This window comes from Moschus berezovskii, chromosome 21, assembly GCF_049115385.1.
Source record: "Moschus berezovskii isolate FMDL1 chromosome 21, NW_MosBer_1.0, whole genome shotgun sequence".
NCBI lineage: Eukaryota > Metazoa > Chordata > Mammalia > Artiodactyla > Moschidae > Moschus > Moschus berezovskii.
This window is the reverse complement of record NC_142480.1, coordinates 9153677-9224926: the sequence shown is the minus strand read 5'-3', so window position 1 is coordinate 9224926 and position 71250 is coordinate 9153677. Positions and strand designations below refer to the sequence as shown.

The window sequence follows — 71250 nt, the reverse complement described above, 5'->3', positions numbered from 1 at the left end:
AAGATCTGGCTCCCATCTGAAGTGTGATGGGTGGCCACTGCGGGGCGTTAGGCCCGGCACAGTGTGGTCTGACATCAGCAGGCCTCCATGTCAGCTTCTGGCCTCCACGAGGTCACTCAGCTCCAAGGGGAGGGTGAAGTGGGAAGCCCGTCAGGAGCCCCGTGGGGAGCAGGTGAGAGCTGACGGTGACCTGGGCTCAGCTGGAGCGATGCGGGGCTAGGGTGAGGATGGGGCTCCCAGGAATAACTCCCTGGCGGCTTGGAATCAGGATCTGAGAGGGGGAAAGTAGAATCAAGGGCAACCCCTGGGTTTCTGACAGAGCCAGAAAGCCGCCAGGGATGCAGTTTCCGGTCTTGAGGAAGATTCAAGAAGAGGCAGACTGAGAAGTGGGGGTGAGGCTCAGCAGTTCAGCCTTGTCCCGTTAGGTTTGAGGGGTCTGTTGTTCACGTGGGTGGAGGGGCGAGGTTGGCACGGAGAGGGGAAGAGACCGGAGACATGTGGGATGGAGACGGGGACTTCGGAGTCAGCACATGACGGCCTTTGAAGCCATGGGCTGTACGCCCTCTGCCGCAGAGTGTGGGCAGGAGAGGGGGAGGCTGAGGGCTGGGCCTGAGCACACCGGCCTTGAGGGGGCTGGTGAAAAGGAGCATGCAGCGTGCAATCTGGGAAGCCTGTCGGTGGGAAGTTTAGGGAGGGGAGAGTTCCAGAAGGACCATGTGGCTAGTCACACCAAATGACAGCAAGAGGTCGAGGAAGAGGAGACAGAGAACTGAGCTTTGGCTGGATGGAAGGCACTGGCTACCTCCGGCCATCTCGCGGGGATTCGTGAGGACAAGAGCCTGCTTAGGAAGGCGGGAGCAGGAGGTGAGAAAGTGGAGAAAACTAGTCAGGGTAGCTTTGTGGAAGAAACCTAAGTGTCCACAGACAGCAATGTGGTGCACACACACAACGGGGAGAGTGAAGCGGGAAGTGGGAATTCCACGTGTATGATGGAATATTATTCAGCCATTAAAAAGAATGAAATAATGCCATTCCCAGCAACATGGACGGACCTAGAGATGATCCTACCAAGTGAGGTATATCAAACAAAGAAAGCCCAGTATCATATGATATCACTAATAAATGGAATCTTAAAAAAATGATACAAATGAACTTATTTCCAACATAGAAACAAACACTTAGATGTAGAAAACAAACTTATGGTTACCATAGCGGGAAGGATAAATTAGGAGTTTGGGATTAACATATACACACTACTACATAAGATACGGAGAAGGCAATGGCAACCCACTCCAGTGCTCTTGCCTGGAAAATCCCGTGGACGGAGGAGCCTGGTGGGCTGCAGTCCATGGGGTCACTGAGAGTCAGACATGACTGAGTGACTTCACTTTCACTTTTCACCTTCATGAATTGGAGAAGGAAATGGCAACCCACTCCAGTGTTCTTGACTGGAGAATCCCTGGGATGGGGGAGCCTGGTAGGAGGCCGTCTATGGGGTCGCACAGAGTCGGACACGACTGAAGCAACTTAGCAGCAGCAGCATACATAAGATAGGTAATCAACAAGGACCTGCTGTTTGGCACAGGGAGCTCTGTTCCATATTCTGCAATAACTTACATGGGAAAAGAATCTGAGAAAGCATCAGTTCAGTTCAGTTCAGTTCAGTCGCTCAGTCGTGTCTGACTCTTTGCGACCCCATGAATCACAGCACACCAGGCCTCCCTGTCCATCACCAACTCCCGGAGTTCGCTCAAACTCATGTCCATTGAGTCGGTGATGCCATCCAGCCATCTCATTCTCTGCCGTCCCCTTCTCCTCCCGCCCCCAATCCCTCCCAGCATCAGAGTCTTTTCCAGTGAGTCAACTCGTCGCATGAGGTGGCCAAAGTATTGGAGTTTCAGCTTTAGCATCAGTCCTTGATATATGTAAATCAACTATGATATATGTAAATCAACTCTACTCCAACATAAAGTAAAAGTTGATTAAAAAAACATGATCCAAATGCACTTATCTACAAAACAGAAACAAACTCACAGATACGAAGAGCAGACTTGTGGTTGCCAAGGGGGAGAGGAGTAGGGAAGGGGTGAAGTGGGACTTTGGGATTAGCAGATGCTGACTATTAAGTAAAGTAAAGAAATGATAGAGGTCAAAAACACCATACAAACTATTATGCAGAGATGGATAAACAACTAAGTCCTATTGTATAGCACAGAGAATTATAGTCAATAGACTGTGATAAACTGTAATGGAGAAGAATATGAAAAGAAGGTATAGATGTCTATAACTGGCTTCCCAGGTAGCTTAGCTGGTAAAGAATCCACCTGCAATGCAAGAGACCCTGGTTCGATTCCTGGGTCGGAAAGCTCCCCTGGAGAAGGGATAGGTTACCCACTCCAGTATTCTTGGGCTTCACTGGTGGCTCAGATGGTTAAAAACCTGCCTGCAATGCAGGAGACCTGGGTTTGACCCCTGGGTTGGGAAGATCCCCTGAAGATGGGCATGGCAACTTGTATTGCCTGTATTCTTGCCTGGAGAATCTCCAAGACAGAGGACTCTGGCTGGCTACAGTCCATGGTGTCGCAAAGAGTGGAACACGACTGAGTGGCTAAGCACATACATATAATGGAAAGGCTTTCGTGTACAGCAAAATTAACACATATTTTAAATCAACTATATTTCAAATATAAATTCAAATAAATTTTTAATAATAGACATCTCTTTGTGGTGCTGGGAAGGAAGTGGGTGGTGGGCAGAGTAAGAAGTACAGTCAGCCGGCCCTTCGGGAATCTTTGAGCAGTCCTGCAGAAAGAATCATTGGTGATGGGAAAAAGAGGGGATAATTATAGAAGCAAAGACCTTGAGAGAGTGAGGGGGAAGGAAATTCCGAGCCAAGTGATGCAGAGAAACATGTCTTCTATTGTGGAGCACGTGGAGAACAATCCTGGGAAACTAGGACTTGGTGATGGGATATCTCCATCTAAATACAGTGACTGTCGCTATAAAATATGGAGACAGGTCATCAGCCAAGAGGAAGGGAAGAAAGCAATGTCGAAGATGTCTCGAGAGAAGGAAGAAGCCGTAAACCAGGAGAACGGAGGTGAAATTTCTAGGAAAGTGGAGATGGATTTACTGAACATGTTCATTACTTCTAGAGATCTGTGCTTCAAAATTTGAAATGAAAGAGCAGCTCCATTGCATCATTTTCTCCAGCTATAATCTGCTTGGGGTCTTCTGCAGTTCCTTATGAGGATTCCCAGATGGTGCAGTGGTTAACAATCTGCCTGCCAATGGAAGAGACACAGATTTGATACCTGGATTGGGAGGATTCCCTGGAGGAGGAACTGGCAAACTACTCCAGCATTCTTGCTTGGAAAATCCCATGGACAGGGGAGTCTGGCAGGCTATGGTCCCATGGGACTGCAAAGAGTCGAACATAGCTGAGCGCACAGTGGTGGTGATGATAATCGTACAGGTGCAGGCAGAGGATTGAGAAGATGGTTAGAAAAGAAAAGATTGGAGAGGAAATGAGTTGGAAGAATAAGAGAGAGTAGTTGAAAAGTAGGAGGTTTCAAATCGAGATTCCAGTGGGTGGCTGAAATGGGTGGCAGAAGAGGTGGTTGGCTGTCCTTTGAGATCAGGCAATCAGAGGTTGTTGGGGGTTGGATGGTGGCATGACGGCCATTCAGATTCCAGGCAGCCATGCTCCCTGCACTCTGCAGACCTCAGTCAATGGCAGGTTGGCAGTGGGTACAGACATGGCTCCCTGGAGATGCAATGAGCTCTGTGGTACAATGAATGCCCCAGAACTCCCCATGAGATCAGGCAAAAGCAGGTCTCCAGCAGAGAGTACTTTATTGCTTAGCTTTTCCACCTGCTCTATTCTCACTCCTCTTTTCTAGGGTCGACTCTTTAAAAAAATCATTTGAACAAGAATCCATCTTCTAGGAAAGACAGATGTGCATAGCCCAAGAACGGTGAAGGGCAAGATGATGGAGAAAGAGTTAGTAAATCAGTACTAACATTACTGAAGACTAAGGGGGGTTATGGGGAAGCCAGGAAATTGACACCCACGAGAAGGGGCAAGGGTCATGAACATGGACAATGCACTTCAAAGGAGCTGGAGGCCTTGAAGAGGGAGGAGGCAGCTTGACAGTGGAATGAAGAGCAGCAGCACTGACAGCTATTCCCAGATCCTGAGACTGTGGCGTGTGACAGAGAAGTATCAGTCTCTGGAAAGGATTGCAAGGGAAGCAGTGTTCCAGGTAGCCTGGGTTTGAATTAGTACAAAGTGAAATTAGCAGAACTCTGGATTGCCTCTGAGTTCCGGAGGGCTCAGCAGAAGGGGGGTGGGGGTGGGAGAGGAGCATGGATGATGGGGTCAGATGAGAAATGTTTAGAGCGTCTGTAGGAAGTGAGAGAGAAGGAGATGGCAACCCACTCCAGTGTTCTTGCCTGGAGAATCCCAGGGATGGGGGAGCCTGGTGGGCTTCCGTCTATGGGATCACACAGAGTTGGACACGACTGAAGTGACTTAGCAGCAGCAGCAGGAAGTGGGGGGTTCTGGGTAACCCAGGAGGCTCTGATTTTGCCAGAGGCCAAGAGAATGGGGTGTTTAAAGCTTGGCAGAGTTGGTCCTGGAGCTCACACCTCAAACCAGTAGAACCTCAGGATGTCAGATGCAGCCAAGGGAGCTGCACTCACCTGGATAGAAAGAGCAAAAGTCTCGGGCTTCCCCGGTTTCATGGAAAACTAACTCAACTGACTTACTCACACTGAACCTAAGGGTCATCTGGGCCTCCCTGCTTTGCGACCCCATGGACTGTCGCCTACCAGGCTCCTCCGTCCATGGGATTTTCCCAGCAAGAGTACTGGAGTGGGGTGCCATTTCCTTCTCCAAGGGATCTTCCCGACCCAGGGATCGAACCCGGGTCTCCCGCATTACAGGCTGACGCTTTACCGTCTGAGCCACCAAGGAAGCCACCTCAGAGATTTAGAGACCTTTCATCTAAACTCCTAGCTGATGACTTCTGAATCTTCAGAGGGTCCTTGCCCTCTGCCTCCCAACCCACCACCCCCAAAGTGATTTCCGTGACTTCTCCAAGACCTGCTTCCTCGAGCTCTTCTCTCCAGCTCTGCGCTTCTGTATTCTGGATGCTGGCTTGATACAAGCTCGGGGTTCTGCTCGCAAAGCCCAAGGATGCCTCCGGAGCCACATTTTGTGAGTTTAACAATTGAAGGCGTGTGTGGCCAAGGGCTTCATCTCCCTCTGCCCAGGTTTGAGCTCTGCCCCTCCATGCTCCATTTCACCTGCCTCTTCTCCAAAAACTCATCAGACTCACCAGCATCTTCCTCTGTCCTCAGGCAGGTCCCTGGATGCTCAGCTTGTGTCCTGCATGGGCTTAGCTCTGGAGTTTCTTTTCAAGACATAATATGCTCTTGTTGAAAGGAATTTGAGATGCAGAGTTTATCTTCCTCTGCACAAACCACATGGTGTGATGGTTAGAGACACAGGCCCTGGATTCACACGCTGCAAAGGCTGGACCTTTCCGAGCCTCGGTTTGCCTCTCCAGACGATAGGGCAGTCATAGTGGCGCAATGTATTTCCGGGGCTTCCCAGGTGGTGCTAGTGGGAAAGAACCTACATGCTATTGCAGGAGACGTAAGAGACACAGGTTCTATCCCTGGGTTGGGAAGATTTCCCCGGAGGAGGGCATGGCAACCCACTCCAGTATCCTTTCCTGGAGAATCCCACGGATAGAGGAGGAGCCTGGTGGGCCCCAGTCCATAGGGTCGCAAAGAGTCACACAAGACTGAAGAGATTTAGCATGCAAGCCATGTATTTCCAGCACTTTTCTTGTACTTAGCACTAAGCGAAGCACTTGATTACCATCTGATTTAACCCCAGCATTATTCCGGTGAACCAGAAACTACCCCATTTTTTCAAAGGAGAAAATTAAAGTTCAGTAGTAACTCACCCACCATTGTAACACTTTTAGTTGAGCTGGGATTCCATGGAAGGTGTTTCTAACTCGGAAGACCTTCCTCTTAAGTTACCTGCAGTGATACAAAGTTAGAAAAACTGCTCCCCCCCCCGGCTTGTCGTCTAACCTGATCCTATTACCTTTGGAGCCTCAGTTTTCCCATCTATAAAATGGAAGATTCCTTTTTGTCTGTATTGCCACCAAATCCTTGAAAATGGCAGCCATGGACTTGAAAGAGTTAACATGATTGCCTACAAATTCAAAATTCCTTTTTTACCACTATCTGTCCCGTTTCCAAAACAGCTTTGAAGATAAAAAGTACATAATGGTTTAAATTTGATTGGAAGGAAGGGAGTAAGAGTAAGAGCAGCCACAACACTTCTTCTGGGAGGTCCCTCAACTTTCCCAAATATGGTTTAATTTTTTCAGGTTCTGTATTATATCCATAATGGCCTTCCCCTGTGAAATCATGGTGTTTGAAATCAACTCAGAGACCAAGTGACCTTCACAATGAGGGAGGCAGAGAGTAGGAATCCTTCAGTCCCAGGCATCTTTACATACCCGAGCATCCTGTCTTTACAGATGGGAAACTGAGTCCCTGCCAAGGCAAGTGCCAGGGCCTGAGTGTCCCTCCTGCGGTCTCCCCAAGAGGTGCAGGCGCAGCCGTGGGGGTCACGGAAGCCTGGCGCTCCTGACCTTGGTAACCACTTGGCCATCCTCGCCTATTTTTCCAGGATTTCTCAGACAACACTAGGCGCTGAGGAGGCTGCTGTTCCCCTTGGCCAGGACCTGGGCCGCCCACCTGGCTTTAAACTGAGCAACTTTATCCATGTAAAATTCAGTTTGAAACCATTCTCCATTCCTTACCACTCCCCCCAAAAAAAGTTTGGAAATGCAGCCATTTTTTTCCCTTGCGTGGTTTCAGCAAAAATGTTAAAAGTCTCTCTGACGTCAAGAATGCAGAGAAGAGGGTAATAAAGGCAGCTCTGCCTTTGGGGCAGGGATCTGATTAGACAGAGAAGAAGTGAGTAAGTAAGCGTGTATGTGTATGCATGTGTTCAGGGTGTGTGTGTGTGTACCACACTCCCTCACAGAAAGCCTGGGTGGACAGGTCTGGTACAGGACATCCTGATGACTTCTAGGAGTGGGTGGCAGACATGGCCTTGTTTATTCTTCCTGGATTCTGAGTTACACAAACAATAAATCCAACAACATGTTTGCGGGCAGTTTCTGGCTAGCTTCAAAGTCGCATATAAGGACCCAATAGGGCTCCAGGCCCAGCTGTGTGGGCAGAGTCCTTCTGTTTGGAGACAGCACTGCAGAACATTCAGCCACCAAACCATCTGATGACTAAGAAATGAGGTTCTAGAAAGAGCCCTGGCGTGGGCATGGGTCTGGTCTCAGATCTGACCTTTGTCCCCAGACTTTTGAGATGCCTTGGGCTTCAACTCTGGGTTTACCCAGCTCCAGCCAGCATTCACAGCCCTGAGTTATGAATCTAGGTTGATGACCTAAGAATTCTCCTTCGTGGCCCACCAGGCCAACAGGAAACTGACCAAATCCCACGGCACAGCATCCAAGCCTCCCACATGGCAGGCATTCACTAAATCCATTCCTGACTTTATTCCTGAGTTTATCAATTTCATGGATGTCAAGTCAACCAATGACTCTCGGGTCTACGTTCCCTCATCCAGACCCTCACCAGGACCTGATGGAGAGTTGGGATCTTACTCAGCAAATACATAAAACAACAATATGCAAGAGTACTTTGAAGTTTATAAAGAGCTGGAATCGCGCATGTAAGAAATTACAACTAGTAGTAAGAATGCTCTTTTTATGTGCTCCATAGGGCAACTTTTTGTTCTTGTGATATGCTTTCATGGAAATAGGTCATTTAAGAAAAATTATTAACTTTAAAAACTAGTGACAATTATTTTCTTATTGTGCAAAATATGAAGACAGGTTTAAACTTCCATAGTCCAAGCAACTAGATAAAATCGAGATAGAACCCAATGGCACTTTCTTGTACTTCTTTCAGTCTGCCTTCTACATGTGCACTTTGTGTGTGTGTGTGTGTGTGTGTAAGTAACATGATTCACTTATCTGTCAGATCAAGTCTGCTCTTAATGTCCTACCCTTTTCAGTTCACGTGCTGCTGTGAACACTTTGCTGTCCTTGGACATCCGAGCTAAGGTTCCCCCACCCTACTTCCTAGCCTAGTGATCGTGGGTGATTCATGGTCAGGGTTCACTCACTTGAACCCCTGTTTCCTCGTGTCTAAAATAATCTTACTGGGACCATACTGCTAAGTGTTCACCAATATCAGTTTTCACCTCTTCGCAGACTGTTGTTAAACTCTGTTTCCCAGGCTCCTTTGCAGTTGAATGAGACCACGTGACCATATTCCAGCCAATGGGAAGTGGGAGGAAACGATGTTTGCTGCTTGCATTTCTGTCTCATAGAGTCTCCTACAAATGAGCGTTGATTTTTCTCTCTCTTCTTATCCTCCAGGTCTCAGGCCCCCAAACTGATTAGATGAACCAAAGCAATCACGAAACAACTAGATGGCAGAGCCCGAAGACAAAACAGGCTTGGGTCCCCAGATCAGACCTTGGAGAAGGACCCAATTGTCTTATGATGTGAATAAAAATAAACCTTCATGCTTAAGCCACGGAGGCATCAGGATTTATTTGTTTCTGCAGCCTAGCCTAATCCGACAGCTGCCTACCTCATAAGGCAGGCTGTGCCTTTAAAGAAAATATCGAAATCAACTGCTCTTAAAAAGCACTCCACAGACATGAGCCATGAAAAAATTAAACAAATTAAATAAATGAGCAAGCCAATTAGTACACTGGATAAGGTACACCTTAAGATTTGTTGGATTTCAGAGCAGTGGGACATCACAGTGGACGGAAGGAAGCAGTAGAAGGAGGTACTGTGTGGAATCTGGTAGGAGGTGTGTGAGTGGGGTCCAGGAGAGGAATTGGAACACAAGTCATTTGACTTGTGTTTGTCAGTAACCCAGGAGGTAGGAAGCACAGTGAGGGCCATTCTGTATAATTACTTGGAAGGTGAGAAGGACCAGGGATTGGGCCATGCTCAGCTACCAGGGCCAGCCACCAGGAGGCTGGAAAGGCTTTCTGTGGCCTTTCCATCCTCTTCACTTTCTGCTTTGGACCACAGCACTGTCCTGGAAGGAGTTCCACCCCTTAATTTAATCCCCCAAAAGCCATAGAGTAGGTACAGATGTGGAGAAGCATATTGAAAATAACCTGAATTCTAGCTGATGAGAAGTTGCTGTGTGTCACGGGGAGACCAGTCTGGTACTCTGTAATGACCTGGAGGAGTGGGATGGGGAGGGGAGGGAGGGAGGGCATGTCTGTATAATTATGGTTGATTTGTGTTGTTGTATGGCAGAAACCCACACAGTATTGTGAAAATTTAAATATGTATATTTAAATCTAAAAAATAGAAAAAAAAATTAAAAATTAATTATAATCTGAATTCCTATTCCTCCATGTTATAGACAATCAAACTGGAGGCCCAGAAGTTTCCATGGCTCATGTTTGCACACATGGCACAATAGTTTAGAGTCAGAGGCCAAGCACAGACACAAATGATGTACTTTCCTTCATAAACCTTCACCAGTCTCCCAGCCCACCTGGAATAAAACCAACTCCTCACTGTGATCTATAAGGCCCTATAAGGTCTGGTCCCTCTCACCACCCATTCTGGTACCAAGGAAGAACCTGGCTGGTTTTCACTGATACCTCTAGTGGATGACTGGATATCTCCCAGCCCCACTTCCTTGCATCTTGGAGAGATCAGCTATCTGAGTTCTTACCAATGAAATGTGAGCAGGAGTCAATCCTGTTCCTAAAAACGACTGCACAATTCCCCACCATCTCTCTTCCCTTGGGTACCAGTTAGGTGTAAGCATTCCACGGAGGGTTCCCAGGCACTAGGCACTGTGGGTAGACAGAGTTACAGAGCATCAGGAGCCTGGATTCCTCAAAGACTGAGGGTTAGAGACTGCTTTACTTCCACATAGAGCCAGGAAGTGAGCCAGAAACAGCCCTTTATTGCATCCTCAAGCCTCCGAGCTCTGGGAGTTCTCTGTTCTTGCAGCTAGTGTTAACTTCCCCTGGCTAACACAAGCCTCCTCTTTTTGCACATTCTGTTGGCTATGCATCACCTCCTTTGGCTCCCACCCTCATATGCTGTACCCTCACTGTGCTGACCTTCTGTATGGCTCTCATTATAATCCAGGCCCCAAGGGGGCCTGTTCACTTGCTCCTCCCCTTGCCTGCAAAGCCCCCCTCCCTGACTTTGTGGCTACTTCCTTCTCAGCTTCGGTGTCATCTTCTTGGAGAGACTTCTCCTGATCAAAAGTAGTTCGTGTAGTCACACCTTATTTCTCTTTCCTTAGGCTCAGCTGGTAAAGAATCCACCTGTAATGTGAGAGACCTGGGTTCAATCCCTGGGTTGGGAAGATCCCCTGGAGAAGGGAAAGGCTACCCACTCCAGCATTCTGGCCTGGAGAACTCCGTGAACTGTATAGTCCATGGGGTCACAAAGAGTCAGACACAACTAGCAACTTTGGCTTTCACTTTTCACTATATTCCTATTAACTAGAATTATCTTTTCTCTCTGTTTGCTTATTTCATTTTAATCTCCTCCCTCTAGACTGTAAACTTCCTGAGGTCAGAAACTTGGCCTGCTATATCCCCAGCACTTAGAATATACTAAGTGTTTAAAAAATATTTGTAAATGAATGAGTAGTGAATGATCTAATGTACAAACATTAGTCCCATGAGCTCCAGGATAAACCTATTGGGTCATACCCCATGATTTGCTCACTTGCCAAACTTTTCAGAGCAGAGGGGTTTTCCCATCAATTGAAAAAGGTGGGGCTGGTCTAAGGTTCAAGGTCGGCTGGTCTATTTAGCCAGTTAGAGAAGGGCCCAGATATCTCAGGAGCCTCCCCAGAGCAGAGAGGTTTATAGCCCTTGGCTATGGCCCATGACTGCTGGTGGCTGCTGGGTTTGGCACGAGAGTCTGTAATAAGTCGGAAGTATTTTTCCATCTTGATGGAAAGAGCCAGTAATTTGCCCTTCGGTGATTTGTGGGAGGTTGGGGAGCACGAGAGAAAAGTCCAGAACGGCATCTTGAGATAGCTGCTGTTGTTGTTCATTTGCTAAGTCACATCTAACTTTTTCCAGTTATTTACAGCCAAATCTTGCTCAACCCTACCAGAAGCAGGGAGAGCGTCTTCCATCATTTTCTCCAGGAACAGCCACTTAGCTCTGCCTTCACTTGGGGAGACAAACAGCTCAGGGTGAGCCTCCTGGCAAGCTGGCCTGGTCCTACCCACCTGGCAGATGAGCAAGCCAAGGACCTGAGGGGTTAGGGAGACCAGAGCAGCTCTGCCTCTACCGTGCAGAGAAAACAGAATCCTCACTCGTCTGGTTCCCTGATTTCCACCAGGAAAATAGAGATCAGGGGCGTTTCATCCTTCACCCTGTCCATGAGATAGATATCGCACCGAGAGAATCAGCCCTTCCCTACAGATGGGGAAACTGAGGCGCCGGCAGTTTAGCAAGATGCCCACATGAGGCCCAGAACTCGGACTCAGACCCGGCACAGTTTGATTCTGGTTTCCCTGGAGCCTGCCTCCCAGGGCCTTGGGGGTGAAATGGGGTGAGGGCTGCAGTGGGGGGCTGGGAGCTACAGGTCTCCATGCCAACATGAGTTCCCTTAGAAGAGAAGGGGGAGTTCCCAAGGGAAGGAGGAGAAGTCTGGATTAGTCAGGGTTCTCCAGAGAAGCAGGACCAATAGAATATACAGAGAAAGGTCTGTCTTAAGGAATTGGCTTGCTGCTGCTAATTCACTTCAGTCGTGTCCGACTCTGTGTGACCCCACAGACGGCAGCCCACCAGGCTCCACCGTCCCTGGGATTCCCTAGGCAAGAACACTGGAGTGGGTTGCCATTTCCTTCTCCAATGTGTGAAAGTGAAAAGTGAAAGTGAAAAGTGAAAGTGAAGTCGCTCAGTCGTGTCCGACTCTTATCGACCCCACGGACTGTAGCCCACCAGGCTCCTCTGTCCATGGGATTTTCTAGGCAAGAGTACTGGAGTGGCATTGGCTTACACAGTTACAAAGGCTAGCGATCCAAAACCTGAAGCTCTATACTGGTTCCAAGCTGCCGGCCTACCCTGACCTTGCCTACCCTACCCTGACCTTGCCCACCCTTCCAGCTAAACCCTCCTTCTTCCAGCAGGAGCTTAAGCATTGCTTCCACGGGAGCAGTTCCCAAGCACATAGCACTGAAGTGGCTAATCCATCATTTGTGAAATTTCATGTTTGATATCTAGATCCCCAAAGTCTAGGTCCCTCAGCAAAAGAGTGTCAGAGCCTGCTTTGTCCTCATAGGATCCCCAAGGCCAGTGACCGCTCACGTTGGAGGTCAGCACACAATTTAAAAGGCTGAATATGTGAAAGTCTATGGTGGTTCAAACTGTATTTCCAATTGTCTACAACAGTAATCAGGCTTCCCTGGTGGCTCAGTGGTAAAGAATATGCCTGCCAATGCAAGGGATGTGGGTTAAATCCCTGGGTCAGGAAGATCCCCTGGAGAAGGAAATGGCAACCCACTCTAGTATTCTTGCCTGGGAAATCACACAGACAGAGAAACGTGGTGGGCTACAGCCCATGGGGTCACAAAGAGTTGGACATGACTTAATGACAAAAAACAACAACAATAATCTTGCTTTCTCATCCCTGGTCACATATTGTTTGCCTGGGTGACAAAGGCACGCTCAAAAGTTTCTCCATTATTGCCCCATCCAGCATTATACACTGATTAATGAAAGTATGAGGCAACCCCACCGGATACCTCTCACCCACACAGCTGACTCTCTGCCCCAGCCGCTCCCTGCTTTTCCCGTCCCACCCCTGTCATCCAGCTAAGCATTCCTTTCTCAGGTCCCATCCCAGCTTCCATCTTTCCTTTCCAGCAGGAGAGCCTAGTGGAAAATTCAGATTCAAGATCCTCTTTGTAAGCTGGGGCAAGTTACTGAAGCTCTCCGGCCAGATCCCTCCTCTGCAAAAGGAGAAGCTGAATCAGAGGACCTGGAGCCCCTCAGCTCTCACTCTGTGCCACCCGGTCATCAGTTTTCTTCTGCACCTTGGCCCGATTGCCCCCTTCCCATTGCCAAGCGTTCCTGTGCCTAGGAGCAAAATCTGCCCCTCACCTTCCACCCCAATAACCCTTAAGCCACAGATTGCACCACACCAGCCCTGCCAGCAGGAGGTACAATCGGAACCAAAGAGAAACAAGGATTGTCCTTCTGTCCAATACCTGTCATCGTAGAAGCCGAGTCAGCCCTTTGCAGTGGGTCTTACACACTCAGCCCCACAACCCTCACACGTGCACCCTTCCTCTCACACGTGAATACTCACACAACCTGCACGTTCATACCATGGTTCCTTCGTTACTAGCAACAGAAACCAATTCTGGTACATGTAGCGGGGGGACAGGGAGGATGAGGATGAGAAGGAGGCAGAGAACTTGGAAAAATCTCCCAGAATCACAGAAGCTGGACAGCCACGTCTTGGAAAGGACAAGAAGCAGCCAGGTCAGATGGACAGAAGCAGGAACTAGCAAGGGGTCTCTTCCGAGTTCTCCAAGCAGGACAGATCAGCCCACCACCACTTCCTTATTTTTATTATTGAATTATAGCCTATATAAAACAGATTGCATTCATTCAAAATACATGTAAATCAAGCCATCGTGCTGTATGCCTTAAACTTTACAGTGATGCATGACAATTATTTCTTAATAAGACTGGAGAGAAAATTATGTTCATAATGTATCAGTTTGGTGTCAAGAATATAGTAAAGGGAAGAGGGATAAATTAGGAGTTTGGGATTAACAGAGACACACTTCTATGCATAAAATAGATAATCAACAAGGACCTACTATATAGCTCAGGGAACTATAATACATTCAGTCTTATAATAGCCTATAATGGCAAAGAATCTAAACAATAATATGTATATATGTTCCTCATATGAATCACTTTGCTTTATACCTGAAACTAACACAGCATTATAAATCAACTGTAGCACAATAAAAATATTTTTAAAAGAAGGATGGGCTTTGGTGATGCTGCAAGGGACACCAGAGGGTAACTTCTAAGAAGTGTGAGGGGGGAAAGGAGAAGCAGAAGAAAAGGACATGGAAGGAGACAGTGAGAAGCTCAGACAGAAAACAAGCGTGAAATCAACTTGAAAGGGACATCTCAGATTCAAAGACATAAAGAGAGCGAACCCAAGAGGATAAGCGAGGAGAGGCTGGCGGGAGGGAGCACGTTCGCCACATCAGAGCCCCTGGTGTCTGTCTGCACCCTGGGCCCAAGTTTTATCATCACTCAGATGAAAACCATCTGGTCATCTGCACTCCACCCTCCAACTTGGTGTTTTTCCATCTGTCCTGCCACGTGGGGGGTTTCATGCGTGAGTCAGAGGCGATGTCAGTGGCGCCTCAATCGTCTCTCTGGCTGGCCTCTTCAAGGCTGGGCTCTGAGACTGTGGTCCAGCAGGGCCTCTTTCCAGTGGGGAGTCCTTGCCACCTGCGGGGCATTCAGTCTCGACTAAATGCTTCCACAGCACAGAGTGTTCAATCTTAACAGCTCGGTGGTATGGCCTGGGGAGAAGGGGGATGGCTCAGAGCAGGGATGGGACGTGCCTAAGCTCCCTAACTCCAGGGCCTGGCCACCACGAGAGAGCACCCCCTACCCTCTGCCATCGCTCCCACCCAGCTGTGAAGATGGTGGTGGGCATCAGACCTCATCACTGACAGCCAGCCCCACTTCCTGCTGCCAGCCTGCGGGCATAGAGGTCTGTGTTTGGCCAGCTTCATGGGCAGGGTAGGAGGGGCCAGGTGGGCAGGCTGCTCTGGTGGCTTCAACACCTGACCGACTGGGACTAGCCATTAGACAGCCTTGGCAAGCCAGGGGGAGAAGCTTGGCTCGCCTCAGTCTTGTAAAAGAAGACAGAAGGGTGCCCCATTACTCTTCAGCTCCCTGGATCACCATGTTAATTCCCTTGAATTTTCCAGCTTCTAGAGACTGCCTGCATTCCTTGACTTGTGGCCCCTTCCATCCTCAAAGCCAGCGGTGGCAGTAGAGTCCTTCTTACTTTGCATACCTCCAACACTGGCTCTTCTAATTCCTTCTTTCACGTCTAAGGGCCCGCAGGGTTACACTGGGGCCAGGTAATCCAGGACAATCTCTTTATTTTAAGGTCAACTGACTGGCAACCTTGATTCCATCTACAAGTTAGTTCTCTCCTTGCCATATGAGGTAACACGGGCCGTGTGCATCTCTGAGGAGCCATTTTTCTCTCTACCACATCGCCCTTTGGGGATGATGGACCCAGTCACGGGTGCGCCCCTAAGGTCGGGCACACCTCAAGCTCCACAACAAACAACAAGCAAAGGCCTTCCGCAGATGACTTCCTAACATCAGATTCTTTGGGAGGTAAAATAGGTTCCATGATCCTGAAGAGGGCATCTGACCCAGAGGTTCATGGACAGATTGGCCTCAGGCCTGTAGGGTACCTGGGAGGAGGTGGGGCCCGCTTGTACTCATTGGATACAGACTCAGGTTTGGACTTGAGTTTCAGAAAAACCAACTATTGACTGTTGGCAAGAGCAGAGGCCGAAAGACTTACAGAGAGAGGGGACGCAGACATCATGAGGCACCAAGAGCCTTGAGGCAGAGGTGCCGGGAGCAGGCGGCTCTGGTCCCCTCGGGAAGAGAGTGGCTGAGCCACGGTGATGGCACGGTGACAGGAAGGGCATGCTCCTGATGTCCCACAGCCCCGGCCCTGCTCCAGCCTCGGCTCCCCTGACCGGTCCTTCCAGCCCAACCATCTTCAGCCTCCAGCGACACTCTCACCCCCTCCTCCTGACCTGGGGCTTTTCGGATGTATAGCATGTGCTGCCTGGGAGACCCTGCTCCACGTTCCCTGGAAGCATCCTGGAGGGTGGTTGGACTGAAGCTTCATGGGGAACCCTCCCCAAGTGGCCTCTCTATTGTCCTGGGGCAGAGATTTCTGAGAAACCATCCTACTCACCTCAGAAGGTCTTCGAGGTGACAGGGGCCCAGCACGCACAGCAGTGGCCAGTTCAGGAAAGCATCTTGTGTCACCTCCCTTCCTTAGAAGCACCTTTCCCGCTAGCATCTCCTTCTGGCCCATGTGGTCACTGCCCAGACAGCGCCCTGCCCAGAAGCCTGCATCTCAGCCTCTACTCAGCAGGAACGGAACCCAGGTTACGGCCATCTGTGGTGTTGGTTGCCCAGGCGGTGTCCCCTCTGGCCAAGGCCCTTCTAGTCATGGGTCCTGGGGCTGTGGGTGGCCATGTCTCAGTTGCATGGTGTCGGCATTTCACAGCAGGAGCCTGAAGCCTGAGGGCACTAACTGTTGGTCAGGGCCACAGCCACTGCCCAGAGGAAGGAGGAGGTGAACAGTACCTGGTGGCATCCAATCCCACGTCTGGGCAGCTGAGAGGTTCAGGACCATCTGCTCTTCCACTCCCAGGAGCATCCCCCTCCCCATCTTTCTAGTCTAACCTAGTCCATGGTTTCTGTCTCTCAAAGCCAAGAGCCTGAGACCATCTGGAGGATGTGATGGGCTCCTGCACGTGGACTCTGCATGTCCTCCTGGTTCCCAGGCACCAAGCCCCTCTCTCGTTCCTGCCGCTCAGCTCCTATCTCCCTTCCCTCCACGAGGACGCCAGCAATCTCCCAGTGCTTGGGGTGACCAGACAGTGCCTCTGACTCCCAGCCTCTACAAGCCCCCACCCGCTCTCGATAGCATCCCAGCGTCCTGTGGCCCCTGTGCTCATGCACTGAGCCCTTGGAGCCCATCACTCAGCTGGTTCCTCCCAGCACCTTCTGCCTGGAGCTGCAGACAGAGACCAGGGGACCCTTCTGGGCTAATAGGAGAGCAGGGGCATCCAGAGCTAGTGAGGGTGCCGAGATCTCGGGCCTGGTTTCAAGTGCTGACACTTCCATCTCTTAGTTGTGTGACCTGAAGCAACTCACTACCTCTCTCTGAGCCTTAGTTTCCCTGTGTATAAAATGGGACTAACCATATCTACTACACAAATGTGCCTTAAGTATTAAATAAAGTAACAATTATAGAAAGCTTAGTTCTGTTGAATAGGAGACGCTGAATAATAGTTTATAATCACTTATTAGTATTGGTGGTGGGTGAGAAGATAAAAACTTCCAGGCTGGCTGGTTGGTTTTCACAGGGTGCATCCTTGGCATCTTCAGGGGGTCTTGGTTTGGGTAGAAGCCCCCACAGCAGATGACCAAAGTCCCAGCGCTGTGCCTGCACTCCCATGACCTTGAGCTGCAGAGGATGAAAGGCCTTGAGCTGCCCTGACATTGCCCTGCGAGTAAATGAGAATGTCATTAACTAAGTACAGTGAATAGTGAAAGTCGTGTCCGACTCTTTGCAACCCCATGGACTATAGTCCACCAGGCTCCTCTGTCCATGGAATTCTCCAGAATACTGGAGTGGATAGCCGTTCCCTTCTCCAGGGGATCTTCCCAACCCAGGGATCGAACCCAGGTCTCCCTCATTGCAGGCAGATTCTTTACCAGCTGAGCCACCAGGGAAGCCCAAATGAGCCCAAATAGTACTGAGGAAATATGCTGGGGCCAGAGTGACTGTGGAGGGTGGGGAGGTGGGAAAGGGAGCTCACATCCCCACAGTGGCTGGACCTGACCTCTGCATGGGGCACGTAGCTGCCCCCACTCACACTCAGCAAGTGTGATGCGTTCTCATCCATGATGGACAAAGGAAGGCAGTTCTGGAAGCTTCCTGCTGCCCACCGTCCTGGAGCATCTGACCCTGGATTGAGGATAATTATGAGGAACATGCCAGGCGCCATGTAAGTATGGCCCACTAAGTCCTTACACAAGCCCATCAGCTAAGTGCCGCTTCCGTCTACATTTGATCAATGAGGAAACTCGGCCAGGGCAAGATAAGGGCCTCGCTTGAGAGTCACAGCAGAGGTGGAGTGTGGAGCAGGCAGCCCACCTCCCAGACTGCATGCCCACCACTCAGGGTCCATGACCAGTCCTCGCACTGTGGCAGGGGACTGGATGCCAGCACTCTGAGTTCAGAGGGTTTTGCTGAGACAGACTCAAGGCAGAGAGCCAGGGGCCAGGCGGGCCACAGCCTGGGTTCACAGCCTCTGGGCTGGATGGGATGAGTGCCCACAGCCTCTGAGGCTCCAAACCACAGGCACAATCAATCTCAGCACCTCTGTGGCTGAGGGTGGAGTCGAGAAATCCATGCCTACCTGAGGGTCTATTGCTTCACCTTATGGAGCCTCCATCTGCAATTTCAGATTTTAATTTCTGAGCTGAGAATGGACCATCTTGTCTGTTTGTGTGTGTGTGTCTGTGTGTGTGATGGGATGTTTGTGTGTTGGTGGGATGCTTGTGTGATGTGTACTGGGATGTGTGTGGTTTGGGTGTGCATACACACATGTGAATTGGAGGCTACTTTCTTGAAGCATAGTTGATTTGCAGTATTGTGTAAGTTTGAGGTCTACAACATAGTGATTCACAGTTTTTAAAGGTTATACTCCATTTGTTGCTGTCATTGAGTCACTCAGTTTTGTCTGACTCTTTTGAGACCCCATGAACTGTAGCCTGCCAGACTCCTCTGTCCATGAAGTTGTCCAGGCAAGAGTACTGGAGTGGGTTGCCATTTCCTCTTCCAGGGGATCTTCCTGACCCAGGGATTGAACCCATGTCTTCTGCATTGTCAGGCAGATTCTTTACCGCTGTGCCACCTGGGAAGTTATGCTCCACTTAGAGTTATTATGACATGTTGGCTGTGCTCCCTGTGCTGTACAATACATCCTTCCCACTTATCTGTGTTATACACAGTGGTTTGTACCTTTTAATCCCCTCCACCATCTTGCCCCTCTCCCTGGAGGCTGCTTCAGATTGAGAGGTCAGGCCAGCCTCTTGGAGAGGTGACGTTTGAGCCTAAATGACCAGAAAAGCTGGCCATGGTGGGGGAGGGGCAATCTGAGCAGACCTTCCCCAGGGCACAGCTCAGGCATGTGGTGCCCCATCAACCCCACCTGTTACTTGGGGTCACCCCTGGTGAAAGGACATGAGGACTACAGACAGAGCGAAGCAGAGGGCCAACACAGCAATGAGCCACCAAGTCCTCTAAGCCGCATGGAACAAAAATTCCTGGCCAAGCTTCCATAGGAGCCCGAGGAGCCCTGTGCTCCTGATGGAGCCTTTCTTCCAAGCATGACATCCTTTCTGATGACCTCACACAAAGACACGCCCAATGCGTCATGACCCCCAGGCTTCCTCTCTTTTCCTTCTTCGTTTCTTTTTTTGTTTTAATTGTGTCCCTGGACATATTTGAATTCCTACTCTCAACAAACACTGTTAAGTTTTTTGCTAGTTCCCCAACCAGTTATCTGGGTGTCTCGGTGGCTCAGATGGTAAAGAATCTGCCTGCAGTGCAGGAGACCTGGGTTCGATCCCTGGGTTGTGAAGAACCCCTGGAGAAGGGAATGGCTATCCACTCCAGTATTCTGGCCTGGAAAATTCCGTGGACTGTATAGTCCATGGGATCACAAAGAGTCAGACACGACTGAGTGACTTTCACTGAAACAACCAGTTACCTACCAAGGAGCTACTACAGAGAAAAGTGACTTATTTATAGTAGAAGATCTGTGTTCTGAGAACCCTCTATCACCAGGAAGAGAAGATTAGTGAGTCCTAGAATTGCCTTTCTCAAATAATAGTTATTCCGACGTGACTTTTCTAAACAGATGAGATCTATACACACAAAATAGAATGCTTGGTGGTTCAAGGTTGGTGCAGATATCAAGAACATGACTGATCCTATAATCAGACATTAAAATACAGAATAGAGCTTCCCTGGTGGCTCATTGATAAAGAACCCACCTGTCAGTGCAGGAGACATAGGTTGGATCCCTGATCCGGGAGGATCCCACATGCCACAGAGCAGTTACGCTCGTGTGCCACAACTATTGAGCCTGTGTTCTAGAGCCTGGGAACTGCAACTCCTGAGTGCTTGCATCACAGCTATCAAAGCCCGTGTGCCCTAGAATTGATGCTCAGCAATAAGGGAGGCCCCCGCAATGAGAAGCCGGCGTACTACAACTAGAGAGTAGCCCCCACTCACTGCAGCTAGAGAAAAGCCTGCACAGCAATGAAGAACCAGCACAGCCTACTACTATAGTAAATAAATAAATTTTTAAAAAATTATTTTAAAAAACATACAGTATAAACAGGAGTCAGGTGATACACGATCAAACTATTGATTCTTTCCTCCAGTGGTTGTTCTTAGACTCACTGCGAGGTCAGGCATCTTCTCCCTGGGGGTGTACCTAAGGTAGCCTGCGTTAGAGGTTATATTGACTTAGGAGGTGACAGCTTGGTTTTATGTCCAACTTGGTCATTAGCCAACTTTGCTGGACATGACACGTTTCTGGGACTTCAGCATTACCATTTTTACCTTGAAGTTGTTGACTCTATCGGTGATTCTCAAGTTGAAGCCAAGCAGCATCAGTACCACCTGGGCATTTGTTACAAGAGCTGCTTCCCTGGCCCCAGCTTGTACTTACTGAATTAGAAATTCTGGGGCTGGGCTTCAGCTGTATGTGGTTTTTCTTCCAGTTTTTATTGAGATATAAGTGGAAAATTGCACTGTGTAAGTTTAGTGGGTTGCCATTCCCTTCTCCAGGGTATCTTCCCAACCCAGGGATCTAACCGGAGCCTCCTGCATTGCAGTCAGATTCTTTACTATCTGATCCACCAGGGAAGCCCAATCAACACTTCCAGTTTTATTGAGATGTAAGTAGCATATTGGCTTCCCTGGTGGCTCAGAGGTTAAAGCTTCTGCCTCCAATGCAGGAGGCCCAGGTTCGATCCCTGGGTTGGGAAGATCCCTGGAGAAGGAAATGGCAACCTACTCCAGTGTTCTTGCCTGGAGAATCCCATGGACGGAGGAGCCTGGTAGGCTACAGTCCACGGGGTTGCAAAGAGTCGGACACGACTGAGCGACTTCACTTCACTTCAAGTAGCATATTAAAAAGCAGAGACATTACTTTGCCAACAAAGGTCTGTCTAGTCAAGGCTATGGTTTTTCCAGTGGTCATGTATGGATGTGAGAGTTGGACTGTGAAGAAAGCTGATTGCCAAAGAATTGATGCTTTTGAAGTGTGGTGTTGGAAAAGACTCTTGAGAGTCCCTTGGACTGCAAGGAGATCCAACCAGTCCATCCTAAAGGAGATCAGTCCTGGGTGTTCATTGGAAGGACTGATGCTAAAGCTGAAACTTCAATACTTTGGCCACCTCATGCAAAGAGTTGGCTCACTGGAAAAGACTCTGATGCTGGGAGGGATTGGGGGCGGGAGGAGAAGGGGACGACAGAGGATGAGATGGCTGGATGGCATCACCGACTCTGTGGACATGAGTTTGGGTGAACTCCAGGAGTTGGTGATGGACAGGGAGGCCTGGTGTGCTGTGATTCATGGGGTCGCGGAGAGTTGGATACGACTGAGCAACTGAACTAAACTGAAGTGGCAAATCATACTACATAAGTACAGCACAGTGACTTTTTTGAATCCTTTTTTTGTACTTAATTTTATATTTTTTGTACTTTTTTATGTTTTTCTGTACTTACTTTTCTATTGGAGTGCAGCCGATTAACAATGCTGTGATAGTCTCAGGTGAGCAGCAGAGCAGCTCGGCTGTACGCACATATGTGTCCATTCTCCCCAAGCTCCCCTCCCATCCAGGCTGCTGCATAACATTGAGCAGGGGTCCATGTGCCATACAGTAGGTCCTTTGGTTATCCATTTTCAGTAGAGCAGTGTGTGCATGTCCATCCCAAACTCCCTAACTATTCCTTCTCTACATCCTTTGGCAACCATGAGTTCATTCTCTAAGTCTGTGAGTCTGTTTCTGTTTTGTAAATAAGCTCATTTTTTTGTAGAATTTTTTCTGAATTCTGCAAAGAAGATTCTTCATGTTAGTGATATCTTACAGTATTTCTCTTTCTCTGGCTAACTTACTTACCTCACTCTACCCTCTCATGTGGCTTACCTACCTCATGAAATGATGACCCCTAGATTTAACATTCCTCTTCTTTCTCAGAGAGCCCTGATGTATGTTCTCAGAGGGGCCCTTGGGCTACTGGGTGGAGCCTGGGTGGAGGAGGGCAGATGGGGCCCTGGAGACGGTACCTAGGCTGGAGAGGAAGGTGGCAAGTCTGGGGTGATGAGAATGAGCAGACCCCTCATCCAGCAACTGTGGTTTTCCCTGTAAAGTAGCGAGAGGGTTGATTACTTGGAGGAAGAGGAAGGTGTAGAATTTGAGGGAAAAGAGAAGGACCAGAAGTTGAGAAACCACGGGCAGCTCTGGGGGGTGTTCAAGGCCCTGCTGGTTGGCAATTCTGAGTCGTCAGTGGCTTCAGGGCTGTATTGACCTTGGTACAGGAGGCAGGGGAGAGAGAGCAGAGAGGGACGGGGGTTCAGGGAGGGCAGTGGGCAATGTCCTGATGAAGGCAAACTCATCTATGTCCTATGGGAAGAAGGGAGGTCATGGTCAGAAAGTAAAATGCTGATCTGGGGTGAAAGGGGCAGATTCAGTATCCATGGGTCCTTCCTCTCCCCAAAACCCTTTCAAAGATTAATACAGGTATTGCTAAAAAAAAAAAAAAAAAGTAATGCTCTATAAGAACATGAACACAGGTGAACTGCCCTAGCAACTGAGAGAGTCCAGACATGGTTGGTTGACTAAAAGCAGAAGAGGGATCGGGCAGAAATAGTGGTGGTTTCCACTTAAGGGCATGAAAAGGGTTGTGTTCAGTCACTCATTTGTGTTCGACTCTTTGTGACCGTATGGACTGCAGCACGCCAGGCTCTGCCCATGGGATTCTCCAGGCAAAAATACTGGGTTGCCATTGCCTCCTTCAGGGGATCTTCTGGGAACAAACCTGCATCTCTGTGTCTCCCGCATTACTGGTTCTTTACTGCCGAGCCATAGGCAAAGCCCATAAGGGAGATTCCATAAAGACAGGTCGCTCGACCACAGGCCCCATGGGGGCTCCACATCTGAGGCATCAGGTACCATGAAAGGATTCAGGAATAAACCCTTTAGGACTAAAACAGGGGGAGAGTGGATGAAGGTTTCTCTGCAAAATGGCTAGCATCCTCATCCCCTGCCTGACACCAGCATCAGACTCTTCCGTCCCATGCCACCTCCAGTCCCAGCACAAGAGCTTATCCTCTGCAAAAATCAAATTAAAAATGGTAAAGGTGAGGCATGAAGCAGAACAGCATAGGATGCTGTGACCATCAGCGCATGGAGCTCTGGCACCCCCAGAGCTGCCCCCGTCCTGTCCCCAGAAAACCAGGGGATCTGAAGGTTCTTCTCTGGGAGATGGAGTGGCTCCAGGGGAAGCCCTGCAGCACCGACACCTTAGCTTCCTGCTCCGTTGTTCCTCCACGAGGCACACTTGTCACCAAGGCCAGCCCCGGTATGCAGAACTTTGGCCAGCTCACTCTTCACCGTAAACTGACAGCTAAGGGAACTGGCCCTTTAAGGAAACCCCACTAACCTAAAAACAAAGAAGAAAAGAGGTCAAGGTTAAACAGTGCAGAAAATAGAAGAAAAAAATTTTAAGGATAATTTATATAGCTTCACAAGGATGAAACAGTACATCCATTAAAAAAGAACAAGATGTTATAAAAGCAACGAGAATAAGCAGAGATCTTATATGCTAAAAATGTCATAACAGACTGGAAGAAAAGTCCTTGCCAAGTATGTATCTATCTGATAAAGGACTTGAATCCAGAATATACAAAGAGCCCTGTAAACTCAACAATAGGGAAACAACACAATTAAAAAGTGAACAAAAGATGCAAACAGACACTTCACCAAAAAATATATATATATAAGATGGCAAATAAGGAAATGGAAAGATGGTCAACATCATTTGCTACCAGTGAAATGCAAATTAAAACCACAGTGAGATTCACTACCTATTAGAGAATGGCTAGAGCTAAAAAGATTGACCTAAGCGCTGGTAAACCCAGAACCACCCTATGTTGCTGGAGGGAATGAAAAGTGATACAGGCAGTTTGGAAAACAGCTTGGCAGTTTCTCAAAAGGTTAAGCATACACTTACCATGTGATCCAGCCATTCTGCTCACAGGTATTTACCCAAGCAAAAAGGAAATATGTGTCCATACAAAGATTTTGTACATGAATGTTCATAGCAGCTTATTTGTGCTCAGTCACTCAGTCGTGTCTGATTCTTTTTTTGTAATAGCCCCGAACTAGAAACAAACACCATTGTCCATCAGCAGATGAGTGGATAAGCAGATTGTGGTCTATCCAGTTACACAACAATGAGAAGTAGTGAGCATCTGACATACACAGCAGCGTGGGTGGATTTTGAAACACAAGCAGACTGAGATACTGGGACTCAATTCTAGATCACAGCAGGAAATCAAAGAGTGCACGAAAGCAAGTCACATGACATTGTTTGGCTTCCTAGCAAGTGTAGAAGCTATGCTTAATAAAGAAGATGTGGTGTGTATATATATATATATATAATTTACAATGGAATATTTCTTGGCCATACAAAAGAATGAAATCATGCCATTTGCAGTGACATGAAAGGACTTAGAGGTTGTCATACTGAGTGAAGTGAGTCAGACAGAGAAAGATAAACATCACACAATATCAGTTTTATGCAGAATCTTAAGAATGGTACAGATGAGCTTGTGCACAGAGCAGAAATAGACCCACAGACATATAAAACAAACTTATGGTTTCCAAGGGGGAAACGGGAGGGGGAGGACAAACTGGGAGATTGGGATTGATATGTACACACTACTATACATAAAATAGATAATCAACAAGGACCTACTGCCTAGCACACAGAGCTCTACTCAATGCTCTGTAGTGACCTATATGGGAAAAGAATCTAAAAAGACTGGATATGTGTGTATGTATAACTGATTCACTTTGCTGTATACCCAAAACTAATACAACATTGTAAATCAACTTAACTCCAAAAAATTAATTTTAAAAGAAGTTATGCTTGCACTTTTCATGCTGTTCATGGGGTTCTCAAGGCAAGAATACTGAAGTGGTTTGCATTCCCTTCTCCGGTGGACCATGTTTTGTCAGCCTGCTTATTTAACTTATATGCAAAGTACGTGATGCGAAATGCTGGGCTGGATGAAGCACAAGCTAGAATCAAGATTTCTGGGAGAAATATCAATAACCTCAGATACGCAAATGACACCACCCTTATGGCAGAAAGTGATGAAAAAAAGGCCTCTTGATGAAAATGAAAGAAGAGAGTGAAAAAGTTGGCTTAAAACTTAAAACATTCAGAAAGCCAAGATCATGGCATCTGGTCCCATCACTTCATGGCAAATAGATGGAGAAACAATGGAAACAGTGAGAGACTTTGTTTTCTTGGGCTCCAAAATCACTGAAATTAAAAGACTTCTGGTAAGAAAAGCTATGACCAACCTAAACAGCATATTAAAAAGCAAAGACATTACTTTGCCAACAAAGGTCTGTCTAGTGAAAGCTATGGTTTTCCCAGTAGTCATATATGGACATGAGAGTTGGACTATAAAGAAAGTTGAGCACCGAAAAAATTGATGCTTTTGAACTGTGGTGCTGGAAAAGACTCTTGAGAGTCCCTTGCACTGCAAGGAGATCAAACCAGTCAATCTTAAAGGAAATCAGTCCTGAATATTCATTGGAAGGACTGAAGCTGAAACTCCAATACTTTGGCCCCCTGATGTGAAGAACTGACTCGTTGGAAAAGACCCTGATTCTGGGAAAGATTGAAGAAGGGGGGATGACAGAGGGTGAGATGGTTGGATGGCATCACCGGCTCAACGCACGTGAGTTTGAACAAGCTCCAGGAGATGGTGAAGGACAGAGAAGCCTGGTGTGCTGCAGTTCATGGGGTCGCAAAGAGTCGGACACGACTGAGTGACTGATCTGGACTGAACTGAACTGAGGCTCCTCTGTCCATGGGCTTTGCCAGGCGAGATTACTGGAGTGAGTTGCCGTTTCCTTCTCCAGGGGATCTTCCCATCCCAGGGATCAAACCCACATCTCCTTCATTGGCAGGCAGATTCTTTACTACTGCACCACCTGGGAAGGTTGCCACAGGTCTTCAATTTACAAAAAAGTGCAATAAAAGGAGGTACGCCTGGAACCCAGAAGGTATGCCTATAAAAGGAACCAGAACAAACAAGAGGACATTTTGACTCTATTTTTAAAAACCTCTAAATAATATAAGCAGAGTGAAGAGAGTGGAGATGGGGAGGAAGGTGTTTCTAAGGGGCTGTGGGGTGATGTGTGCACTTGTAATTTTGGTTGTGGTGATGGTTTTGAAAGTGTATATGTACGGGAAAAACTTATCAAATGGTATGCTTTAATTATGTGCAGCTCACTTGTATGTCGATTACACCTCAATAAAGCTGTTTAAAAACATGATAAATGACATTGAAATGTTTGAAAGAAGGGTTGGAAGATAACATCATGGGAAGTTCCCTAAAGAAGAACAGCAATAATAAGAATTAAGAAATTCTAAGAGTCAATTCTGATGGTTCAAGATCTGAGAAATAGAAGCTCCAGAAAAAGAAAACAGAAGTAAACCAAAGGGGAAAACTTGTCAAAGAAATGATAAGTGTGACCATATTTGGAAAAGGGGTCTGTGCAATTGCAATGACAAAATTATTCTGCCTAAGTGGACCCTAAAGACCATCACAGTGTCCTTATAAGAGGGAGGTAGAGGGAGAGTAGACGCAGAGAAGGCCCTGGGGGTTGGGTGGGGGGTCAGTGGTGGTGACAGGAGGGATGTGGCCAGAAGCCAAGGAAACCAAGGGATGCAGACAGCCACGGGGAGCTGGGGAGGGAGCAGGGCCTGACTGACGGATGCCTTGATTTCAGACTTCTTGCTTCTAGAACTGAGAAAGAATATATTTCCACTGTATTAAGCCACCAAAAAAGACTCTTGAGAGTCCCTTGGACAGCAAGGAGATTAAACCAGTCAATCCTAAAGGAAATCAACCCTGAATATTCACTGGAAGGACTGATGCTGAAGCTGAAGCTCCAAAACTTTGGCCACCTGATGCAAAGAACTGACTCATTGGAAAAGACCCTGATGCTGGGAAAGACTGAAGGCAGGAGGAGAAGGGGATGACAGAGGACAAGATGATTGGATAGCATCACTGTTTCAGTGGATATGAAATTGAGCAAACTCCAGGAGACAGTGAAGGACAGGGATGCCTGACATGCTGTGGGCCATGGAGTCACAAAGAATTGGACATGACTTGGCAGCTGAACAACAGCAAATCCCCGTGGTTGGGGTAATTTGTTAGAGCACCTGCAGGGTGATAAATCTAATGAAATCTAATCAAGGTGCCACCGTTGTCTACCAGGAACAAATTCCACATCAGAGGCAGAGGAACATGGAAACTGAGGGTCAATGGAACCGCCTTTTTTATATCTTCAAATTGGAAGGAATGGGGGAGACAGAGCAAGAGAAATTATATAGTGGAGCACAAAGATGGGGGATGTGCAGTGGATGTCAGGCTGAATGCAGACAGCAGCACAGGCAAAGGCCCTGGGGTATAACACATGGCAAGGATTGGCCTAAGCATGACATGTCTACGGGAGGCGGTAGGGTCACGAGCATGTTTATTCTTGCTGGTCTCCCCCAATCTCGGAACACCCTTGCTGAATTTAGGGGATTCCCCACCCAGTGAGTTTTGGAGATGACAAATGCTTTCACAACCTCTCCTGCAACAGGGAGCAGGTGGGCACTGGGCCGTGAGTCCCAAATGGGCCTTTGAATCAGAAGCTGGTGAGGATCTGGGAACCCCTCCCAGGACGAGCCCACAGCTACACCAGCTCCTGGAGGTCCTAGGGTCCAGCGCCAGGCCTGGGGCATCAGCAGTGTGGTCTGTGCTCATGGGGGGCAGGAGGGCAGCAACGTGGTCTGGGCCCATGAAGGTGGGACGAAGGGGTATCCACACAGGCGCAATTCCAAGGGGACTTTGTAGAACCGTCCCTGGCTGGACCTCTAAGCCCACCCCCGACCCCCTCTCTAGACTTAGCCACCTACTCACAGCCTTGGGTGCACAGACTTGCACCAATGTCAGTCTTCTGTGGCTGGTCTCCCAGGCTCTGTGTACACAGGGATGGGGAGAGAAGGCGTCTGCTTATTCAACCAGCAACTGTCTGTCACCCTTTTCCCTTGAGCCAGGCACTGTGTCAGTCTCAATAATTTGACATGATTCACTTTGGCTTCCGTTAGGTTGCCAAAATAAGAAAACCACCCTCAAATAAACTGTGGAGTTAAAAATGTGACCCTCAGGAAAGGAAAAGGTCACCTGCTCACTTTCTGAATCACTCAGGTCTGGGAAGAGAACACGGTTCGTTTCCCGGAAGGGTGGCCGGTCACTGCCCCCACCGTGTCTGCTGTGTGGGGGGCCCTGGCCTATTTCTGGCATCAGGGAACCCTGACCCTGCTCCTCCTTCACACCCTTGAGGTTTCATGGCAGGGAACGTTTGGGAAGACGGTGCCTATTCATGAAGCCACAACAACAGGGAGAACTCGGTCATGTCACCCTGATGTTGGGGGTGGTGGGGGGTTCCCTCTCCAGGGGCCCAGAGCACCCTCCCCCATATCTCCAGAAGTCTGCTTTCCTGACCCACCAAGAAACACGGGACCCTCAAGGATGGGCCGGATGACTAAAGCATCCCCTCTGGACCTGTTTCTCCACTGGACCCTCAAGGATGGGCCAGATGACTAAAGCATACTGTCTGGACCTGTTTTTCCACTGGGCGCTGAAGGGGGTCCCCAGCTCCCACGTTCTCTCATGGACCCTCCAGCATCCAGACGCTCACACTGCCCACCTGAGGACATATCCTCTGCCCACCTTCTGCCTTTCTCAGAGGGCGCTGTGTGGCCCCGGGGTGCTGGGATGTCCTGAGATGCCTTCAGGTCCTGCTTTCCTTGGACAGGTCCCATCCCTTTCTGTTGATAATTCTAGTGTCACCCGCCCCCAGGGGGCTGTGAGGAGGAGGCCACAGGAGGAAGCGGGTGGGGGAGACCTCTGAAGGGCAGGGCAGGGATTCAGTTCAGTCACTCAGTCGTGTCCGACTCTTTGCGACCCCATGAATCACAGCACGCCAGGGCTCCTTGTCCATCACCAACTCCTAGAGTTCACTCAAATTCACCTCCATCGAGTCAGTGATGCCATCCAGCCATCTCATTCTCTGTCGTCCCCTTCTCCTCCTGTTAATCTTGACCACAGGAAAGCAGAGACCAGCCTCACCAGCTCTGGGAGCCCTGGGCTGGCACAAGGGACAGAGCTGGACTCAGGGAGGGTTTGGGGGACAGACAGATGGATGGACAGATGGATGGATAAGCAAGAATTCTGGGGAGACCCCAAGGCACAGTGGAAAAGATCCAGATTGAGAGTCAGATAGAAACTGGCTTCTCTGCCATCAGCAGCCCTCCTTCATCTGTTCAAGTGTTTTCTGAGCACCTAGGACCTGCCTGCCAGCAGACTGGCGAGCAGTGTAGACACAGCCCTCCTTCATCTGTTCAAGTGTTTTCTGAGCACCTAGGACCTGCCTGCCAGCAGACTGGCGAGCAGTGTAGACTCACAACCACACACACACACACACACACACACACCTTTGCACCTTGTGGGTGTCCCACAGAAGAGCCCTGAGGCTTCAGACAGGAAGGAGGGCAGAGAGAACCCCCTGAGGAGGAGCCACTAAGGCTGTGACTTGGGGAAGAGAGCAATTGACCCTGAGAGAAGAGGGAAGAACATTCCCAGGGGAGGAGCAGGCCATGCCAGTGTCCTGTGGCCGGGAAGCGCTGGTGAACGAGACATCTGGAGCTGTGTTTTTTGCTCGATGCAATGGAAGTGGCCATCAGAGAGAGATTTCACCTGCTTTAAAATCCCTCTGCAAATGTAGAGAAGAGGTACATGGACATGGGGCCGGGGAAGGTAGGGGGAGGGTGAGATGAATTGAGAGTGACGTTGACATCTGTAACTACCCTGTGTAACATAGATAGCTGGTGGGAAACTGCAGTATAGCGCAGGGAGCTCAGCTTGGGGTTCTGTGATGACCTAGAGCGGTGAGATGGGGTGGGAGTGTGGGAGGGAGCCTGAAGGCGGGGGGACGTGTATACAGTTATGATGGATTCGTGCTGTTGTGCGGCAGAAACCAGCAAGACACTGTAAAGCAATCAGACTCCAATAAAACCAGTTCAGTTCAGTCGCTTAGTCGTGTCCGACTCTTTGCAACCCCTTTGCAACCCCATAGACTGCAGCATGCCAGGCCTCCCGGTCCATCACAAACTCCTGGAATTGACTCAGACTCATGTGCATTGAGTCAGTGATGCCATGCAACCATCTCATCTTCTGTCTTCCCCTTCTTCTCCCACCTTCAATCTTTCCCAACATCAGGGTCTTTCCAAGTGAGTCAACTCTTTGCATCAGATGGCCAAAGTATTAGAGTTTCAGTTTCAGCATCAGTCCTTCCAATAAAATAAATAAATACAATCAGCAGTTGCCAGAGAGCAGAGGAGGGGAGGGCTGATGGCAAAGGAGCCCACAGGTGAGTTGCAGTGTGACTGGATCATTCCGTGGGGCACGAGAGTGGTGGATGCAAGAATCTGACTTTGTCAAAACTCACAGAACCGGACGCCGCAGAGAGGAAACTTCACTGCATGCAATTTTTTTTAATGTTTTCTGTTAAAAAAATAAAAGATCCCTTTGGCAACTGTGAAGGGAAAGGGTGGGAGGGGAAGTGGGAAATAGGCCGGGCCAGCAGCAGTGGTCTGGGTGAGGGTGGATGGGTCTGGGCTGGTGGTGGCTCAGGGCCTTGACCTCTGGGACCCTGCTTCCTCACTGGGCACAGGGGGCAATGGTTCCCCCCTCGGAGCTGACCACATGGGTTGGAGACATCTCCTGTCACCTGCCAGGAGGGGCCTGGCAAGAGCAAGGTGCTGGGTATTTGGGAGCCTGGCTGACCGCCCTTTACCTGGGGACGGCTGGGGCTCTCCGGCCAGGGCGGGGGTGGGGGCTGGGAGCTGCCAGGGGCTGCCTTAGGAAAACAGATCTGAAGGTGAACCAAGCAGGAATTACTCAACAGTGAAGGGCAGCAGGCTGGAGTCCCCCGGGCAGAGGAATGTGGACCAGAATGTTCTGTATTCAGTTTCTGTCTCCCAGGGAGGCCGGAGCATTTGAGTTGGGGTGCATTCAGGATCTGAAGGCCTGAGCAGAGAGGGGTGGGGAACAGAAAGCCTGGCTCGCGGGGGCTGTCCACTGGGAGATGGAGGCTCCCATCTGCAGACCACAGTGCAGTGGAGCCTGGATTCTGCTCTAACTCAGCCCCCCTCTCGCTGGGGGACCTTGGGCAGGTCACTCAACCTCTCTGCTTGGTTATAAGCCTCCAGGAAGTAGCACACGGGAAGACACCTCGCTGAACTGAAAATACTCGAACCAAATGGATGAAGTGAAACAGAGGCCGATGCTGATGGTGATCAAGGGTCAGCCCGTGGGTCGGGAGAAACTTGAATTGTTACTGAATGCAAGTTCACGTGCCCGTCACACAGGGAGGCCAGACAAAGCAAACTGTCAGAAGCTGGAGTGGAGAAAGGTTTATCGCAGGGCTGAGTCAAGAGAACAAGTGATTCCTGCCCCCCCAAACCCCAGGCACTCTGACGAGTTTCAGCAAAGAATCTGTTTCTCTGAGAGCAGCAATCTACAGCTTTTTTTGCCTACTTAAAAAAAAAATTATTTTATGTTGGAGTATAGTTGATGTTGGATTCTCTGTGGCTCAGCTGGTAAAGAATCTGCCTGCAATGCGGGAGACCTGGGTTTGACCCCTGGGTTGGGAAGATCCCCTGGAGAAGGGAAAGGCTACCCACTCCAGTATTCTGGCCTGGAGAATTCCATGGACTGTGTAGTCCATGGGGTCGCAAAGAGTCGGACACAACTGAGCACGACTTTCACTTTCATAGTTGATTAACAATGTTGTGTTAGTTTCGTGTATACAGTAAAGTGATTCAGTTATACGTAAGTGCAGCTATTCTTTTTCAAGTTATTTTCCCTGTTAGGTTATTACAGAATACTGAGCAAAGTTCCCTGTGCTATCCAGGGCAAAGCATCTTTAAAGGCCAGGTGAGGGATGGGTGTCCCAGAGTCTGTGATCACACACTGTTCTCTGATTGGTTGATGGTGAGGTGACAGGGCAGCATCACAGGGTTAACCTGATCCGTCCTTAGGTACCAGTAGATCTGGGGGGCTTTGAGCTTGGGGTCATCCTGTCGTTAAATTTCTTCCATTTGGTGGTGGTTTTAGCATCTGGAAAACTCGGGAAATGTGCATCAGGTACTGGTATCCAGGTACTCCAAAGAGGAGTTACAGCAGAGGACACGGGTAACTGCCCAGGAAGCCCCTGTAGGGTCCTGCTTGGTTCTAGAATGTCTCCTGGGGCATGGTCCTTCCCCACCCCAGCAGCACCAGTGCGCTAAGTGTAGGAACCTGAAGTGAGGACCAGCAAGACGCAACTACCGCGCAAACTGTCTGGTTCTTCCTCCAAAAGCCAAATGCAGAAGCACCACGTTGCCTGGCACCTCCTCTTCTGAGTACACATCCTAAAGATTGAACATAGGAACCCAAATGAATCCTCCTATGTGAATGCTCCTGGCAGCCTTATTCACAACAGACGAAAGGAAGAAACAGCCCCCAAAGTCCACCCAGGGAAGAAGGGACAGATGGATGTGGTCCAGACGCGATGAAACATTGTTGAGCCACAAACAAGAATGAAAGATTGACACGTGCTGCCAGGTGACTGAGTCTCCAAAACATGACACAGAGTGTAAGAAAGCATGTGAAAGTGTTAGTCGCTCAGTCGTGTCCGGCTCTTTGCGACCCCATGGACTGTAGCCCAACCCCATGGCCTGTAGCCCGCCAGGCTCCTCTGTCCCTGGAATTCTTCAGGCAAGAATACTAGAGTGGGTTGCCATTCCCTTCTCCAGGGGATCTTCCTGACCCTGGACTCAAACCCAGGTCTCCCGCATTGTAGGTGGATTCTTTAACATCTCAGCCACCAGGGAAGCCTGGAGTGTAACAAGTCAGGCCCAAAAGACCACAAGTCATAGGATTCCATTTCTATTAAATATCCATAATAGGTAAATTCAAGGACACTGCTCCCAGAATAAATCTTCTCTCTGAGCTTCAGTCTCTTGATCAGGGGTGCGGGGTGGGAAGGGGAAAGGAGAAGTCTCAGCACACTGCCAGCCTGGTGGTCACAGTGCCAGCCTGGTGGGCACCAGGCCAGTTAATCAGACAGCCTGCTGCCAAGCCTGGGGTGGAACCCACCCCCAGGTTCTCTGGGAGGCACGAGGACCCTGCAGGCAGAGCCAGCTGCCTGGGGACAATGGCTCAGCGGTTAGTCCCAGGAGAGGAGGGGCCGGGGATGCTAGGAACCAGCCTGGGCTCCTCACCCTGAGGCTTTCCCAAACTCAGTGCCCCGATGACAGGAAGTGAGTAACTGCCTCTAGACCTAAGAGCGGCGTCAGTCCCGGGGCCAAGGACAGAGTTAGGAGGCAGCGCTGCCACGCCGAATAGCAACCAAGACCCCTCCCCAAACCCAATCTGGGGGCTAACAGCCTGCTGGCCCAGCAGGACTGCCCTGCTCCGCTCCCAGGACGGCAGGGAGGCAGACGGACAGAAACACTGGTTTCCCTCCTTCCCCACGTTCCTCTACACTCTCAGCTATGAAGGTCTTTGCACCAGAAATAGCAAGGATTTCACTCACTCCCTAAATCTGGGGAAGGGATGTGGGAAAATCCAGTAGGACAAAAGTTGTGGGGAAAACTCCCACATCAGAAAGTTAAATAAAAACAGACAAGTTTGTTTTCTGCTGTGTTTCCACTGTTCTGGAAAGAAAATAAATACATATGTGCATATAAACTATAAAATATAAATGGCATCCTTTTGGTGATTTCACATATGAGCTAAAAGGACAGATATTTGCGCTTCAAGCTGAGCAGTATAAAGGTGAATGGTAAAATGCATGCTAATAAACTAAATTTTTAGTTTTCTTTTACCCAGGAGGACAATAAACAGCCAGTAACTCATCACTGGGTGGTGGGCAGTTCAGAGCTGGAAAGTGACCACTGGCTGTACCTCTGCTTCCTGCAGCATTGTACGGGCCCCTGGATATCAGGGGACAGAGGCAGAATGTGGGGTTGAGGGGTGGCTACACACTGCCTGGACACATTCTGCAGGGTCCATTGGGCAAAGGCATCAGTGCCAACCAGTCCACGTTACAGGCTTTGTGCGTGTTTTGCTTTAAAGTAGAATGTGTGCTCACCCAGTTTTTCAGGACTGGTCTGCCTGGGGTGTGGGGCTTCCTCGGTGACTCAGTGGTAGAGAATACACCTACCAATGCAGGAGTTGCAAGAGACGTGGGTTCAATACTTGGGTCGGGAAGACCTGGAGGAGGGCATGGCAACCCACTCCAGTATTTTTGCCTGAAAATTCCTGTGGACAGAGGAACCTGGCAGGCTTCAGTCCATGGGGTCGCAAAGAGTCAGACATGACTGAAGCGACTTACACACAAGCAGTCACTGCTGGGGATGTGCCAAGCGGCTGCTGAGAACAGAGATTGCTTCTGGTCAAGACTGCAGAGTTCTAGGCAAAAGCACAGCCCACACCCGAAGGCAGATGGAAAAGGGCCTTACTGGGGACAGGACTGAGGACCTCAGCCTCAGACATAGGCCTTTATAGAGACTGTTCCGCAACACTGGGTTAGAGGGAGAGACACATATAAACAAACGTATGCATACATGTCATAGCCTGCTTTGTGCTGCTCTGTTCTATGGGGTCTTTTCTCCAGCCCATAGAAAAGGTTAGATTTGGGGGCTTTTGCCCAAAAACTGAGCTGTGTGTTCCTTCCATCAGCAGGAGCTCACAGTGGGCCTGTTATGCTCTAGATAACAAACAGTGATAAATAAGACAGAAGCCCCTGCCTTGTGGGTTTCATATCCGGAGACCACGGACAAAAACCCCAGAGCTGTGAAGGAAGACAGCCAGGCTGCTGAGGGCAGGCAGGGTGCTGTCCCCACCAGGCACATCAGGGAAAGGCCCCATAAGCAGCCCCTAAGAGAAGAGTGGACGTTTCCCAAGGAAGGGCGCTCCAGGCAGAGAGTACTGCAGGTATGTTTCAGCTGCTATCTGCTGCATCCGGGAGCCTTAGGTGACTCCATGATGCTGAAGCTTAGGGTTGGACATGAGCTGGAGAGGCCTGGGGTGGGTTCTTACCAAGCCAGGTCAGACTGTCCAGGTCACGCAGGGGGAACTTGGTCCCTGCTCTGTTCGCCCTGAAAACAGTCACTGGCTGGAGCCAGAGTCCAGGTAGGGCTGAGCCCCACTGTGACCTGAGCCAAGCAGATGAGTGCACAGGGGTATAAGAAGTCAGGGGTGCCAGATTTCACAGGAAGGGTTTCATTAAGCTCTCTCAAAGCAAAAATGAAGTGCTGATTCAGATATAAATGAGTGCGGGTTCTGACTGAGTCCGTGAGAAGTTCATTTTCAAATGGTTCCTCACCAGAGCTCTGCCCCTAGGCAGTGGACTGGCTTCAGTGATAGGCTTGGAGCCACTTTTCACCTCTGTACCCCAGTACTGAATTAATTCTCAGAGATAGAATTTTGAGTGAATTAAAAAAAAAAAAAAGCTTTGTTGTTTTTCCAGGCCATGAGGGCCACAGCAGGCTAATACCCTCAAAACTAAGTGTCCCCAACCCCCGGGGGCTTGTGAGGAGTTTTATAGTCAAGGGGCTGGGCTGCTGACAAGGATGAGGGTGCGTGCAGGGCCCGCATTTCTTCAGTCCGGAGATCATCTGGTAATGAAGGATGAGCTGTGACCATCTCTGGAACAAAGAGGGCTTCATCAGGTGGTTCACATCTTCCATTGGGTGGGGATCGTTGTTCTGCTGAAAAGGCTCAAAGATATATTATGTGTGTTCCTTGAGGGGGAACCAGGACCCTGCCCCAAGGTTGCACTGTTGTTTCTTGACTGCGCTTCCCTGGTCTTTTCATTCCCTGATTAGCATGCTAGAACCTACAATTTGGGACTCAGGGAAGGGGACACAGAAAGTCTTTTGTGCCCAACAACCCCACAGGGTCCTGCTCGGTTTCAGGCTCCTCCCAGGCATTCACTTCTGCCTATGGGATGCCTGACAAATGAGTGGATGGATGGGAGGACGGGTGAATGGGTAGATACGAGTGTGGATGAATGGAAGAGTGGGTGATTATTTTACAAGATTTAAGGATTCTTTTGCTCGGGGAGAGACCATACAATGGCACTCAGATAGATGAAAATCAGCATCTTGTGTTACTTACAGCTCCAAAGGAGAGAAGGCTTCCAGGCAGGGCCGCAGAGGGGTTGTACCAGGGACACGGAAACAGCAAGCTGGTGCTGTAAGAGAGCTTATGCACAGCAAGCAGGATGGGTTAGGCAGCTTTCTCAGGATCCCTGTGGATTGGCTAATCTGAACAGTTTTGCAAGTTCTGGGGTATGGGGTTGTCCATAGGTTTTGGGCACCTGGCCCCAGTGTGATTAGGGCAGGCATAGAGTGGCCTGAAGTGTGACAGCCCGAGAAAACAAGCAATGGGAATGTGATCTTAGCTGTTTAAGAAGAATTGCCCAGCTGTCAGCCAGGACTTCAAAACCGAGTCAAGATAGCATCCCCTTTCCCCTACCAACAAACTACGTTACAGTGGTGGATGGAGATTTCTACAGATGGATGGATGCCTATTGGAGCTCTCTCAGTCAACAGTATTTGCAGAAGCTTTGGCACTGGATTCAGGTCTTTGAGGATTTTTCATCCCGTAGATGTAGAACATCTCTCTTACATTTTTCACCCTAGAATATGTGAGCTGGAAGGAACTTTGCCAGGTCTCTGTCTGACATCCAGGGGTCTGAAGATGCTTTGGATCATTGAAGATCATGTCAATGATTTGATGAAAACTATAGATCCTCTCTCCCAGAAAAAGCACATAGTACTGTTCTGTATACCATGTCAGAGGGCGGGTAGACCCTGGCACCTCTGCCCACAGAGCCCTGCCCTCACATGGAAGTTTAGAAGCCTCAGATTAAGGAGACCCAGCAAGGTAGAACTAGTCTCTGCGCAGAGGAGTCACTGAGACTCCAGGTTGGGGAAGGGACCACAATCAAGTTTATGTGGCCAGTTTACAGCCAAGCTAAGTCTAAATCCCAGATCTCCCCATAAACCTTTCCAGAACTTCGTTTCCCCATCTCTCTGATGATGTTGTTCAGTCGCTCAGTCGTGTCCGACTCTCTGCGACCCCATGGACTGCAGCACGCCAGGCTCCCCGGTCCTTCACCAACTCCTGGAGTTTGCTCAACCTCATGTCCCTTGAGTCGATAATGCCATCCAACCATCTCGTCCTCTGTCGGTCCCTTCTCCTGCCTTCAATCTTTCCCAGCATCAGGGTCTTTTCCAATGGGTCGCTCTTCACATTAGGTGGCTAATCTGATGATCAATCAGACTCCACTGCTGGTTTGAAGAGTTGGTAGAGAAAAGTTACAAGCGGAGGGGAGACAGAAAACGGGATTTTGACCCTCCGTCTATCCCGCAGCCCCACCAGGCCCATGTTATCTTCTCTGTTTTAAAAAAAAAAGGCTTTAAGACTTTTTTTCAAAAACATCTGAAGGCCTGTGCACTTTCCAGCTTCTAAGCTTTGGGAGCGTTAAGTGCTGTGGATTGTCAGTAAGTCTCCAGGGTGAAGCCAAGAAAGTCAATCAGTGTTAAAGTAAGAGGACACCATAGCCAGACAGCCCCCCCAAAATGGCTGAGTCTCAGGAGCACAAAACCCTTCAGTGTCACCGGGAAATAGGACCAGGAAAGGTGTTCCGTCTCTGAAGATGTTTCTGAGTTTCTACTGCTGTCATTCCTTTGGAAGCATGTGGTGTGTGTGTGTGTGTGTGTTAGCTGCTCAGTCGTATCTGACTGTTTGTGACCCCATGGACTGTAGCCACCACTCTCCTCTGTCCACAGGATTCTCCAGGCAAGAGTACTAAGATGGGTAGCCATTCCCTTCTCTAGGGGATCCTCCTGACTCAGGGATTGAACCCACGTCTCCTGAATTCCATGCTGCCGCTGCTGAGTCACTTCAGTCGTGTCCGACTCTGTGCGACGCCATAGACAGCAGCCCACCAGGCTCCCCCGTCCCTGGGATTCTCCAGGCAAGAACACTGGAGCGGGCTGCCATTGGCTTCTCCACCTGCATCCCATACATGGCATTAAAAAAAAAAAAATCAGAACTCCCTTGCCTCCCTGGTCAAACTCTGCTACCTTCCGTGTAAATGCCCACTGTTTATACCCAAACTCAGACACAAAACAACCTCCTAGGGAAAACAAATCATGATTTACTGCTATAAGCATGCTATTTAGAAAAATGCGTTCGCTTGTGGACTGTGTCAGCTACCCCAACACCAGAAAGCTAGTATTTTAGGGGTCACCTGCTAGGTATCCAATTTTCACATCCATAGTTTCATTTAATTGAGAAAAGGAATGGGAAAGTGGTTAAGAAAAGACTTTGGAACCACACCGCCTGGGTTCCAGGGAGGATTAGCTGAGTGAATGCACTTATGTTTTTTCGAAGCGCCTGCCACAGTAAAAGTCATATACGTGTCAGGACTGTTCCTAATCCTCACCACACCCCCTCTGAGTGTTGTCAACATCAGCTGCATTTCAGAGTTCAGAGAGGTTAAGTCACTTGCCCAGGGCTTTTCGCTCAGGAAGCGAGGCTGAAAACCCCGGGCTGACTCGGAGCCCAGAACATGTTTGCCAACCGGAGCCTCTCAAGGGCAGCCTGTCTACACAATAGAACACTCCGCGGACTAACTTGGAGGTCTTCCACGCGGCTCGCCCTGCTCCCCCGGCTCAGAAGCCAGGAGGAGTCCTGGGCAGCTGCAGCCACCCTGCCTGGCCTCTGCAGGTCTGGGTTCTAGAAACTGTAGCCAGCCTGGCTAGGAGGGCGCTGGGCAGAAGCTGGAGTGCTGGGCTAGGCTGGAGGTGGAGGGAGGAACTGCCTAGGAGGGCGATGACATCACGACCCAGCCCTTGAAAGATGAGCTGTTCCCGCTGCCACTCCAGCTCTGCTCCGAAGGCTCCTCAGAGGACTGGGGACCTGGGGCAGCCTCGCTGGACGGGGGAGCCACGGAGGTGCCCTCGATTATGCTCCGGACAAGGTGGGTGCTGGGTGAGGGCTGGGCGGGCAGGCCCAGCACAGAAGGAGGGTGGGCAGATGGGTGGCATACCCGGGGGGCTGATCCCCAGGCTGGGAGAGAAGTTTTGTTCAGCTCCTGGGGAGCTTGGGGAAAGTTCCCTTCCTTTCCTACAAGTAACAAGACGGGTTCCCAGCAAGAGAAATTTTCTTGTTTTGTTCTAAGTGCGTCTTCTTTCTGAACTGACGAGACAGGCAGGCAGGCATGTGTTTGTGTGAGCAATTTGGCGATCTGATTTTATAGGCTCTGGGTGGATTCCTTCACTAAAGCAGGGAGAAGCGAGTGAGGTGCAGTGGGAAAGGTACGGCGTTTAGACTCCAGAATCTGGCTTTGCACTCACAGCCCTGCCTCTCGTTGGCCCTGTGTGACCCTGGACAAGTTACTTCACCTCTCTGAGCCTCAGTTGCTCATCTACTTCCTGGGGTGGCTGGAGTTACTCAGAGCACAGACGGAAGGTGCTGTAATTTCAGCCGATTCGCATTTGAGGTGGCTGTGATGATCATTCAGATAAGCTTCTCACCCTTCCTGTCGGGTCCTGGGTGGCTAGGACGGAGGGCTAAAACAGCGCCTTGGTTCAAAGCATCACTCTGCATCCAGACCTAGTTGGCACCAAGTTCTGCTCTCATGCCCTGGGCAACATGTTTGCGTCCATTTCTTTCTAGTTTCCTGAGCCAGAAAGCTGACCTGGCAGGGTGGTGGCAGAGAGAGAAATAGGTTGATGAAGTGAAGTGTCACATATGCAGTAGGCACTCAATAAATCATAGCTGTTATCAGAGCTGCCGAGGGCAGGTAGTTTTACCAGCCTGGGTCAGGGTGGGAGGTGGGCATTGCTCTCCCCGGGGCAGGTTAGAATGTGCCTCCCTGAGTCAGGCTCCCTGCATCTCCTGCCAACCTCAGGAAGTGGCAGCTCCAGCCCATGGCCCAGGTATGAGCTGTTGGGGGCGTGGGGGGCAGGGCCAACCCCGCCCCATATTCCTCCTCTCAGCAAGAGAAGGGCTTGGCTGGCTGGGGCTAGAGGGAGCGACCCCACAGGTCACTGGAGTCCTCCTGTGTTCTGTGTCCTTCTGGGCCCTGGCAGTAGTGGGAGTGGTGGGGATATTCCACAACAGCAGACCCAAAAGCTTGAAGGGCGCATTTATTGTTTTTCTCCTGCTCAGAACAGGAGCCGAACAAGGGTTGGAGCCAGAAGAAGGGGTTTTGAAAACACTGCAAATGCAGGCTCCGTGCTGGCCCCACAGCCAGGACCACAGGGTCTCATCCCTGCTCTGCCCTGAACTCAAAAAACCGCTGCAGTCATGGGCTCTGGGATCTTCACGGAACAGATGAGGAAACCGAGCCTCCGAGTCAGGATGTAACTTACCAGCAAAGCCCTTTGCTTAGGGTCTGGGAAGTCCTCAGGGTGACTTGGTGATTCAAGTCCATCAGTGATAAGAAGGAGGAGGTTCCGATGATTGACTGGTGATAAGATGTAAGGACTTGGGATCCGGCAGAACTGGGGAGATACTGTCCCATGGCATCAAGCAGGGGAAACAGCTGTGCCACGTGGTCTCTGCTAACACAGTGATTCTGTCTGGATAAAAAGTTCAGAGCGGGGCCGAGGGTAAGACTAAGGGCTGTCCTTCTGACCTGTGCCAGCTCAGGGTCTGAGAGGGTACACCTGGGGCACGGGAGAGGGGCCTGCAGACCCAGCAGGGGATTCTGGTTTTCAAAATAAAAGCAGGGATCGTGTCTGTCCTATTCACAGCCACCTTGCCTGCTCTTAAACCGTGCCTAGTATAAAGCGGGCGCCAGTCAGTATTTGCTGAATGACTAAGTAGTGCATGCATGGATGAACGGATGGATGGATAAATGAATAAGTGAATACTGACCACCTGGCAAGCACTACTAGTATACAGCATGCTACTAAGTTAAAGAAGCCAATCTGAAAAAGCTCCTATTACGTAACCTTCTGGAAAAGGCAAAACTATGAAGACAGTGAGAAGATGAGTGTTTGCCAGAGCTGGGGGCGGGAGGGGTGAACACAGAGAGCACAGAGGGTTTTTACAGCAGTGAAACTACTCTGCGTGAAATTACGGTGGTTTGGGTCTTCCCTGGGTAAAACTCCACGCCTCCATTGCGGGGTGCATGGGTTCAGTACCTGGCTGAGACATTAATGCCCCGTACGCCGCACAGCACACAGCGCGCTATGATGGTGGATCCATGTCATGATACATTTGTCCAACTCCACGGAATGTTCAACACCAACAGAGAACGCTGCTGTCAACCACAGCCTGGGCGACACCGTGTGTCAGGGTGGGCTCCCGATTGTGGGGACACAGCACTCCGGGTGCAGGGTGCTAATCTGTGCACGTGTGGAGCGGGAGGTACAAAATTTGGAAACTCTGGACTTTCTGCTCCATTTGTCTGTGTACTTAAAACTGCTCTAAAAATGAAGTGTATTTAAAATTTTTTAAACACACAGAGCAAGACTGCATTTTGAAGATTCAGAAGGCACTTAGGGTATCCCAGGGCCATGAGTTTAATGAGCGGAACTTCCTAAGACTTGATACTAAGACTCAGGATATCACCTCTGATGCCCACCCAGCCCAGGAGTCCCCTGAACTCTGAGTAACTGTCTTATTGCACATGCTTGCAGGAGCAGGAAGCTCACTACTTTTTGTCTGCCTGCTTCACCTTGGGAGGATTATAGTGTTAAAAATCCTTCCTTACTTAGACTGAAGCTAAATCCCTCTTCCACTGACCACTGGCCCACTTTCTATCTCTTGGAGTTGGACTGTATAATTCTCATCCTATGGGTCCTCCCTGAGCAAAACACCTACAGCTCCTAATCAAAACACACTTTTCAGAACAAACCCAAGGAGTAAGGTGTTCCTTTGACTCTGGGATCTCTAGGGTTCTAGAGGCTAGCAAAAAAATGTGAATTTCCTCTAGAAAAAAAAAAAATCATCACTGCACAAAGCAGAGTGGAACAAGCGTGGGCTCTGGGTTCAAATTCTGACTATTTCCTGCTGGAGAAGTTCTCTGAGCCTCAGTTTTCTCATCTGTACAATGGGGATAGTCACTCTTACTTCTGAGGATCAAGGGGTTTTAGCTCAGAGGGTGGTGATGCAGTGCAAGTAGGGTTGGGGGACAGGCTCACTGCAGGTGCCCACCTAGCAGAGGGACCGCCTTTAGGACCACCAGGGTGTTGTCTGCCCTGCAGTGGAGTCATTGCTTGAGGGGTCCCAGGGAACAGGCACCCCGCAATGCACACCCAAACTCCATATTCCTAGGCAGTGTATCTGTGGGCAGCAACAGCTGGATCCCTGTTAGTCTTCCCTTGAGGGCTTAAAATTCGGGTTTCTACTCCACACACCCCAGCACCACTGGGCCCCTTGATCTCTCTGGCCAGTGGAGCACCAGAGTGGGGGGTGGTTACAATGAATTGGCTTCCAGACCCCGATCCAAACTTGCTAGCTGGCTGAGTCACCCCAGTGAGGTCACTTTGCTTCTCTGAGCCTCAGGATAGCAGCAGCACCTGTGCTGGATACCCCATGGGGCGTTGTAAACGTAGATTGCCAGGCATCGGGCAGCCCTGGAGCTTTTGTGACTGTTGCTGTGATGATGTGTACCTGTGACATCGCGTCTCCTCTTCTCTCCTTCGGGTCCCCAGGCGACCACACTCCAGGGTGAGTGTGGCCTGACCGGGAAAGACCAGCTGTGGATCATGCTGCCCTAGCAAAGGGTTTTGTGGGGAAGCAAACTCAAGGGGAACTTGGGCCCTGTCCCTGCCCCAAGCCCCAAAGCCACCAACCCCAGACCCGTCCTCTTAATCCCCATGGCTGAGATTCAGGATCCCCAAACCCTCTAACTGGGGTTCCATCACTGTCCCTCCCATCTCATCTCAGGAACCTACAGACACACTGTCCCTGAGAACTCGGGGCCCCAGACAGCTCCCTGCCTAGCTCCCCTGCATTGGGATTTGGGGCTCAGGAAATACCATGTGGTGTCCTGCCTCCCCCACCCAACTGGAAGCCGCTCCTGGAAAAAGACTGACACAGCCCAGAGCACGGCACCCACTGGGAATACCTACACGGCAGGGGTGACACCCTGACTGCAGAGGGAGGCTTTCTGGGGTCTTTCCAGAGCCTCTGAGATCACACCTTCCAGCCAAATTTGATGAAATTAATCCCATCAAATAATTCAAGAAAAGGAAAGATGAGTTACAGGGGAAAAGTAGTTGATCGGTTAAACCAGTTCAGTTCTAGGGTATGGCTAACAGATTGGTGGTAATGTGATTGGGAAGCTTTGTAACTGTTTAGGCAGCTACATGCTTAAAATAGATATAAAAATCAGGGAATAATCTGGAAAAAAAGTTTCTTATGATTTCAGCTACATCTGAAAATGGGGGGAAAAAAAAGAAGGGAGAAGAAAAAGTGTGCTAAAGATTTTTTAAACTGAAGTATTGTTGGTTTTGGAGAAGGAAATGGAAACCCACTCCCACTTGCCTGGGAAATCCCGTGGACAGAGGAGCCTGGCGGGCTACAGTCTATGAGGCTGCAAAGAGTTGGACACGACTAAGTAACTAAACCACCACCACCACCATGGTTGATTTACACTAAAGATTTTGTCTTAGCTGGTAGAAGAGTTACTTTTCTACTATTAATGCTAACAGATGAATACAAGATGTAATATATTTGTTAAAGATAACCATTAGAAGAACTGGGGTATATATATATAATTATATATTATACTTTTAATATATTATTATAAATTATGATAAGTTAATGATAATTATGTTACTTGGTACTCAACAGAGTCAACGCATTCTAAGGAATAGTGATTGAAGTTGCCCATGCTCTAGGCCCTAAAGAAAAGTTTAATATAGCTCTCTTACAGGCTGCATTACTTGACAATACTGTGGAAATCAACGTCAAATATAGAAACTAAGCACAGCAAATCACTGTAAATTTTACAAAACACTCTTCCTCGAAACTCTTCTGTTGTAGAGCATCAAAAGTGAAGTTATAGATACTTCAGAAGTGACCAGTTATAAGAACATGGTTAATCAAATTTATGGGATGCAGCCAAAGCCATGCTCATAGGAAAATTCATGTTAAAATAATTATTATTATAAAGATTATCATATTATTTTTATCCATAAACAATAGAGATCAAAAGTCAGTGAATAATACGTTCAGTCCAAGAAGTTAGATAGACCCACAAAAAGTAGAAGAAAGAAAAAGAAGTAGGAGAAAAAATAACGGTGACAAGACAAGATGATTAATTAAAAAGGGAAGAAACATTAATATCAGTATCTCATCTAAGGGAAAACCAAAACCTGGCTCTTTGAAAATAGGGGAGGAGAAGAAACTATTAGGAAGCAATTTGTGCCTCCTGGAGAATTCAAAGTTGAGGGAGTGATGAGAGGTCACTTCATTGATGGTCAAGAGTGGCCTGCAGCAGAGCTGGGGCTCAGCATCCCAACCTTCTCAGGCCATGGGAAGGAGGTTCTGCTTGGTTGGAGGTTTCTGTCAGCCCCATGAAGATCTTCGTTCCACCCTGGCCTCCCGCTCCCTGGTGGGAGGGGAGGGGAGGGAGTGCTGGGTGGGAGGGTGGGTGTTCCATGTCCCTGAAGGCAGGAGAGCAGAGCTAAAGGCCTTGCCCGGTGCCATGGCCCAGGGCATGCTTCAACATTTTATATGTAAGTCTCATGAGATCCCATGGAGCAACAGCCTCACAGATGTGCTAAGTATTTAGCTACCTGTTCTTTTTAAAAGAGTCAGTATTTTAAAACTGGGATGTGTGAATGTGAAAGTCGCCCAGTCGTGTCCGACTCTTTGCGACCCCATGGACTCTACAGTCTGTGGAATTCTCCAGGCCAGAATATTGGAATGGGCAGCCTTTCCCTTCTCCAGGGGATCTTCAAAACCCAGGGATCAAACCCAGGTCTCCTGTATTGCAGGTAGATTCTTTACCAGTTGAGCCATGAGGGCAGTCCAAAACTGGGATATGTCACATAAAAAAACTTAGACTGCCAGCTTCTCTAGAAATGCAGATGTCTCTGGGCAAGGCTGAACTTGAATCCCCCACCTGGCCACACTCAGCTCTTTAGGTAAGACCTTGACCCTCCAGGTACCCGCTGCTCACCCAGCACGAGCATCTGCACTCAACTCCAGTACCCCTACCTTAACAGGCCCCTGTGGGCATTTGAATTCAAGACTCTGCTTTGCACCTTGGGAAGTACAGGCCTAGTGCAGGCCACCAGAGTAGAACTGAGCTATTTATAATGTGGTGACAGAACTCTCAGAGCAGATTTACGAGGGCCTGTGCTCCCCCCGCCACATCCATTCCCCACAGGCTCACTGAAAAGAAAACCCCATGTAAGGGAAAGCAAAGGCAGGCCTCTCCCCACGCCAGCCTCTGAGGGTTGAGCTATGAAACGGGCCTGTGATAAAGCTGCCGGGTGCCTTAGAGATGGGGCACTTCCCAGCCTTAAAGTAGGAACACCCAACTGTGGAGCTGAAACCGTATTGGAGGGCTTGACCCTTCCCGGTAGAGAGGGGACAAAGCTGGTGTGAAACCGAGGAAAATCTGAGCTACCCAGGATCCTATGCACATCACCTCTCCAGTCCTCTGAGCTTTCGTTCATGCTGTTCCAATGCCTACAATGCTTCTCCACACCTTCTTTGAGCTTCTTCATCTGCCTTATTCCTACTCAGCCTTTAGGATGAAGGAGTACTTCCTTCCAGGAAGTCTTCTACACCCTTCCCAGAGGGCTAGGTCTCTCCTCGGTGCCCCCACAAAGGCCTTTGGGCCCTTAATGACAGCACCAGTCATGCTGTGTTGCAGCCATCTGTGTATCTGTCTCTCCTGCAGTCCATGAGCCCCTCAAAGCCCCTCGCCTTAGCCATCTGTCTATCTCCAGCCCCCACTTCAGCGCCTAACAGAGCGTCAGGCTGCAAAGTGCAAGGGGGCCTGAAGCGCCCTCCTGGTTGTTGCAGGCTGTACTCTGTCACTGTGGGCAGAGATCAAGTTCTCCCAGGAGGCTCTTGACCTATAAAGTGAAGGGCACATCTAGATGGGGAAAGACAGGTGGTGGGTTAGACGAGGCTGGAGCCCAGATTGGGGGAGCACCCCCGACCCAGGCACCATGGCCGCCATACCCCTGACAAAGCTGCCCCTGTGAGGGAGTGGAGGAAACGTTCTCTGAGGGGACAGAGATGCTCAGGGGCTTGCTGGCCTGAGTACACCCGCCTTGTGTTCGGGGCCTGGTCTGGTTCCCCCTCAAGGACACCATGCTTCCCCAGGAGGGCCAAGATGTCAGGGCAGGCATCAGGAGGTGCATTCCAGCCAGCCGGTGAGGAGACCAGCCTTGCCACTGGTGGGGGGTGGGGGAATGGCAGGGAAAGAAGACAGGGAAAGAGGGGCAGGGGCTGGACACTCTGGGGGCAACCTGGGCCCAGGCCTGGGTGCTGAGTGCCCTAACTGGACCACCTTCCACATCCCTAGCAGTGGACATGTGTGTTTACCGCGAAAATAAATCGCAGACGTGGGGACTTTCCTTGCAAGTGGCCTGGGGAATTTCTTTTGAGAGTGTGTGGATTGTGGTGTCTTGGACTGAGAGGGTGGAGGTGGACCCCTAGGAGAGTCACCACACAAAACACTCCTGGATCTGGGGGCCTCGGGGGCAGTGGTTACTTCAAGGCGGGGAAGGGAGCCGAGCGTTAATGAGATCCAGGACTGATCCCCCTAGGTCCTCGCCACCACTTGCAGGCAGGAAATAATGACCCCAGTCGTACAAATGGGGGGACCCAGGCCCAGAGAGGGGGCCGCTGGCTCAGTCACACTTTTGGTAAATGTCAGAGCTGGGATCAGGGCACCCCCAGACTGATGCTACCTCCTAGCCTGCAGATGCTCTGAGGCGGGGCTGGGGGGTAGGTGGTGGATAGGATGGGTGACCAGATAACCCAGAGGTGGGGAGGCGGGGAAGTGGTGGGCAGCATGCAAAGGAAGGGTTTCCCACAGCGGCAAATACATCCAACCCAACAGAGGAGCACCTCCAGACTCAGGAGAGAAGTGGGCTGTGACAGTGAATGATCTTCCTCCAGGGAAGGCAGCAGAGAGCCACGCCGAATGAAAAAGAGCTCAGGGAACATGCCATCCTTGCCACCGTCGTGAAAAAGTCCCGCAAAGATGAAACCTGGGCGACAGAGCCATGGGTCAGAAGGAGGAACAGGGACTGGGAAGGGTGTTTTGGTTCCTTGGGACCCCAAATGCGAAGAATCAGGCTGAATCTTGTGACAATACGTGACTTTTGGTGGAGCAAGAAAGTCCCACCTCCCCAGAGTTTCCCTCAGTCGCTCCCCGTCCAGATGCTCTTTCCTGGGTTCCTAGAAGCCCATGATTCCACCTGCTTGATACCGACCAGGGTTCCTGGGGCCCCCAATCAATAGGAATTGACTAGAGGCCGGACAAGAAATTCAGGCGAGGCTTTATAGGGGTCCCTGAGGCACCAGGGGAGAGCTAAAACAGGTAAGTTTCCCTCGGTTGCTCCCCGAGGCGGGGCGAACTGGTTCCTTATACAGGATAAGGGTGGGAGTGCATCCAGGGATGGCTTAGGTGTTTTGCCCACTCCTTTGGTGGGGGGCATGCATAGTACCCTGCTTTTGCTCCTGACACCCTGTTTTTGTACTGGACTTTTCAGAACTGGCAGTTGGGTTTTGCTCTTTTTGTATCTTCTTATCTGAAATTTGTGCCAACTGCCCATGCACGCAGTTATTTTTAGTCCCTTTTACTTTCTTTGTATTTTGTAGCTAGGGGAGATGTAGCCTGTTCTGATGCAAGCATTGCAGGTGGTTGGGTAAGACGGGAAATCATTGAAGACACAGCTCATAAATACACGAACCATTTCATTCTAAATGAAAACCTGATTGCACATTGATTTACCAGTCTTCGTGTAAGCAGAGTCTTTTCTTTGAGCTTGAGCTGGCTGATTATCTCTTATACAAGCTAATCCATCATTCATTCGCTATTTTGAAGAAACAAATAGAAGGGAAAACTTGGCTTATTTAAATACTTTTCTTCCAAGAGTAATTAACGTTCTTCACAGGAAATGTGAAGGCTACTACAAAGAATGAAGAAAACACAAAGGAACCAGCATTCCATTGCTCAATTGCAATAATGACTAATTATTAGTAGGACATGTGTATAGTAATAATTAGGGATTCTGCCTTCCGGATTTTTTTCCTGCTGCGTTACTCATATGATTTAGTTCCCAGCTTTTCCCCACCTGACATTCTCTCCAAAGCGTTCACTCTCTTCTGCTGAACTCTTTGGAGCATCACTGTTCATGTGTCTAATCAGTCTCCTAGTCTGAAAAATTTTTGCTTATTTCTTGTTTCCCTAATCCAATGGTAGAAGGCTTTTCCTGTCCTTTTGATTGTTTTTGGAAATAACAAGCAAAAAGTAAAGGGTGTCTTCTTGATTTGCTTCACTGAATTATCCCCAAATCCAATTTTCTGGAGGCAGGTTTGAGAGCCTGTCAACCCTCTGTATCTAGAGAAGACACAGAAGCTCTCATCTGCCGGCCTCCCTCCTTCAGCGTGTGACTGGCCAGCTAAACACCTGCAAACCAGATTGCTTTATTGTTTGCTTAACTCCGAGGATTCCTGAGGAATCAGGGCCAGACAGCCGGGAGCTAGAGACGGTGAACAGCATGGTGTCTCACTCTTATAAGAGTAATCCCTGATTGAGTGCCGGCGTGGGTGCCAAGTCACTTCAGCTGTGTCCAGCTCTTTGCGACCCCATGACCTATAGCCTGCTAGGCTCCTCTCTCCATGAGATTCTCCAGGCAAGAATACTGGAGTGGGTTGCTATGCCCTCCTCCAGGGGCTCTTCCTGACCCTGGGATCGAACCTGGGGTTCCTGCATTGCAGGACCGCTGAGCCACCAGGGAAGCCCAATTGAGTGCCTGCGAATCATCAATCCCATATCAGTAATAAAGAAACCGAGGCTCCTAGAGGTCCAGGGACCGAGCAGAAAGAAGACGCACAGACCTGTGGTCCTGCGTCTCCCTCCTGGCCGGGCTTTGAGTGGAGTGTGCCAGAGGGTGAGCAGCTTGGGCATGGCCTCCCCCTGGCCCAGGCCCCCCATGGGTCAGGCGGGGCATCTCCCAGGCTCTTCCTTCTGCTTCCCGAACTGTGACATACGCGGGGACTAGGTGAGCTTGTGCATGTCAGAAATCCTCCTCCATCCCGATTCAAAGAGTTGGAAATCTCCAGCTGCTTTAGCACTAGGAATGATGAGCCCTGGTGGCCTGCACCCATAAGCAGTGTCTGTGGGAGTGTCGGGGCCCCAGACCAGGACACACAGCCCCCTAGTGCCAGCTGAGCTGCAAACTACAGTTCCTCTGCAGGGTTATAGGAGGGAGATACCAGTCCCCTCAGCTGCCCACTACTTCTCCCCCCACCCTCCACTAGAAGAAGGCCGCCTAGAGAGGGTAGAGTAAGTGCAGAGGATGGGTGGTCTGAGGCCAAACCTTGCTTCACAGCTGAGTGGGTTTTGGGGGATTAGTAACCTCTCTTCCCAGGTGGCTCAGCGGGAAAGAATCCACCTGCCAATGCAGGAAACGTGGGTTCGATTCCTGGGTTGGGAAGATCTCCTGGAGAAGGAAATGGCAACCCACTCCAGTATTCTTGCCTGGAAAACTCCATGAACAGAGGAGCCTGGCTGGCTACAGTTTATGGTGTCACAAAAGAGTCGGACACGACTTAGAGATTAAACAGCAACACCGACCTCTCTGAAGTTCATTTTCACCCCGAAGGTGGATGGTGTCACACCCAGAGTAACACTCCTATAGTGTTCTTGGAGAATTAAGGAAGATCAGGTCTGTGAATCTACTGACAGTGGGCAATCCCAGTACCTTCATATCATACAAATTTAAGATATGTGTCTCTGTACACACTGCTATATTTTAAATGGACACCCAGCAAAGATCTACTGTATAGCACATGGAATGCTACTCCATGTGTGGCAGCCTGGATGGGAGGGGGTTCAGGGGAGAACTGACACATGTATGTAGGACTGAGTTCCTTTCCTGAAACTATAACAGTGCTGTTAATCAGCTATACTCCAATACAAACTAAAAAGCTAAAAAATAATAATATATACATATCAAACTGGAACGGCTGAGGGGCAGGGAAGCCATGGGGTTAGGCGGGACAACCACATGTAGTCCCTAGGGCTAAATTCATAGAATTTGAGGAAGCTTGGTCCAAATACACCAAAACCACTGCCCAGACTTTACTTGAATTCTTCCAGTGACAGGAAGTTCACGACTGCTAATAGTATACAATTCAGCAAACATTCAAAAGCAGTTATGCTACTAGAACTTCAAATTCAGAGAAGCAAAGACTCTGTTCTGTGCTTGAGTGACTGACACTGTGGCAATCAAGACGTGTAAAGAGAAAGAAAAGTGCAGTGTGTGAGTGTGTGTGTGTGTGTGTGTGTGCACGCGCGCATAGTGAAGTGAAAGTCGCTCAGTCCTGTCTGACTCCTTGCGATCCCATGGACTACACAGTCTATGGAATTCTCCAGACCAGAATACTGGTGTGGGTTGCCATTTCCTTCTCCAGGAGATCTTCCCCACCCAGGGATCGAACCTGTGTCTCTTGTGTCTCCTGTATTGCAGGCAGATTCTTTACCACTGAGCCATCTGGGAAGCCTCTGTTAATGTAGAGTTGGACCAAAAAACCATCTCTAAATGGCAAGATTCTTCTAGCCTGAAAATTCCATGGTTCTAACACATCTGGAGTACTTGGAATTTTACAAAGTACTTTTGCATCTAAATCCCTGAGTTCAAATCCTACCCCAACCCTGTTCACTTACTAGAATGATAAACCTGGCCAAAGCCATTTACCTAAGCTTGCACAAGCCCCTCTCTGGAATCCGAGCCTGTTTCATTGTTTATTAAGTTGAGGACAAGGCCGTGAGCCCCACCCTCCTTACAGGACTAAGGGAGGTACTTCTGCACTGCGTCTCAGGCCAGGCTTTAAGGCTGAATTCTGCTGAGGCTCAGTTTAGCAATGTCTGTCTAGAGCTGTTGCAAGGACTGAGCCAGTTGCTATTTGTTAAGTGCTCAGAACAGAGCTGGCGTAGGGCAGATGGTCTGTGCATTACTGTCAACGTCATCGTCATCATCATTATTCATCGTTCTACAATACGTCCTGATCACCAGCCCTGGGCCCTACGTACGTGGGTTTCTCTGTAAGGGACTTGAAAATGTGGGCAAACAAAATTAAAGTTGTAAGCACTTTACACATTGTGGCCAGTCTTCACAAACCCTTTGCAGGGGAGGTTACACCTATTGGGGCTTCCCTTGTGACTCAGTGGTAGAGAATCCACCTGCCCATGAAACCCACTCCAGTATTCTTGCCTGGGAAATCCCATGGACAGAGGAGCCTGGTGGGGGTGGGCTACAGTCCATGGGGTTGCAAAAGAAGCAGACAAGACTGAGCATTGTTGTTTACGACGACAGGCCCATTTTACCAAGAGTCTACATCACCTGCCCCAGCCAGACAAAAACCAAGACACGTCCCAGGCTTGCCTGGCTCCTGTGTCCAGGCATGATGTGAGTACCTAAGCTAGGAACAGGGGGCTGACATTCCCCGTCCTCTCCGCTTCTCCATTCTTGGGGGATGCCAAGCCCATTCCTTTGCAGATCACCCTTTCATTCTTTTCTAAAGAAGGTATAACACGAACAGAACCTGGAGCTCTGGAATTCTGAAGGTTGACTCCCTGGATTCCAAGGGGATCAGCCTCCTGCTGTGGAATCAGGCAGAGGGTAGCAGTCACATGGCTGGGGAAGGCTTTTTTATTTGAAGCATAATTGATTTACAATATTGTGTTGCTTTCTGTTGTACAGCAAAGTGATTTAGTTATACATATATACACATTCTTTTTCACATTACTTTCCATTGTGTTTTTATCACAGGATTTTGAATATAGTTCCCCGTGCTACACAGTAGGACCTTGTTATTTATCCATCCTATCTGTAACAGTTTGCATCTGTTAATCCCAAAGCCTCACTCCACCCATTCCCCAGCTCCGTTCCCCCTTGGCAACCACAAGTCTATTCTATGACTGTGAGTCTGTTTCAAAGATAAGTTCATTTGTGTCATGTTTCAAGTTCTACATATAAGTGATACCATATGGTATTTGTATTTCTCTTTCTGACTTACTTCACTTAGTATGATAATCTCCAGGTCCATCCATGTTGCTGCAAATGGCATCATTTCATTCTTTGTATGACTGAGTAATATTCCATTGTATATATGTACCACATTTCTTTATCCATTCGTCTCTTGATGGACATTTAGGTTGCTTCCATGTCTTGGCTATTGTGAATAATGCTGCTTCATGAACATGGGGTGCATGAATGTTTTGAATTATAGTTTTTTCCAGATATATGTCCTGGATTGGGGTTGCTGGATCATATCATAATTCTATTTTTTAGTTTTCTGAGGAAACTCCATACCGTTCTTCATAGTGGCTGCACCAACTTAAATTTCCACTGACCGTGTAGGAGGGTTTGCTTTTCTCCACACCTTCCTCAGCATTTGTTACTGCAGATTCCTTAATGAATGACGGTCATTCTGATATACCTCTGTAGTTGACCTGACTGTGGCTTTGACTTGGGCAGGCCTAACGGGCTGGGGCAGGTACCCTGGACCTGGGAAGCTTGGAGGCTTCAGGGAGCCTGGCAGGAAGATACCTCTGCTTCACCACATCCAGCGAAGGGAAGCACTAAGACTGACTCATTCTGCCCATCTCTGTAAGAGTTTCTGGATGCCAGTGAGTGAGGGGATGAACCCTGAAAAAGCAGTACAGTGACCCTATTGCCTCTGCTTGCATGCTTCTCAGAACGGGGAGCTCACTGCTCCCCCACAGCAGCTCATTTCCCCTCTAGGGACATGATTCTACAGATGTCTCCAGAACCATGTAGTACAAGCTCTCATTCTCCCAATGAGGAAACGAATTCCCAGAGTGTAAGACATTTATCAAGGTCACCCTTGATACCCAGTGATGGAGGCACGACTAGAACCCAGGCTTGATGCCCAAAGCCCTGGACCCTTCTACCTCTTTGCTGTAGAGTCTCAGACAAGGGGGGATCCCTGCTGGCTGAGAGGTCAAGGAAGGCCTCTCAGAAGAGGTGGCACTTAAGATGGTCCTTGAAGGATGGCACTGGGATGTGGCTTGATGTCCACGTTCTTTCTGCTCTGCCCACCACACCTGTGCCTTTCCTGCTGCATCACACACTGAGCACGGCAAACCTGAGGAATAAAACGCTTGTTGAATGAATGAACAAACGGGCAGAAAGGCCACTCCTGGGAGGTAAATGCGTGTGGGTCCCTTCACAGCCAAAGGCATCTCGCGGAGACCCTGTGCAGGAAGAGATAAAACACCACCTGCCTCAAGTTTGGCCTTCACCACTCATTCCTGGGCAGGACCCAAACCTCTTCATGCCACGAAGTGTTGTTTTTTCTCTGTGGTTGGCTCAGAGTTTCCACAGTATTTTCCTCCCACGTGTTTTATAAACCGGGCTAGAAGGGAAGACTGGTCACGACACACAAACTTGCGTGTGGCTGAAGGCCCAGGCCAGCTGGCCCCTCCTCCTGCCCCAGCAAGGCCAGGGCCACCCCTGGGGCCACTAGGACCTTCAGGGAGCTGGGGCGTCTACTGGGAAATGAGGATCTTCAGGTCACTAAGTCTGAGCGGTTCCTGAACAAAGGCTTTTCTGGAAAACACACTCCCTCTGGACCTTACATAGTTTTGGCTTTAACTCTTTTGCAAAGATTTCTATTTCCTCCCTTTATAAATTATTTGCATGCTCATGATGAAAAACCCCAGAACATACAGGAAAGTGAAAAGTGGACATCTGTCTTTTAAAAAAAAAATTTTTTTTGTAGTATAGTTGATTTACAATATTGTGTTAGTTCCTGGTATATAGCAAAGTGATATATATGGTGTGTGTATGTGTGTGTGTGTGTATATATATTCATATGTGCTTGCTAAGTCACTTCAGTTGTGTCCAGCACTTTGCGATCCCATGAACTGCCACCCTCCAGGCTCCTCTGTCCATGAGATTCTCCAGGCAAGAACACTGGAATGGGTTGCCATGCCCTCCTCCAGGGAATCTTCCTGACCCAGGGATCAAACCCACATCTGTTTTATCTCCTGCACTGGCCGACGGGTTCCTTATCACTAGCACCACCTGGGAAGCCCTGGCAGGATCACATGGTAGCTCTATTCTTAGTGTTTTGAGGAACCTCCATACTGTCATCCATAGTGGCTGCACCAATTTACATTCCCACCAACAGTGGAGGAAGGTTCTCTTTCCTCCACACCCATGTTTTTATAATAGTCATTCCAACTGGTGTGAGGTGATACCTCAATGTAGCTTTGATTTATATTCCTCTAATGATTAGAGGAACTTCCAGATGTTTCAGCAGGTTTTAGAAAAGGCAGAGGCACCAGAGATCAAATTGCCAACATCTGCTGGATCATGGAGAAAACAAGAGAGTTCCAGAAAAACATCTATTTCTGCTTCATTGACTATGCCAAAGCCTTTGACTGTGTGGATCACAATAAACTGTGGAACATTCTGAAAGAGATGGGAATACCAGACCACCTGACCTGCCTCTTGAGAAACCTGTATGCAGGTCAGGAAGCAACAGTCAGAACTGTACATAGAACAACAGACTGGTTCCAAATAGGAAAAGGAGTACGTCAAGGCTGTATATTGTCACCTTGCTTATTTAACTTATATGCAGAGTACATCATGAGGAACACTGGGCTGGAAGAAGCACAAGCTGGAATCAAGATTGCCGGGAGAAATATCAATAACCTCAGATATGCAGATGATACCACCCTTATGGCAGAAAGTGAAGAGGAACTCAAAAGCCTCTAGATGAAAGTGAAAGAGGAGAGTGAAAAGGTTGGCTTGAAGCTCAACATTCAGAAAACGAAGATCATGGCATCTGGTCCCATCACTTCATGGGAAATAGATGGGGAAACAGTGGAAACAGTGTCAGACTTCATTTTTTTCGGCTCCAAAATCACTGCAGATGTTGATTGCAGCCATGAAATTAAAAGATGCTTACTCCTTGGAAGGAAAGTGATGACCAACCTAGATAACATATTAAAAAGCAGAGACATTACTTTGCCAACAAAGGTCCATCTAGTCAAGGCTATGGTTTTTCCAGTGGTCATGTATGGATGTGAGAGTTGGACTGTGAAGAAAGCTGATCACCGGAGAATTGATGCTTTTGAATTGTGGTGTTGGAGAAGACTCTTGAGAGTCCCTTGGACTGCAAGGAGATCCAACCAGTCCATTCTAGAGGAGATCAATCCTGGGTGTTCATTGGAAGGACTGATGCTAAAGCTGAAACTGCAATACTTTGGCCACCTCATGCGACGAGTTGACTCACTGGAAAAGACTCTGATGCTTGAAAGGATTGGGGGTGGGAGGAGAAGGGGACGACAGAGAATGAGATGGCTGGATGGCATCACCGACTCTGTGGACATGAGTGTGAGTGAACTCCGGGAGTTGGTGATGGACAGGGAGGCCTGGCGTGCTGTGACTCATGGGGTCGCGGAGAGTCGGACACGACTGAGCGTCTGAACTGAACTGAACTGAAGGATTAGAGACGGTGAGCATGTTTTCATGTGCTTGTCGGCCATATGTATGTCTCTTTGGAGAGATGTATATTTAAGGTCTTCTGTCCATGTTTTGACTGGGTTGTTGGGGTTTTTTGGTTGTTGAGTTGTGTGAGCTGTTTGTACATTTTGGAAATACAGCCCTTGTGGGTTGAATCGTTTTGCAAATATCTTCTTCCAGGAGAATATCTTTCTAATCACGCAAAGGCAGCTGCTCTTACAGTTTCATTGCGTGTCCCCAGCACACCTTTGCAGGGGCTGGGAGTATGGTTTGGGTTTGTGAACATGTTCACAATCAGGCCTTAGCACACAGCCCTGTCTTCTGCACAGGATGAGGGCAGTTGTGGGATGATTTAGAAAAAGCAAAACAAACAGGGGGCTTAGGTACTGTAATTCCAGGACCGGGGTTCAATGTTGAGCTCTGGTGCTAAGTGGGTGTGTGTCCTGGGAGAATGTCTGCTGTCTCTGGGCCTCTGTGTCCACTTCTGTAACATGAAGGGGTCTGATGAAAGAGTGTCCAGGAGCCCTTCCCACCCTAATATTCCAGAGTCCTGCCAGGCTAACCCGGGATTCTGGAATTATCCAGGAACAGAAGGAAGAATATGCCAGGTATAGGAATCCAGCTCTCCAGTAAGACGGCCCCTCGGGTTCTGTTCCACTGGCCCCAGACCTGTGAGCACGTCCCAATGCCTGGTCACCTCTGGCCTGGACAGACCCCCGACAGGTCACTCCAGTAGGAGACAGACCAGGCTGTGACTCTGCCTTCACACTGGCGAGGCATCCCTCACCTCTCTGAGCCTCAGTTTCCCCCTCTGTCATGAGGAGCTGGGAGGTAAGTTGAACATTTTCTTTTTAAGAAGAACTCCTTTCTCCAAAAAAATTGTTTGCAGAAACCTAACAGAGAGCAGAGGAAGGAAACCCTGACACATACAGCTCCTTTAAAGTGTGTCAAGCATTGTCCTAAGCACTTTACGTTCATGACCCTGTCTCTCCTGACAGCAGCCCTGCAGAGTGGGTGCTGTTAGCGCTCCATTCGACAGATGGAGACGCTGAGGCCCTGAGGGGGTTGGTTATCCACAGCTAGTAAGCGTTGGAGCTGGGATTCTGAAGTGGTTGGATCTCAGTAGTGAAAGTCCAGGTCCCCTGTCTTTCCAACCCGTTGGGGACATCCCCAGGCACCCAGCCCACGCTCTTCCACACACACTCACACACACACACACACACTGTGGTTTGCCCTCCGCAGCTCCTCTCAAGGTCTAAACCACAAGTGACTGATGAAATTGAGACACTGAGATTTCCTGCCCCCCCAAAAACCCACATCACTGATGCTGAGCGGAGCCTGGGAGGCCGACAGGGCCCTGCTTGGCATCATCAGCAAAAGGCCCCAAGGACCAAGGACCACGGGTACCAGTTTCCAGCCTGCGCTGATCTCCTAGCCATGCTCACGCAGCCAGCAGAGTCCTCGTTTGCACTGTCCACTGACAGCCACCTGCACAGACCTTCTTCCCTTGAAGAATGAAGTCACAGTGCCCCCTTCAGGCCAGGGGCAGCCAGGCCTGAAAGCCCACATGATCCCTCAACTATTCACAGTGGGTGCCTGCATCAGGAGCTTTAAGGAGGGGGATGAGGCCTTCTGAGGCAAGAAAAATGCCTTGGCATTTGGACTCAGGTAGACCTGGGCTTGAATCCTGGCTCTGCCTATGACTAGCCGTGTGATCCTGAACCATCTCAGGTTACTTAGCTAAGTCTTTGCCTTCCTGTCTGGTATATGGGAATAACAATAGACACAGTAAGTTCTTCCACTTCGCTTTGCCTCTACTCTGAAGATGTGCCTGCTGGGGAGGAAGAGAAAAGTAAGGATTGCCCTGCCCTCTATCGGTCAGTAAACAATCATTTATTGAGCCCCCAGTAGGAGTCAGGGAAAGAAAAACACAACACAAGCATCTCTGACAGACCTGCACTAAACAACGCGGCGGCGAAGGAGGAGGGAGAGAGGAGGGAAGAGAACTCCGCTGCTCAAAGGCATTCAGCTGAGAAAAAGAGCCGGTGACGAAGAGACTGGAGTGCGGGGCCTGAGACACGTGCTCGGTCGTGTCTGACTCTTTGCGACCCTATGGACTAGTTAACCCCCTGGCTCCTCTGTCTATGGGGACTCTCCAGGCAAGAATACTGGAGTGGGTAGCCATTCCCTTCTCCCGGGGATCTTCCTGACCCAAGGAATGAAGCTAGGCCTTCTGCATTAGCAGGCAGATAATTTATCTGAGCCACCAGGGAAGCCTGGCAACGGGAGACAGGTACTAACAAATTTATTGCAAGGAATTGGCTTACATGATTGTAGGGCTGACTAGGCAAGCCCAGAATCCATCAGTAAGGTGATCAGGAGAGGCGGCCAGAACTCTCAGGGATAGCCTGTCCACAAGTGGAACTTCTGGGAAACCCTGCTTCTGCTCTTAGAGCCTGTCAACTGATTAAGCCAGGCCCACCTAGATACTCAGAATGATTTCCTTTACTTAACGTCTGATGAGGGATTTCAATAACAGCTTCAAAATGCCTTTACAGCAACATATTAGATTGAAAAATGGGGGGCTATAGGCCAGACACGTCGACACATAAAACTAACCATCGCAGGGCACTTTGGGAGGCTCCATGGAAGGGCTAGTAACTGAGTAGGTCTCAACTTCAAAAGGCAGAAAGTGGGGAAGGGGATTCAGGCATTGGGGGCAGGCTTGGCAAAGGCAGAGTGGGTAGGAAGGTAAGAAAGAGACTTGGGAAGCGGATATGGGTCATCATGGCTGGAGTCCCATGGAAATACATTACATACAAAGGGATCGAAATCGAGGAATGGTTTAATAAATAACAATAAACCAACACAATGCATTCTCTTAAAGGCATCCTTATGAGTCTATAGAACAATATGGAAAATTTTTCTTGGTCTGATGGTCTACGTAAAACCGCAGGAGATGGAAGGCTGGTTGAAGGCGTATGAAAAGAGTTATTTGGGGATAGAACTCTTGGGATAGTTTAGCATTTTAAAATGCTCTACTATGGTTTTTCCCGTGGTCATGTATGGATGTGAGAGTTGGACTGTGAAGAAAGCTGATCGCCGAAGAATTGATGCTTTTGAACTGTGGTGTTGGAGAAGACTCTTGAGAGTCCCTTGTACCACAAGGAGATCCAACCAGTCCATTCTAAGGGAGATCGATCCTGGGTGTTCATTGGAAGGACTGATGCTAAAGCTGAAACTCCCATACTTTGGCCACCTCATGCGACGAGTTGACTCACTGGAAAAGACTCTGATGCTGGGAAAGGTTGGGGGTGGGAGGAGAAGGGGACGACTGAGAATGAGATGGCTGGATGGCATCACCAACTCTGTGGACATGAGTTTGAGTGAACTCCGGGAGTTGGTAATGGACAGGTTGGCCTGGCGTGCTGTGATTCATGGGGTCGCGGAGAGTCAGAGACGACTGAGCGACTGAACTGAACTGAACTGAACTGTGGTCATATTGTCTTTTTTTTTTTGTTTTAAGGGAGAGGTTTATTTTTTTAAGAGGAAAGATTGGTGTTAGGCTATCAGCTGGAATTGCTCATTCATTCATTAAAACTACAAAGCTCAATGTCTGGGAAAGAAACAGAATAAGCTAATTCTGAGTAAGTGGAAACAGATGAAGACCAGCAGGAGCCCCAGACTCTGTGAGGATAAGAGTCCGGGAGGCATGCCCAGTCATGGCTGCAGAAAGCAGGTCGGGGGCGGGGAGCTCTGCTTCTCCCCGCTCCCCCACTTCCCGCTACCCCACCCCACCCCACCTCCACACGTGTTTCCAAAACATTCCAGGCCCATAAAGTGCCCAAATGCCAGAAGCACCCACATGCACATCGGACTGAATGGATCTGATTCAGCTCTCTAGGTCTTCCTGGAACTGACGTTGAATTCCCAGAAGCCCCTCTATCCCCCCACAGACAGCTCTGGCCTTTTCTCAGGGAAAAGGAAAAAAAGCCCCTTGGAAACTGTGCTCAGGCCACTTCTCCCTGGTATTGAGGCTGTTACCGTGTGTGCGGCCCCACAGCCTCCCCTGCCCCAGTATTGACAGTGATCTGCAGTTCACCTCGGTAACTGTCTATAAATAACATCTTTCCTGAGTGATCACGCGAAACAGATTTTCGAAGAAACCATTTATTCCAGGGAGACGTCCGGGAAAGGGCTCTGATCTGGATTTGGGAAACCTTGCTTCTTTCTAGCTCTGGCCTCGACTCCAACCTGAGTGGTCTGAGAGATTTTACTTATTTATGGAGCAAAGGTTTTCCAAGAGACTGAGATGTGCGGAACACAGTACAGGCGCGGCAGACGGTGGGGAGGTCAGCGAGGCTGCTGCTGCTGCTGCTAAGTCGCTTCAGTCGTGTCTGACTCTGTGCGACCCCATAGACGGCAGGTGTTAATACCATAGGCCAGTTGCGCATGCGCGCGCGCGCACAAGGCTATGGCCGCGAGACCGGATGCAAAATGCAAAAGTTGACAAGCCCACCCCTCAGACCGAGGAGAGAACTGTGTGGTCTCACGGGCTCCCCTGGATTAGGTGGGCTGGTGATGTCCCAGCGACCTGCTCATCTCTCCGTGCAGCTGCGGAACTGCGTCTGTAAAGCTTCGCTGGGGCTGTGCCATGCGGGGGCTCCTGCAGCAGATGGGCCCCCCCGGGTCCCCCCCGGGTGGTGCCCGTTCTCGACACATTCACCACGTGCTTTGCGCGCTTGACACGGATTGCCTTGTCTGCTCCTCACAGCCAGCATCTGACAGTTGAGAAAGCCAGGCACTATGAGGTTAAACTGCAACCTGATGGAGGGGGACCAACTTCCAGGTCTGCCTCCGGAGTGGGTAAGCCTGACCACCGGGGCGGGCCTCTTATTTGTGACCTGGGTGTTCGACTGGACCCCTCGGACTGTGTTTCCCTCATTCTACACACAAACTCTGACATCTCCATCACCTGTACAACTACTTCTTTTTTTTTTTTTTCCGTTTTTTCTTTTTTGGCCACATTATACAGCATGTGGGATCTTAGTTCCCAACCAGGAATCGAACCCATGCCCCCTGCTTTGGGAGCGGGGAGTCTTAATCACCGGACCATCAGGGAAATCCCACAACTGTTTCTTTAATAGCGACTCATTTCTGAACTTTTAACTGTATATCACCACCTAAAATGGAAAATGAGTATCATTTGTCACCAAAAATGCCCTGTTGAAATAAATACAGTGGACCATAAGCAAGCTTGTTAAAGTCTGGTTAGATTCGGGTGTCCAGCCCAGGCGCTGGGCCTGCTAGTTTTGTTGAATGGAGAGTTTCAAACACCAGAGAGGTACTGAAGACACACAGCCCCAACCTGACGCTTTCCTCCAGGGTTAACCCGGCGTCAATGTGGTTACTAACCACGTGGAGAGGAGTGGCTCAATGCCTGGGGGTTGTCTACCATCCAATCCACAATCCTCACTTTGGGAACTATCTCCCAGCTTCAATACACACCCAGGAAACACTGGGCACGAGTTGGTTAACGGGTCAGGTTTCCATAAAGGCAAACCCTGGCCCTGGTGAAAGTGATGCTGTGTGTCCTGAGGCGGCCACAGCCTCACAGCCCTTCGGACCTGGATTCTTGGGGAACCAAAATAGAGTCCCCCTGGCACTGAAAAAGAAATGAAGAATTTCCCTGGTGGTCCAGTGGTTAAGACTCCACGCTTCCAATGCTGGGGCTTGCAGGTTCAAACCCCGATCGGGGAACTAAGACCCCACAGGCTGTGGGTGGCGCGGCCAAAAAAAAGTGAAAAGGGCTCTCAGCAGCACCAAGAACCAGTGTTTATGTGATTCAACAGAAGGAAATACTTTTAAAGTTAAGTCTTCTTGGATCTCATTCTGAGGGAGATAGAGAACAAGTGAATCAGGATGTTGGCTGTTTTTTTCTAAAACATCGGTTTGAATAACAAGGGGAAATCCCAACTAGAGAGTCACCACCCCGTCACCCCCACACAGACATGAGGATCAGAGTCTGGGGGGAGCATGGGTCCACCCCCCACCCCCAGCGGTGTCAATGAGAAAACTGAGGTCCAGGGAGGGCTTAGGGACTCCCTCAAATAGCACCCAGAGGACCGCACACCAACCATTGCCACCCCCTGGGTACCCAGGTGCCCACCACAGCCAGCTCCCCACCCCCAGGCCCTCAGATGCATCCCTGACATCTGAGTTTGTAATCCCCAGACGTATTAGTTCGGGTCCAGTAGGAGATTGAGAGGCCACGTTCAAGCTCCCTGATATGCAGAGGCGTTTAAAGAGAGTCTGCTTACAGAGTGCAGACAGCATGTGGGGGTGACCTCTGTGGACGACCCTTTCCTCCCAACCCAAGGCCTGAACCACGAGAGGAGACGGCAGTTGCCAGAATCACTGGAGTCAGAAAGGCAACAATGGGAGCTGTGAACCAGGTCAGGGCCCAGCCAGTCCCTGGAGGCCCTCAGGGGAGGGAGATAGGAGCCAGATCCCCACCTCCTTCACCTCCCTCCCCCAGCCTCCTGCTGCCACCCTGGGGCCAATCCCCACTGAAGCCGGACTGCAGCCCCTCCTGGTGTGGTCCCCGCATCCTGGGGCAGGGCCAGGGAGAAGCAGGAACGATGATGCTCCCACACACGGAGCATCCGAAGCAGATGTAGAGAAACTGGAGTCGCCCCAGACTCCCACCTTCCCACTGGTCCTCTTCCCACTGGCCTGCTCTCTGGACACAGGAGACAGAAAAGACCCCCACTTTGTTTTGAACAGGAGAGCAATGTTGACGGACAGTAACAAACAATTAGGATCCCAGTGGGCTGACTCTGCCAGATCTGGGACACCTAACCAGGCAGACCCGTACCAGAGGGCAGGGGGGGTTGGGCATCACTCCCCCAGGGTGACAGAGCTGGGAAGCCCTGGGTTACCTGGGTGGCTGTCACTGTCTTGATGGAAATGGTGACCTCGGCAGGCAGGCTGATGGCCCTCACCTGCAGGGAGTTCCACGGGGGAGGGGAACTCAGCTCCACCCTGCCCCACCAAGTCTCCAGCACTGAGGGTCATGTCTGGCTTCTCCGTGAGACCATGAGCCCCTGGAGGACAGGCACTGTGCCTGTTCTCACACTGTGTCCTGCACGCGGTGTGTGATGGGTACTTCATAAATATTTAAGTGAAGGCCTCCGTTTCTCTCCCTAGGGGAGAAGGCATGCGTTTTATGGTCTCCAGTCCCACCGTCTAACCATCTCCATTGTTTCTCCTCCAGGGAGGCCCTCACTCACCTCCCCCTCTGAGTCCCAATGTTCTCGGCCTGGAAGAGACCAATGTTCCCATCTATTCATGAGGACACCATACCCACCACTGCCTCCTTCGGGTGAGTCGGAGGGGTTCCTTGATTTACTATTTCTGGGACAGGGGTGCGGGCACTCTGGGGAACGCCCAGAATAGTGTGCCCCTCCTCTCTGGGACGATAATGGAAGCCCACTTGAAACAACAGGCAATATTAAATCTGTGTTAAAAGTCAAAAGTCCTCAAGAGCTGGTGTCCAAATCCCCAAGAGCCTGTCAGGGGCAGAAGGGAGAGGACTGTCCTGCTTCTGGGCTGGGTGTTGCAGGAGGAGGGACACACCGGGGGGTCACATGTGAACAAGCATGGGTCGAGGGAGGGCGTGAAGAAGAAGAGGTTGAAACTCTGAAGACAGAGCAAGAAATCAGAGACTGAGCCGGGTCTCCATGGAGACAGGATGTCTCCAACACATGGCCGATATCCGAGGAAGGTCTGAACACTCTAAAGAGAGAATGTGGGAGGAATGGATCTTGAGTGGAAGCAGAGGGAAGGGAGGTTCAGATCTGAGGGGGCAGTGTTAGGGAGAGTGGGCAGTGGGGCCCAGCTGGAGCTCTCGGTCCTATGACAGGGGTGACATGCCATGGAGATGACCAATGGTCATCTCAGTAGAGGCCATGGAACGTGGGCCCAATCACTCCCAATGAAGCCCTCCCCAGACCACCTTTTAATGACCCTGTGGCTTCTTGGAGTCAGGTATGGGCCGGTGCCATCCTGTTGGCTAGGGACTACTTTGCTGGAAAATTAACACATAGCATCAGGTGAGACACTCAAGTCTCTAGAGAGCTAGACCACAAGAAACAGCACTCCAAGTCTGGGACTCTGGGGAAACAAGACTTCTGTTCCTGCAGAAATGGGGCCAAAGGCTGGACCAAGGGGAGCACGCAGGGGCTCCGCAGAGAAGACTGCCAGTGTTCACAGGTCAGGAATTTAGGGCTTGTCTCTGTTCTGTGATGTCTGGGGCCTCACTTGGAAGACGCACAGGCTAGGGGACCAGAATCAGCCAGAGGTTTCACTGGGGCCAGAGGATCCATGACCAGGCGGCAAGTTGGGGCCTCTGCATGGAGCCTGTCCGTGTGGCTGCTTGAGCAACCTCACAACTTGGTGGCCGGCCTCCTCCCGAGCAAGAAACCCAAGAGGCCCAGGAGGAAGCTGTAAAACTGCTCACGCCTTTGTCTTGGAAGTCACACACTGGCACTGCCACCCTGGGTGGGAAGCAAGTCGCTCAGTCTGACCACATTCACTGGAAAAGGAATGAGACTCCACCCTTTGCAAGGAGGTTTATCAAAGAATTTGTGGCCATATTAAAACCACCCTCCACGAGAAGGGTGTTTCCGGTTCTATCACTTGCTCCTTGAAGCACTCAGGGACAAAGCCTGACTTTCTTAGCAGCCAGTGAAGACTGTCCTTTTTTTCTCTCCTTCAGCCTCATCCCTTGCCACTTCCCAACATCTCGTCCACCTGCCAGAACCTGCCAGTGGCTGCCGCACTTGTGGGCTCTGCTCAGGCTACTCCTTCTGCCTGATCCGCCCTCCCACCCTCTCGGCCCCCGTAGGCATGCTCTTCATCCTCTGAGCCCCAGCTCCAGAGTCACCTCTGACTTCATCCCCTCTTCCCGCCTGGGTCCCTTAACCCTGCTCCCAGCCCGAGGCACTCTTTGCACACTGGGTCTGAGGTGTCAGGAGCTTGGACAGGGCAGGGATGTGTGGTGTCCCTTTCTGGGTCCCTATGGCCAAAGTGGAGCTCAGCACAGAGGAGATGCTCAAAAAACATGTAAAGGATAAATCGGGTCGATGAGTGAGTTCATCACAGGTCCCCAGTCTGGCCCCTCCAAGCCAGTCAGCTGCTCCAGGACATATATGGACTTTTCCTGGGAAATCCCAGAGGCGATCAGCAGACTCTTTCCCATAATCTATTGCTCAGCTCCTCCCCTACAAGCCTACCCAACAATCAACTGCCTGGGAAGAGCCCCTCCACCTCCACTGTTCCTGCTTCCACCCAACAGAGCACTTCGAACACGTTCAGTTAGTCCTGCCCTCTGCATTGTGCCTTCAGCTTTTCGATATGTCTTCACACCTACTCTTTGAGTTGAACCTTGCAATAGCCACACAAGGCAAATCAACGAGAGAGAGTAATACTCTACTCCAAAGAAAACAAAGCAGAAGCTCAGATGGAATTTACCCAAGACCACACAGCTAGGATTGGAGCCCATGTCTGTCCAAGCCCCTTTGCTGAAGGCAGAAAGGAACTAGCCTTAGAGAAACACTTGCAGAAAGTGAACTGCCCTCTAGTCTGAGTCTCACCCCAGAATGAACGAGAAGCCAGCGGGTTAATGATAAAATCAGCAATGTGAGAATAAGAACTGGGACTTTGCTGACTGTCCAGCAGTTAAGATTTTGTCTCCCAAAGCAGAGGGTGCGGGTTCAATCCCTGGTTGGGGAGCTAACATCCCACATGCCTCGGGGCCAAAAACCAAAACCTAAGCCCGAAGCAATGTTGTAACAAATTCGATAAAGACTTTAAAAATGGTCCACATCAAAAAAAGCTTAAATAAAAAAAGACAAAGAACCAAGAGTGGTGCTCGAGTTTGACACTGTTTATTTTGATAAGCTCACACACACACACACGCACAAAGGTAATTATTCTTGTTTATTGAACTGAGTACAGTGCTTGGGACTTTCTGTACTTTATCTCAGATCCTCACCACAATGCCAAGAAGATTTTGTTATTCCTAGTTTACAAAGTAGACCATTACGGTCCAGAGAGGTTAGTTAACTTACTCAAGGTCACACAGCTCATGAATGAATCAGGATGGAACCCAGAGGACTCTCTGACGCCAAAGCCCCCACCCTCCCTTTCTGTCAAGCAGCCTCAGCTCATCATCAGTGCCATGCTGATGGAAGGTAGCAAAGCTCGACAGCTACCCTCTGCCAGGAAGAGACACGGCGTGGGCAGATGGGCCGTGGTCTCAGAGCCAGACTGGAATCTCCCTGTCTGGCGTGATACCACTTTTCTCTTCTATTAATGGCTTACTCACAGCCAAGCCACAAGTGGTTGAAAGAGAGCAGCACCCTTAGGAGGAGTCCCTGTGATAAGGAAGGAATGTGCTGTGGATCCTCCCACCACGGAAGCTTCCAGGAGGACCAGCGTCAAAGGCTCATGCTTGTTCATACGGGTGACGGATGCTGGCCAAGGAAACCTCCCAGCGGAGCCTGGAGGTCAAGAACACAAGCTCTCAGTTTAAGTGCAAGGAGCCCAGGCACCTTTCCAAGACCTCCAGGTGCACCCGGACTGTCTGTGAACACAGCACAGCAAGGGCCTGAGTTCCACCCCTAACTGGATGCACCCCCTCGGCCTCTGCTGCTGCTAAGTCACTTCAGTCGTGTCCGACTCTGTGTGACCCCATAGACGGAAGCCCACCAGGCTCCCCTATCCCTGGGATTCTCCAGGCAAGAACACAAGTTGCTACTCCTTCCTCCCGTCACCCCGAGGTGTAACTGCCTCTTTTCCACTTTCTTGCAGTGCTGAAATGTTCAACCTCACCTCCCAGGTCCTTGAACCTGCTCTCAACAGGACCCTGCCTGAGAGCAGCAGCTGCTTCCAGTCCGACTGGTGGAACTGGCTCAACACCATCCAGCCTCCCTTCCTCTGGATCCTCTTCCTGCTCGCCGCCCTGGAGAACACCTTTGTCCTCAGCGTCTTCTGCCTGCACAAGAACAGCTGCACAGTGGCGGAGATCTACCTGGGCAACCTGGCCGTGGCAGACCTGATCCTGGCCTGCGGGCTGCCCTTCTGGGCCATCACCATTGCCAACAACTTCGACTGGCTCTTTGGGGAAGCTCTCTGCCGCGTGGTGAACACCATGCTCTACATGAACCTCTACAGCAGCATCTGCTTCCTCATGCTGGTGAGCATCGACCGCTACCTGGCCCTGGTGAAGACCATGTCCGTGGGCCGGATGCGCGGGGTGCGCTGGGCCAAGCTCTACAGCCTGGTGATCTGGGGCTGCGCGCTGCTTCTGAGCTCGCCCATGCTGGCCTTCCGCACCATGCGGGAGTACGACGGCGAGGGCCACAACGTCACCGCCTGCGTCATCATCTACCCGTCCCGCAGCTGGGAGGTCTTCACCAACATCCTCCTGAACTCAGTGGGCTTCCTGCTGCCCCTGAGCGTCATCACCTTCTGCACCGTGCAGATCATGCAGGTGCTTCGTAACAATGAGATGCAGAAGTTCAAGGAGATCCAGACGGAGAGGAAGGCCACGCTGCTGGTCCTGGCCGTCCTGCTGCTGTTCGTGGTCTGCTGGCTGCCCTTCCAGATCAGCACCTTCCTGGACACGCTGCTGCGCCTCCAGGTCCTCTCGGGCTGCTGGGATGAGTACGTGATCGACGTCTTCACCCAGATCGCGTCCTTCGTGGCTTACAGCAACAGCTGCCTCAACCCGCTGGTGTACGTGATCGTGGGCAAGCGCTTCCGCAAGAAGTCGCGGGAGGTGTATGCGCGGCTGTGCCGGCCAGGCGGCTGCGGGTCGGCGGAGCCCAGCCAGACGGAGAACTCCATGGGCACGCTGCGGACCTCCATCTCCGTGGAACGCCACATTCACAAACTGTCGTAGTGGGTGGGGAGCAGCCAGCGAGCAGATGGCACCCGGGGATACCGATGCCTGTGACGGACCGATGGACGGTGGCTCTCGGAATACGCCCCCAGGAGGAAGGACGGCATCCCAGTTGTGACCTTGGACTGTGAGGCGGTGTCTCCAGGAAATTCCTGCCCCTCCCAAGCTGCGGTGAACAGGGCTCAGAGGTTGGAGTGATCTGGTGCACAGCCAAGGGCCCCAGAAATACGACAGTATTATCCTTCTTACTGGCTGCCACCCCTGGGCCAGTCTGCTGCTTCCCGAGGAGCAGAGGAGCCTGGGGACAGGGACAGGAGTGGCCGAGCTCCCCTCCCAAGTGCTGTGTCACTCTGCCGGAGGGCGACGGCTCAGATCTCCAGAAACGCCGCCCAGCTTTGGGGCAGCCGCCTAGAGGGCCGCGCGCAGCCTGTAGTAGCGCGTAGCGCGTAGTCCTGGGTTTCTTGAATCCACTCAGCTAGGACTTTGGAAGATGATTCCTCAGGTCAATGAAGGTTAAACTCTGAGCAATCCACAATGAGAGCCCAGAGACCAGGACTCTCGTTCCCCCTCAGAAAGACAAGTGGTCTGTGCCAAAGACGAACACAATAAGCACTTCCAGCACTTGCTGTACACGCAGCGAGGAACCCTGTGGGCAAGAAAAAAGAAAATAGTCTGGCCTGAAGGAACTTGCAGACTCGCGATGATTCAGCAACCACCAGAAGGCCGTTCTAGACGCGGTCAAGCCAGGCACTGTGGACTGGGCAGAGCGAAGGAGCCGGGCACGCCCGCTCAGAGGATAACTGGCTGCACGTGGCCGCGTCCCCGCCTCGGCTTCCTCCCTGTGAAACACGAGGCTGTTGTGGGGATGAAAGGAGGTAACAGGCACAGAAGTGCTTTGACAAATGAAAGGTGCTCTGTCAATGTGCAGCGTTATTATTATGCCTGCAGAATGGGAATCAATTTATTCTAAGGAGAAAGACAAGTTCAGCAAAAGGTCTGTAGAAGGGAATCGGCATTGAAGCTAATGGCTGTGGAAAACACGCATTAGTGTCTGACACATACTAGGTGCTCCGTATGTTAAGCTCCCTTCCACTGCCTGCCCTTCCCATCAATTTGCCCGCGTGAACGCGCGCGCACACACACACACACACACACACGCACGCACAAGCATTTTCAGGAAAGGTCACCCCTTCCATGGAGACCGGAGAACACCCTCCCCATCCCACCTCCAGGGGATCATTTAACCGAAGAAGCAACTGCAGAGGGGCCGCGGCCCTGCCTCCTGTGGGCGGGGCCAGGTGGCGAAGGGCGTGGCAGGCAGCGATGGGCGGGGCGGAGGGAGGGTACCAACTGTCTGGCGGGAGGAAAATGGACCAGTACCCTTGGCCCTTAATGGACGGGCGCCTGGCCCTAAGCCCCAGATCCTCCAAGGGGGATTCCTTTCTTCTTTTTCTACACGTTTTATAATCCGCCTCCTGAGGCCGGCCCTCTGGGAGAACAGACCATCCAGATGCCAACATCAAGCTCTTAGAGTCAAGGCATGGATGGGTGCTCAGTAGCGATGGAGTTCAGGAGCTTCTGGTGATGTAGGCAGCGCCCTGGAAGCAATCATTGGATCAGTAGATGGGTGATTCGTTAGCGGGCTTTCCCTGGGGAGGTTTTATGCTCCCCAGGGCCAGCAGGATTGGGATGGCAAAGAGCCCATAAATCCTGACCAATCCAGCTCTGGACTTTAAAAGAAAAAGAGTCACAGAAAGATTTCCTCCCCATCCCAGCCTTTGTTTTCTGCCATGCAAGCCCCTCTGCCCAAATAAACATATGCACTCACAGCTGGAGAAAGAAAACGGGTGAAATAAGAAGTACAAACCGTTTCATACTAGAATGAAGTGAAACCATGTGTGGGCATGTGTTGGTAAAAAATCTGCCTGCAATGCAGGAGACTCCGATTCGATTCCTGGAGAAGAGATAGGCTACCCACTCCAGTATTCTTGGGCTTCCCTTGTGGCTCAGGTGGTAAAGCATCTGCCCACAATGCAGGAGACCTGGGTTCAATCCCTGGGTTGGGAAGATCCTCTGGAGAAGGGACAGGCTACCCACTCCAGTATTCTGGCCTGGAGAATTCCATGGACTGTAGAGTCCATGGGGTCGCAAAGAGCTGGACACAACTGAGCGACTTTCACTCACAAACCATATGCATAATGTGAGTGAAATTTCACAGAAGGAGGCTAGGCTGGGCTTTGGGGTGTGAGGCACTCATTCATCAGCGGGTGTGTATGGTCTGAGGGTCTCCTGTCAGCAGAGCTCTGGGCTCCTAATGGCCATTTAGGGTCCACCTGTGGGCAGAGGAGCAATTTGTCCATGGGAGGGGAGCTGCCCTGTAGGTTGTGTTGATACTGTGATAAAGAACATCTGTCCTGTGAAAGACCCAAAGAGCTATCACGTTATAAAGAGGGATTATTTCACAAATGAGGAGAAATGGGTGAATGGTGTAAATGTGCCTTTTCTGTCCAAAATAATAAAGGGATGAGGCATTTTTGTGTAGTTCTTTCATTTGTTACAACTCCCCAAACCCTGAATCTTGTCACAGACACTGCCATAGGCAGTTTGAGGTCTTGGGGGTAGGGGTTCCATTTATTTCCACTCAACCTACTCAAAGGCTCTGTGCTATAAATTAGTGGCGTCCAAACCATTGTAATTGCATGTCCGTATAAGTAAAAAAAAATTTATTATTTTTACCCAATATGTACACTTATTAACAGGTATTATAATGTACTCTCTTAAACATACCCAAATTTAAGAAAGCTCAACCGTTTGAATATTTTCTCCCACCCCACATTGGTGACTCAATAAGCTCCCATCAGGTGCCCTTGAGGTCCTAGGATCATAAGTAAAAGTGAAAAAGTGAGAGTATTAGTTGCTCAGTCATGTCTGACTCTTTGCAGCCTCATGGACTGTAGCCGGTCAGGGTCCTCTGTCCATGAAATTCTCCAGGTGGCTCAGATGGTAAAGAATCTGCCTATAATGTAGGAGACATGGGTTCGATCCCCGCATCAGGAAGATCCCCTGAAGAAGGGAATGGCTTTCCACTCCAGTATTCTTGTCTGGAGAATTCCATGGACA

At 50.0% G+C, this 71250-nt stretch overlaps 1 protein-coding gene and 1 non-coding gene across 2 annotated transcripts; both read left to right on the top strand.

Annotated features, from left to right (window-relative positions):
• Positions 1–20938: 20938 nt before the first annotated feature.
• Positions 20939–21010, top strand: TRNAW-CCA (transfer RNA tryptophan (anticodon CCA)). The gene has a single exon. It is a non-coding gene; the product is annotated as a tRNA-Trp (tRNA).
• A 17955-nt stretch (positions 21011–38965) lies between these two features.
• BDKRB2 (bradykinin receptor B2) lies at positions 38966–70663 on the top strand. Its single transcript, XM_055418485.2, has 3 exons — positions 38966–39427; positions 63439–63546; positions 67038–70663. Exons 2-3 carry the CDS (start codon positions 63473–63475, stop codon positions 68128–68130), a joined length of 1167 nt encoding a protein of 388 aa, XP_055274460.1. The 5' UTR covers positions 38966–39427; positions 63439–63472; the 3' UTR covers positions 68131–70663.
• Positions 70664–71250: the final 587 nt, after the last annotated feature.

Excerpts from the sequence above, each read along its gene's own strand:
- BDKRB2 (XM_055418485.2), top strand. The coding sequence starts at position 63,473 with ATGTTCTCGGCCTGGAAGAGACCAATGTTCCCATCTATTCATGAGGAC. Across the intron at positions 63,547-67,037 it reads CCCACCACTGCCTCCTTCGG|TGCTGAAATGTTCAACCTCA; the intron begins GTGAGTCGGAGG and ends ACTTTCTTGCAG.